Source organism: Macaca mulatta, chromosome 1 (assembly GCF_049350105.2).
Source record: "Macaca mulatta isolate MMU2019108-1 chromosome 1, T2T-MMU8v2.0, whole genome shotgun sequence".
NCBI classification, from domain to species: Eukaryota; Metazoa; Chordata; class Mammalia; order Primates; family Cercopithecidae; genus Macaca; species Macaca mulatta.
Window position 1 is genome coordinate 83,875,490 of NC_133406.1, and position 72,089 is coordinate 83,947,578.

General features: G+C 42.5%; 1 protein-coding gene and 3 pseudogenes across 3 annotated transcripts; all 4 read right to left on the bottom strand.

The window, feature by feature from the left end:
- Window positions 1-6,646: 6,646 nt before the first annotated feature.
- Window positions 6,647-54,227, bottom strand: ACBD3 (acyl-CoA binding domain containing 3). Its single transcript, XM_001091471.5, has 8 exons — window positions 53,906-54,227; window positions 30,934-31,075; window positions 29,885-30,025; window positions 26,332-26,490; window positions 22,571-22,745; window positions 17,087-17,273; window positions 14,764-15,048; window positions 6,647-8,782 (listed from the first exon to the last, which is right to left on the bottom strand). Exons 1-8 carry the CDS (start codon window positions 54,189-54,191, stop codon window positions 8,571-8,573), a joined length of 1,587 nt encoding a protein of 528 aa, XP_001091471.1. The 5' UTR covers window positions 54,192-54,227; the 3' UTR covers window positions 6,647-8,570.
- LOC144337435 (uncharacterized) lies at window positions 7,233-8,325 on the bottom strand (annotated as a pseudogene).
- LOC100427264 (putative ribosome biogenesis protein RLP24 pseudogene) lies at window positions 24,011-24,899 on the bottom strand (annotated as a pseudogene). The gene has a single exon (XR_001439604.3). The product of XR_001439604.3 is annotated as a putative ribosome biogenesis protein RLP24 pseudogene (transcript).
- A 1,329-nt stretch (window positions 54,228-55,556) lies between the features above and the next one.
- LOC114677327 (large ribosomal subunit protein eL34 pseudogene) lies at window positions 55,557-56,825 on the bottom strand (annotated as a pseudogene). The gene has a single exon (XR_013395399.1). The product of XR_013395399.1 is annotated as a large ribosomal subunit protein eL34 pseudogene (transcript).
- Window positions 56,826-72,089: the final 15,264 nt, after the last annotated feature.

Here is a 72,089-nt window from a genome sequence, read left to right on the forward strand (position 1 = left end):
AGGCAGAGCTTGCAGTGAGCTGAGATCATGCCACTGCACTCCAGCATGGGCGACTAAGCGAGACTCGTCTCAAAAAAAAAAAGTTCAGGCAAAAATCTACTCTTAAACCACTAGGGAGGAAATGGAAATATACTGCTGTAATGTTCTTTTTATTTTTTTTGAGACTAAGTCTTACTCTGACACCCAGGCTGGAGTGCAGTGGTGCGATCTCGGCTCACTGCAACCTCCACCTCCTGGGTTTCAAGCGATTCTTGTGCTTCAAGCCTCCCAAGTAGCAGGGATTACAGGTGCCCGCCACCACGCCCAGCTAATTTTTTGTATTTTTGGTAGAGACAGGGTTTCACCACGTTGGCCAGACTGGTCTCAAACCCCTGGCCTCATGCTGTCCACCCACCTCAGCCTCGCAAAGTACTGGGATTACAGGTGTGAGCCACCACACCCAGCCTGTTGTAATGTTCTTATGCTGTATGTGAAGTAGTGTGAAGTAATGTAATATATTTGAAAGTAGTCTGTGCTGCGTTAAAGATGTACATTTTGGATCCAAGCACACTAAAAAACAAAACTAAAAACACAACAGAAGAACTAATGTAATAAGTCAACAAGAGGAGAAAATTGATCTATAAAAAATACTCAATCCAAAAGAAGGCCATACAAGAGGGAAAAAATAATCCAAAGAACAGATGGGGGCCGGGCACAGTGGCCCACACCTGTAATCCCAGCACTTTGGGAGGCTGAGGTGGGCAGATCACCTGAGGTAGGGAGTTTGAGACCAGCCTGACCAACATGGAGAAACCCTGTCTCTACTAAAAATACAAAACTAGCTGGGTGTGGCGGCACATTCCTGTAATCCCAGGTTTGAGAGGCTGAGGCAGGAGAATCGCTTAAACCCGAGAGGCAGAGGTTGCGGTGTGGTCAGAAGAGATCATGCCATAGCACTCCAGCCTGGGCAACAAGAGCAAAACTCTGTCTCAAAAAAAAAAAAAAAAAAAAAAAAAAAAGAAGAAGAACAGATGGGACAAAGAGAAAATAGCAAAACTGTATATTTAAATCCAATCACATTGATAAATTACATTAAATGTAAATTGTCTAAACATGCCAATTAAGAGAAAATGACTGTCAGATTGGATTTTAAAAAGATTCAAATTATATGCTGTCAAGAAGAAACCCACTTTAAATATGAAGACACAGATAAGTTAAAAAGTAAAAAGATGGATAGCTTGGGCATGGTGGCTCATGCCTGTAATCCTAGCACTTTGGGAGGCCAAGGCGGGTTGATGGCTTGAATCCAGGAGTTAGAGATCAGCCTGGGCAACAAAGCGAGACCCTGTCTATACAAAAAGTTAAAAAAAAAATTAGCCAGGTGTTGTGGTGCAAACCTGTAGTCTCAACTACATGAGAGGCTGAGGCAGAAGGACAGCTTAGAACCTATAAGGTCAAGGTTGCGCTGAGTTATAACTGCACCACTGGTTATAACTCACTGCAGCCTTGACCTCCTGGGCGCTAAGCTGTCCCCCAGCCTGGGGGACAGAGCAAAATCATGTCTCAAAAAAAAAAAAAAGATAAAATAAAATAAAAAAGATGGAATAAGATATATCATGTAAACTTTAATCAAAAGAAAGCATGAGTGGCAACACTAATACCAAATGAAATGGACTTCAGAACAAGGAATATAACTAGACATGAAGAGATACGTTACATAATAATAAAGAGGTCAGTTCATCAAGAAGCCATACAATCATAAACATGTATATACCAACAGAAAACTTTGAAATAAATAAAGCAAAAATGCCCCCAAAAATGGGGAAAAGAAAAAAATCTGCAATTTAGTTGAATAATTCAAAACTCCTGTTTTGGTAATTGACAGAACAAGCAAACCTTACCATCACTACCAACCAACTTAACTTGGCTGACGTTTATAAAACATTCCACCCAATGACAGCCGGCTACATATTCTATTCAAGTGAACATGGAACATCCACTAGAACACCATTCTGGGACACAAAACAAGCCTTGGTAAATTAAACAAACAAAAGAAATAATGAAATTAAATTAGAAATCAACAACAGAAAAACACTTGGGAAATCCTCAAATATATGGAATCTAATACACTTCTAAATAACCCATGTAACAAGGAAGACATCACAAAGGAAATTAAAAATATTTTAAATTGGGCCGGGCTTGGTGGCTCACGCTTGTAATCCTGGGAGGAGGAACTTGGGAGGTCTAGGTGGGTGGATCACCTGAGGTCAGGAGTTAGAGCAGCCTGGCCAACACGGTGAAAACCTGTCTCTACTAAAAACACAAAATTAGCTGGGCATGGTGGCACGTGCCTGTAATCCCAGCTACTTGGGAGGCTGAGGTAGGAGAATCACTTGAACTCGGCAGGTGGAGGTTGCAGTGGGCCAGGATTGCGCCACTGCACTCCAGCCTGAGCAACAGAGTGAGACTCCGTCTCAAAAAACAAACAAACAAAAAAAGGTATTTTAAACTAAATGCAAATGAAACCCCAACATATCAAAATTTATGAGATGTAAAAAAAGCAACACTCAAAAGTTTTTAGCTTTGGATTAAAAAAAAAAGGGAGGCTCAAATCAATAACCTAAGTTTCTACCTGAAGAATCTGAGGAGCAGGGGAAGTCAAGCACACTGGCTCACACCTGTAATCCCAGTACTTTGGGAGGCCAGGGTGGGAGGGTCATTTAAGCCCAAGAGTTCAAGGCTTGTACCAGTGTACTCCAGAGAGACCATGTCTCAAGCAAAAGATACGGACGGAAAGCTCAAACCAAAAATCTAAATGAAGGCTGGGTGCGGTGGCTCATGCCTGTAATCACAGCACTTTGGGAGGCCGAGGCAGGCAGATCACCTGAGATCAAAAGACCAGCCTGGCCAACATGGTGAAATCCCGTCTCGACTAAAAATACAAAAAATTAGCCCGACGTGGTGGTGGGTGCCTGTAATCCCAGCTACTTGAGAGGCTGAGACAGGAGAACAGCTTGAACCTGGGAGGTGGAGGTTGCAGTGAGCCAAGATCGTGCCACTGTACTCCAGCCTGGGCGACAGGGTGAGACTCTGCCAAAAAAAAAAAAAAAAAAAAGGCCGGGTGTGGTGGCTTACACCTGTAATCCCAGCACTTTGGGAGGCTGAAGCGGGCAGATCACTTGAGGTCAGGAGTTTGAGACCAAAAACCCACAGTGTGGCATCAATTATTTGTGATGTACATGATCAAAAAGACTAGTATCCAGAATATTTAAAGTACGCCTACAATTCAGGACACGTACAACAGAATAATGAACAAAGGATATAAATACGCAACTCACAGAAGGCCAGTAACATATGAAACGATGGTTATTCCCGCTGGTTATTTTTTATTTATTTTTTTTGAGACGGAGTCTCACTCTTGCCTAGGCTGGGTGCAATGGCATGATCTTGGCTCCTGCAACCTCCGCCTCCTGAGTTCAAGCGATTCTCCTGTCTCAGCCTCCCGAGTAGCTGGGATTACAGGCATGCACCACCAGGCCCGGCTAATTTTTGTATTTTTGGTAGAGACAGGATTTCACCATGTTGGTCAGGCTGGTCTTGAACTCCTGACCTTGTGATCCGCCCACCTCGGCCTCCCAAAGTGCTGGGATTACAGGCGTGAGCCACCACGCCCAGCTCCGCTGGTTATTAAGAAAATATAAATTGAAACCACAGATGAGATTTTGTTTTACACCCCTCAAACTGGTACAATTACAAATCTGACAATTCAGCAAAGGTATGGAACACAGGAACTCTTTTACTATTGGCAGTTTAAATTGGCACCACCTTTGAAGAGCAGTTTTGTATCGTCTAAAATAGACCTTGTTATTTTAGACCATAAGCCATTGTTATGGCTTAACAATTCTGCTTCTTGGTATATACACTGGAGAAACTTGCACATGAGCATAAGAATTTTTTTTTCAGAATTTTGTTTACGAGACAGAGTCTTGCTCTATCACCCAGGCTGGAGTGCAGTGGTGCCATCAGCTCACTGCAGCATTCAACTCCTGTGCTCAAGTGATCCTCTGGCCTCTGCCTCCCTAGTAGTTCAGGAAGGAATAAATTTATTTATTTATAAAATAAATATAAATGCCAAGAATTTATGATCCAGTATCCACTTTTTTTCTTTTTTTTGAGGCAGAGTCTCACTCTGTCACCCATGCTGGAGTGCAGTGGCATGATCTCGTCTCACTGCAACCTCCGCCTCCTGGGTTCAAGTGATTCTTGTGCCTCAGCCTCCCAAGTAGCTGAGATTACAAGTGCCTGCCACCAGGCCCGGCTAATTTTTTGTATTTTTAGTAGAGATAGGGTTTTGCCATGTTGGCTAGGCTGGTCTTGAACTCCTGGCCTCAAGTGATCTGCCCACCTTAGCCTCCCAAAGTGCTGGGATTACAGGCGTGAGCCACCACGCCTGGCCCAGTATCCACTTCTTGGTATATACTTTTGAAAACCTCATGCAGATTTGCGGAGAGACAAATAACTGGAACATCACTTCTAATAACAATGATAACAACAACAACAACAACAAAAGTAACCTAAATGTTCAACAACAGAAAAATAGCTAAAAAGACATTCTATGGAAGAACACACAGTTGATTAAAAGAACACGACATAATACTTAAAAGTTATCCAAAACACAACCTGGAATTTTAAAAGTTGCAAAATGTAGATCTTATAGAAAACATGTTCACATTTCCACACTTTGCCATGCCCAAAAAAGGGGTGCTACCTTTCACTGGAGACATGTAAGTTAATGACCTTGGACAAAGATAAAAATTGTTTTTATTGGCCTGGCACTGTGGCTCACACCTATAATCCCAGCACTTTGGGAGGCCGATGCAGGCAGATCACCTGAGGTCTGGAGTTTGAGACCTGCCTGGCCAACATGGTGAACCCCCATCTCTACTAAGAATATAAAAATTAGGGCGGGGTGCGGTGGCTTATGCCTGTAATACCAGCACTTTGGGAGGCTGAAGTGGGTGGATCACTTGAGTCCAGGAGTTTGAGACCAGCCCGGACAACATGGTAAAACCCCATTTCTACAAAAAATACAAAAATTAGCCAGGCATGGTAGTGCATGCACCTATAATCCCAGCCACTGGGGAGGCTGAGGTGGGAGGATCGCTTGAGCCCAGGAGGTTGAGGCTGCAGTGATCTGTGATTGTACCACTGCACTTCAGTCCAAGTGAGAGTGAGACCCTGTCTCAAAAAAAAAAAAAAAAAAAAAAAAGGAAAAGAAAAAACATTTTAAGAAAATTGAAGTACTGAGATATATGTGAGACAAAAGTCCAATACTGATGCACACATATTTTGAAAAACTAATGAATGGAAACGAAGATCTGCTCTACCCCAAGTAGATACACAGGCACACGTTTTTAGGTTGCAGACCGAAGTGTTGAACTGAGAAAAAGCCAGGGAGAGAAGCAAAGATGGTTTTCGTTGTAGATTGTTGAACTTTTCTTTCTTCCCCCACAAGACAGAGTCTTGCTCTGTCACCCAGGCTGAAGTGTGGTGGTGCGATCTAGGCTCACTGCAACCTATGCCTTCCGGGTTCAAGCAATTTTCATGCCTCAGCCTCCCGAGTAGCTGGGACTATACAGGTGTGTGCCCCCATGCCCGGTTACTGACTGTTGAACTTCTATTTATTTGAGACACAGTCTCGCTCTGTCACCCAGGCTGGAATGTAGTGGCGCCATCTCAGCTCACTACAAGTTCTACCTTCCAGGTTCATGCCATTCTCCTGCCTCAGCCTCCCGAGTAGCTGGGACTACAGGTGGCTGCCACCACACTCGGCTAATTTTTTGTATTTTTAGTAGAGACTGGGTTTCACTGTGTTAGCCAGGATGGTCTCGATCTCTTGATCCACCCACCTCGGCCTCCCAAAGTACTGGGATTACAGGCGTGAGCCACCGCACCCAGTCCCTCATGGTTGAACTTTAAGCCCTAATGAATTATTAGCAATTATTTATTATTTTGAACTGGTTGCTTCTCCTGCTCCAAAAGACAGATGGTCAAGACTCAGTAGCATGGTTTCCAAGGTGTGCTTATCTCAGCTGCTCTCCTTTATAAAAGCGTCTTCAGTCTGGCTTTATGGTGTCCCACACAGCAAAAAGACCAAGATGGGTCACCTCATCTGTCTCCCCAGATTTCAAAAGAAAAAAATGACGCCGGTCACCCTGCCTATCAGTGGGGTCATCGGGATGTAGCAACCTCATTCTGGGACTCCACATCATACTGACTGGGCACTTCCCCACAACTGCTCTGCAATCATCCACCCCGAGTGAGTGAGGGCTCTGCCTCTGGAGATCCATTAAAGTGTGCTGGGTCCATGTATTTCATGGAACACACTACGTACATGGTAGTGTAGAGAAACAGCTTTATAACCTAGTCATTTTCAAGAAGAAAAATCAGTGCTAGCCTTTGCATTTGAAAGTGTAGAAAAATTTAAATCTATTTTAACTCAGTAAGGTAATTAATAGTAAAACTAAATAATGGGCCAGAAAGAGTTGTTTTTCAACCACAGCCTTTAAAAAAAAGATATTTGAAACATTTCTTTTTCTCCTACCTGAATGTTGAAATACTGAACTAATGCTTCAGAGAGTAACTATATTAATGAAACATCAACAAGTTACAGATAAACATTTTAATTGATTAAATATATTACTTTCAAGATCTTTCTGAAATCGCACTTGTACTGTACTAATCAACAGCCAAAGGCAATAAAAAAGTTTAAAACCAAAAATATTCTGACATGAACACATGACAGGAACCGCTGCTATGTAAAGTAACATACACTGCTCCCAAGAACAATCATATTTTTAGGAGATAGTTCATCTTAACATGTGCAAGGACAAATTTGTAATCAAAGGCTGGAAGAAATATATATTAGTGCCTGCTTTTTAAAAGTTTATTTTACATTTTAAATACAGTATTTTCTCATAAAAAAAAATCCAGGAAGTGCCTAACTCCATGGTTTCTATACCGTATGTACATGAGAGCTGACAGCCTGACAAATGTTCTAGATGTAACAGTATGAACACCTATGAGCTGGGACTACTTCTGAATCAAAATTAAAAAACACAAATTAAGCACTGCCTAAGAAAAAAATAATCCAGTTTCTGAACAACCAAAAGACAACAGAGTTAGATATGTACAAAACCAGGTATTAAAAAACAGAAAGAAATACAGCACACAAAAAACTCAAACAACCCATATGTAGTGAACTGTATATATTGCAGCTAGTTAATGAAAACCCTCCTACAAGAAGTGATTTAGGATTTGAAATTTTAAAAATCTAAGTATTTCAGTAACAACATGTAACAACATTAAGTGTATATTGCCATCTTTGTCATTTTCTATCTACACCACTCTCCCTTCTGAAAACAAGAATCACTAGCCAATCACTTATACAAATTTGAGGCAATTAATCCATATTTGTTTTCAGTAAGGAAAACAAAGATGTACCTCTTCCCGCCAATAAAGAAATAATACAAATTAAAGCTATAAAATTTAAGCATGGGCATATGTATTTCTAATTCTCCTTAATAAGTAATTCCAAACTGGAATAACATAGGATTTGTGACTAAGTAGTAACAAATTAAAAGAAAATAGACTGTCTCTGGCAGTGATTTCCATATTAGTGCAATGTTACCTCCCATATGCTGAATTATATTTAAATGATTTTATGTATTTTAATTCAGTAGGTGCCAATTTGAGTTTACAAAATCCCTAATTGTATTCTTTGTGCAGAAAGTTTCTTTCAATTTGAGATACTCTATGAAGCCAAATCAAAACAAAACAAAAAACTTGTATTTTGCTACTAGTAGTATGAATACCAAATAAAGATACAAAGATTCAAAGTTTGTGGAAGTTCCTGAAGAAAAATCTCTGAGGTGTTCTATGTATCTTGATACTTCAATTATCAATTAGTTTTGAACATTCTAGTTTAAGATTATCTCAGACAATAATTCTCTGTATATAACTCTGAACTAAACAGCTGCACCTAAAGCAGAAACAATCTGGGTCATTCCAAACAAGATCAAACTGAGGCCATTTCTTTTTCTATTATAATCTGTGAGGTCTTGAGTTTTTAAGTTTTAAAAATGACCTTTAATCAAAGCCAGCTGCACCTGATACAGACTTATTAACTTAAGGATTTCAAATTAGAGGTCACTGTAACTATGGGCTCTCATAAGACACATGGAGCAGGCAGCAAGGGGCTAACCATCAGCTGGGGAAGGTCAACGTTGGGGTGTTTTATTTTGGAGACTTTAACTATTTAACATGTAGCTCATGTAACTTCAGCATCCACTAGTGACTCTGATGGTCAGCACCCAAGGGCTGGATGAGTCTGAGGAATCTCCTTTAACCCCAAAGTATGAATGCTAAAGAGTCTCAAGGAAATTTTGATTCTCAGCAAGAGTTCACAAACCATCAGACCAATATCAATAAGGTAAACCCTGACTCTAATGCTCCACAAAAGTAAAAAGAAATTTCCAAATTAAATGCCATCTTCTGCCCAACCCTAGACTCCAGACTTTGTAACAACATTTTTATCTAGTATAATAGACTCTGTAGTAGACTGATTTTGACCTCCACAAAGAGTAGGAGTTGTCAAACTTGAGGAGATAGACTCCTCTCCCTGGATATTGGTGGCTGCCAGCATACACCTCCTCATGACAGTCCCGTCGGTACACAGGCACAATCTCATCCAGCAGAGGCTTGTTGGCATTCTTTTTGGCTTTCTCTTCACTACTGATGTTTTCTGTAAGAACAGAGACAAGTCAATGAACAGATTCAGGAAAACCACACTTGCATCAAGCAATTAAAATCTATCTTTTTTTTTGGAGACAGAGTCTCACTCTTGTCACCCAGCATGGAGCGCAGGGGCGTGATCTCAGCTCACTGCAACCTCCGCCTCCTGGGTTCAAGCGATTCTCCTGCCTCAGCTTCCCAAGTAGCTGGGATTACAGGCGTGCGCAACCACACCCAGATCATTTTTGTATTTTTAGTAGAGATGGGGTTTCATCATGTTGGCCAGGATTGTCTCGACCTCCTGACCCTGTGGATCCACCTCCTCGGCCTCCCAAAGTGCTGGGATTACAGGCGTGAGCCACTACGCCCAGCCTATCCTTTCTTTGAGAAACTGCTCTTGTTGGGAATTCTGTTGAACCATTGAACAAGTTATGTGCATGTGAGCATTTATTAGTTCATTCATTCATTCACTCACTCATTCAAATACCTGAGTATGTGCTATATACCAAACCCTGTTCTGAGCCCTGGGAGCCCAGTGATGAATATCTAGTGGTAGCAGTGGTCAGCATCCTCTCTCTTTCTGTGCTTACTACCATTCCTATTTCTAGGTCCCATTTTCCCCTTTCCATAGCCATTCAATTCCTAATTCATCCCCTGGACTTTCACTCATCTGAGTAACAAGAAAATGTTGCTCTCATCATCCTCTTTCTGAACAATATGATTCCTCCCCATTTTAGAAGGATGGAAGATGATTTGTGAGAACTATTGCTTTTTGTATATCTTAAATAGAAGGAATAAAATGAAAAAACCATAGAAGAGAGACAGGCATTCAGAGATACTCTGAAAATTCAATTATTTTCACTAGGCCAATTTAACCCAGAGATGATCTAAGTGGCAAAAAAAAAACGAGCTCTGATTATAGGTTTGCCCCCGGTTAATAGTTTTCTGAACTGTAATGCTATGAGGTTCGGAAAAAAAATACCTCTAGAAACCTACAGGAATGAGAAAATTATGAACCAGCTTTGAAGTCTCAGTTTAACATATTTAATACAAACTGGCTCAAAGAAAAGAGGTCAAGGGAGTATTCACTATAGAAGACAAGACTTTCAGGGTTATGGTTTTTTTTTTTTAAGAGACTGGGACTACAGGAATGGATTTTCAGGTTTATAACATGGCAGAGTGAATTCTGGCAACACAAATTAACTGAGTGATGCTTGTCAATGGCCCCTATCAGGAAATTAAAACAAGGTAAGTCTGAGAAATTCTCACCGTCTAGAGCAGATTAAGGAGATATGATGACTCACTATAATGTGGCATCCTGGAATGATCCTAGAACATTAGGTAAAAACTAAAAACATCTGAATAAACATGGACTCTAGTTAATTAATGAATCAATGATCAATACTGTTTCATTAGCTGTGATGAGTGCATCCCAGTACAATGTAAGATGCTAACAACAGAGGGAACTTGGTACAGGGTATATGGGTACTCTTTGAACTATCTTTGCAACTTTTCTGTAAATCTAAAACTATTCTAAAATTGAACGTTTATTTTAAAAAAGCAGATGGCACTCTAATAAATGTAGGTCAAAATCAGATTTACTGTACCACAGAAATACCTATAATTAAGCATGCTTCACATGCAAATGAGAAATACAGAACCATCCAAAATGTACACTATTGTTGACATTCAAGAAACAGAGTGGTCCATTGATTCAATACTCAAATTTTGTTCAAAATCTATAAAACTAAAGATTACTGGGATAGATGAAAAGGCATCTTTTATGAGTTTAAGCAAAGGTTTAGGACCTGTAAACAATAAAGTGGAGAATTAAAACAGGAGGATGTGTTACCATCCATGCTTCTTCAAAGAAAGCAAACTCCTCTGTCTACCTTTCAAGATCTAAGGGAGAAAAACCAAACCAAAAAACAAAAAACCCAGACTCTTCTACCATAAGAAATACAAGATACGGTAGGACAGTAGTTTCTAAGGCATATGGACAAATACAGTTTGTGAGCTAATCTTTAAATGGGATAAAGTTACACTCACTTAATGAACAATTCTTAGGAGTGATAAAGCTTCACTGCTGTGAGGCTAAAATGTTTTAGTGCAAATCATTTTAAGATTAGGAATGGCACAAGTACAGGTAATGCCATCTTTCATTTGAGGGACACATTAGAGCTAAGATCAAGGATATCAAGGTTCTCATTTCTAGAAATGAACCCCTGCCATTTTCACCAGTGATCTTCCCAACACCAATATAACCCCAAAACTATCAACAGCTGAGGGTTCATAGGCAAGTCAGGAGAAACACATTACCTCAACCAATTTCTGAACAGAGAATTCTTATTCACAAAGCTCTTTCGTTTTTTTTTTGAGATGCAGTCTGGCTCTGTTGCCCAGGCTGGAGTGCAATGGCATGATCTCAGCTCACTGCAACCTCTACCTCCCGAGTTCAAGCGATTCTCCTGCCTCAGCCTCCCAAGTAGCTGGGATTACAGGTGCACGTCACCATGCCCAGCTAATTTTTGTACTTTTAGTAGAGATGGGGTTTCACCATGTTGGCTAGGCTGGTCTTGAACTCCTGACCTCAGGTGATCCACCTGCCTCAGGCTCCCAAAGTGCTGGGATTACAGGTGTAAGCCACCATGCCCGGCCATCTTTTTTTTTTTTTGAGATGGGGTCAGGCTCTGTGGCCCAGGCTGGAGTGAACTGACTTAATCTCAGCTCACTGCAACCTCTACCTCCTGGGCTCAAGCAATCCTCCCACCTCAGCCACCCAAGTAGCTGGGACTATAGGTGCACACCACCATGCCCAGCTAGTTTTTTGTATTTTTGCTAGAGACAGGGTTTCACCATGTTGTCCAGGCTGGTCTTGAACTCCTGAGCTCAAGCAATCCACCTGCTTTGGCCTCCCAAAGTGCTGAGATTATAGGCAGGGGCCACCGTGCCTGGCCTCACACAGCTCTTTGTAAGTACAGTAATTTGTACACATACAAAAACTTTCCTTCCCAGACATCTGCAGGGTCTGACTTTAATGAGTCCCTGTGATGCAACAGAAAGGACAGAACAGGTTCTGACATTGCTGAAGATCACGAGAAAACAGTAGTGGCCCGTGGCCAATCTGCTACAGTCCCGCTCTCTAACCGCTTCTTGTTTTTTTTCATCTGTTTTTTTTGTTGTTGTTGTTGTTTAGAGGGAGGGCCTAGCTCTATCGCTCGGGCTGGAATGCAGTGGCGTGATCATATAGCTCACTACAGCCTCGAACTCCTGAGCTCAAGCGATCCTCTTGCCTCAGCCTCCCATGTACCTGGGACTACAGGTACATGCCATCACACCCAGCTAACTAAAAAAAAATTTTTTTTTGGACGGATGGGGTGTCACTCTACAAAACGGTTTGCCCAGGCTGGTCTTAAACTTCTGGCCTCAAGAGATCTTCCTTACTTGGCCTCCCCAAAAGCTGAGATTACAGTTGTGAACCACCATGCCCAGACAGGCTTTTTCTTTTCTTTTTTTTTGAGACGGAGTCTCGTTCTGTCATCTAGGCTGGAGTTCAGTGGTATGATCTCGGCTCACTGCAACCTCCACCTCCCAGGTTCAAGTGATTTTCCTGCCTCAGCCTCCCGAGTAGCTGGGATTACAGGCACCCGCCACCACGTTCAGCTAATTTTTATATTTTTAGTAGTGACGGGGCTTCACCATGTTGGCCAGACTGGTCTTGAACTCCTGACCTTGTGATCCGCCCACCTTGGCCTCCCAAAGTGTTGGGATTACAGGCATGAGCCACTGCACCCGGCCCAGGCTTTTTCTTTTTTTTTTTTTTTTTGAGACGGAGTCTGGCTTTGTCGCCCAGGCTGGAGTGCAGTGGCGCGATCTCGGCTCACTGCAAGCTCCGCCTCCCGGGTTCACGCCATTCTCCTGCCTCAGCCTCCCGAGTAGCTGGGACTACAGGCGCCCACAACCGCACCCGGCTAAATTTTTTGTATTTTTAGTAGAGACGGGGTTTCACCGTGGTCTCGATCTCCTGACCTTGTGATCCGCCCGCCTCGGCCTCCCAAAGTGCTGGGATTACAGGCGTGAGCCACCGCGCCCGGCCAGGCTTTTTCAATCTTTTATTTTTTCTTTCTGTCTCAGTCAGTATTATTTATGGGCAATGTTTTACCTTGCTTGTGGTACTCAGGAATAAAGACTGATGAAAACAAAATGCCATGTAAGACAAAGCAGCTCATGCTTCCATATTTACCAGCTAGAATCTGGACCTGTGGTATAATGAAGGATTTTAAATCTGCTTCTGGGGTAAGAGTCAATCTGCAAGATGTACTGAAACTTCTGGGATACTCTGATGATTCATGTAGATAATGGTACAGAATTATCTTTGGATTATCTTTTGATTAGCATTAAATTAAATATTAACTATTAAACTGAATATTAAACTTAATTTCAAGAAATGTTATGGCACACCTGCTATGTATGTTTCTGTAGATAGCCCCAGAGGCCCCAGGGTGTTGCATGGTATGGTAACATAATTGGACAACTCTGTATTTCACAAGTTGATAGAACTTTCAGGCTTATTCCATGTACTTCCAACAATATCTTTTTAACTTTATCCCACTGTAATCTGTAAAGCAACAACGCCAACCCTCTTCAAGAACAAGCAGTCTATTTACAAGCCACCTTGTAAACGGTCAGTTATTCCGGAAGAACTGAGACGTGGTGCTTTTCCATTCTCACAGAGCACACATTCCACATCACTTTGAATCAAGTCAACAAATAAGTGCTTATTAAGTGTACATAAACAAACCCTACATTCTAACTTTCCCTGGGTAACAAAAATACATCTTCTCAAAAACCTATTTCTTAGACCAAGATATTTTAGATTGTCCTTTAGACTGTCCTCTAAAACACCCAATTTTGTCTACTTATTCAGACAATAAGTCAATCTGCAAGATGTACTGAAACTTCTGGGATACTCTGATGGTTCATGTAGGTAATGGTACAGAATTATATTTGGATTATCTTTTGATTAGCATTAAATTAAATATTAACTGTTAAATTGAATATTAAACTTAATTTCAAGAAATGTTATAGCACACCTGCTGTATATGTTTCTGTCTACTTATTAGACAGAAACTTATTGTCTACTTATTACTTCTATTTTCAGAGGAAGTAAAAAATTCCACTCTAGCAAAATAGGGATTTCCAAATGGAAAAATAATTGAAATTTTTTTTTTAAGTGGAATGTTCTGGTGAGTTTCTGTATTTACATAAAGAATCTTAGAATAATGACCTTAAAAGCTAATATCAACGATATACATTTAAGTAAATGCCAGGGTTGACAGGAATTCTTACTTGCTCCTTGAAAATTTTTCAAAGTGGGCCAGGCGTGGTGGCTCATGCCTGTAATCCCAGAACTTTGGGAGGCCAAGGTGGGTGGAGCACAAGGTCAGGAGTTCGAGACCAGCCTGACCAACACGCTGAAACCTCGTCTCTACTAAAAATACAAAAAATTAGCCAGGCATAGTGGTGTGTGCCTGTAATCTCAGCTACTCAGGAGGCTGAGGCAGGAGAATCGCTTGAACCTAAGAGGCAGAGATTGCAGTGAGCAGAGATCATGCCACCACACTCCAGCCTGGGCGACAGAGTGAGACTCCGTCTCAAAAAAAAAGAAAAATTTTTTTAAATTTTTAAAAAGTGATCTTGCATATTTGGTTTTTCAACACACAAGGTTAGAAGTAAAACAGTATTCAGAAAGGAGTAAAACAGCAAATTGCCAAATAGATTCTGGCATTCTGAAAAATTCAGGTTCAGGCCCCAATCCCCTACAGGAGCCTGGCCTCACAACCTTTTCAGCCCAAGGTCCCACTAATGAAGAAAGTGTTCCCTAACCATGAAGTGTTAATCAGGAAGCATAAGGCTGGGTGACACCTGAACCATGTACCATTTCTGCCAACATACAACCCAGCAGCTACTGAATATGGACCAAGGTTCTACCTTCTTCCTCCTCGTCGTCATCGCTGGACTCACTGACATGCACGCTGACAGCAGTGTTTGGAGAGTCTGTCCATTCAAAATACACCCCAAACCCAATGTCATAATTGTCTGTAGCAAATTCCCAAAAGAGATATGATCCTTCTTCATGGGTGGGTACTCGAACAGTGACCACTTCTCCTCGGCCCACCGTAATCACGGAATCTGCATCCTGCTGAATCTTCTCTTTGAAGTCTTTGATCTGAGGTCGTGTCCACATGGATGGAGCTGCTATTACTGGAAGAGATTCTAAAGGCAACAGGAATTAAAATGCTAAAGAAAAAGAGCCTTCACCCTGCAGGTAGCCACATTTTCATAGGACTACCTGATCAGTTGTACTCAGGCACCAAGTACAATATGGTCTAGCTTAGATCAAGGAGGAGGAATAAAAAAGCCTCCCTATGGGAGTCTCTCCAGATTACTATGTTTAACAATGTTGCAGGCACTCAGAGGTCATCACACTTCTTCAAGTAACAATGGCAGCCCACAGTCCTAGAAACGAATTTTTTTCAACACTCCCTCTATGGGGATTCAAGAATGACCCTGGGAAGGCCCCAGCTGGAGTGAGGGAAATATTCTAGCAAGGAAGAGAGATTCTGGCTTTAGGAATAAATTACTCTTGTAGATGTGAACAAAGAAAGCTGGACTTTGACTTCAGCCTGTCTGCTGAAAAATTCTTCACCTCCAACTATCCCAAAGTTCTAGGGGCTATTCTAAAGGAGCTCAAAGAAACAAAAACTCAGACAGGATTAGAACCACTAGGGATTAAGAAAAAGGGGTGAAGTCTTGTTACTGAGCAGTATCTATACGTACTTGACTATGCAGTAAGTTTTTCAAAGTTAGTCACAGAGCTTTTGAAATATTTTCTCTCATTTGAAAACGCTAGTATAATCCCCTGATAAGAAAAAAAGGCATGGGGGCAGTAAACCAAGGGATTTCAAAGCCTTTTCTGAAGCAATTATTACTTGTTCTAAACAGACAAGAAGATCTCTGAAACCAAATTTCTTATGAACCATACCACCATCCGTGACCACTGTCACTGAAATGCTCTCCTCTTCCTCCTTACTTAGTTAATTCTTCTTGCTTCAGATATCTTAGGTCAATGTCCCTTCCTCTGGGAAGCCTCTGGTGGCCTCTCTGACTAGGTCACACTTTCCTGTTTTACATTCTCTCAAAGATAATGTACCTCTCTCTCCATCACCGTACTTACCACAGCTACAATCTACATTCTCTGTGTGTTATTTTGCCTCACCACTGTACTCCTAGCACTCAGGAAACCTTCAACTAATTGCTGAATGAACAAATGAGCTGCCCATGGAAAGTTAGTAGAGCTTTGAAAATGCAGTTATTTTCTAGGCAACATAAGTTAGTCTCAAAAATATATATATTTATATGGTAGCCAGCCTCCAAGATGGTCCCCAGGGATCCTCGCCTCTGGGTCTTCATGCACTTGTGAGGTCACCACTCATAATATATTAGGATTGGTATGTGCGACCAACAGATGATGGTGAGAAGTTCCAAAGTCAAGGCATAAAAGACACTGCCACTTCTGCCCTATTCTCTTTTAGATCATGTGCTCTAGTGGAAGCCAGTAACTGTTTTGAGGACCCTCAAGAAGCCCTATGGAGAGGCTTCATGGGGCCAGTAACTGAGCTTCTGGCCAAAAGCCAGTCATGTGAGGGAACCATTTTGGAAGCAGATCTTCTAGTCTCGGCACCAACACCTTGACTGCAATCTCATGAGGGAGCCTAAGTCAGAGCCATTCAGCTAAACTGCTCCTGAAATCCTGACCCACTGAAGCTGTGCAAGAAAGTAATAAATGTTTATTGTTATTTCAAGCTACTAAATTTAGGTGTAATTTGTTTTTGGTTTTTTTTGAGAGTCTTGCTTTGTCACCCAGGCAGGTGCAATCATACTTCACTGCAGCCTCAAACTCTTGGGCTCAAGTATCTTCCCGCCTCAGCCTCCCAGAGTGCTGGGATTACAGGTATGAATCACTGCGCCCAGCCTGTAATTTGTTATGCAGCAATAGATAATTTTTATATATATATAAAATAAGACAAAACATAACTTTTGTCTTAAAAGTGTCCAAAGACATCTGATTTGCTCTTCTACACTGGTCTATGAGTCACCTGAGCATCAGATTCAGACTAAAAAGAGTAAAATAAAAGTTCAACTCTCACAAAGATGTAATTGTTCTCAAAAGCTAATTATAACCTGACTTCTTGACTTTTGCCTTTCACAGATTTGGAATTATGACATCCGGACAAACATATGCAAAACCTACCTTTTGGTCCATTCTCCAGGGCTTCTTCTGCAGCTTCTGGTTCCAGTTCTTTTTCGGAGCTGTCAGCGTGTGTTTTGGCCTGTCCATTAACTGACATCACATCACTTGGTACAGTTGCATTTACTTTTGATGATGTAGGCAAGGAAGACCCAGCCACTACTACTTCCTGTTGTTTCTGTAATGCTGCCTACAAATCAAGAGAAAGTGAAGACACACTGACCAGGAAGGCTAGCAAATAGGACACCTGCCCTGGAGTACATCTGATACCATGCTTTTGCCCTACCAAAGTGCTATGCTCAAGAAATTATTAACAATTTTTTATCAGTTTTTATCCTGTCTATAATGAATATTAGTAGTACAATATCAAACTGATAGCTAAAAATAATAAAAAATCAATAATAAAAAATTAATGTGGACAAAAACCTAAAACTAAGGCTCAAATTTCTGTGATCTGAGAATCACTATAAAAACTAACCAGGAAAAATTGAAGTAAGTAAGGCCATTCGAAGTGGCTCACAACTATAATCCCAGCACTTTAGGAGGCCCAGGTGGGTGGATCACTTGAGGTCAGGAGCTCAAGACCAGCCTGACCAACATGGTGAAACCCTGTCTCTACTAAAAATACAAAATTAGCTGGGCATGGCGGTGCATGCCTCTAAGCCCAGCTACTTGGGAGGCTGAGGCAGGAGAATCGCTTGAACCGGGGAGGCGGAGGTTGCAGTGAGCTGAGACTGTGCCATTACATTCCAATCTGGGCAACAAGAGCGAAACTCCGTCTCCAAAAAAAAAAAAAAAGAAAGAAAGAAAGAAAGAAATAACCCAAAATAAAACTACTAAAGGCAAAAACTGAACACAGTAACTCGTGCTCTTAAAATTGATGGAAGAAAAAAATTCTTGATAAACTTTACACAAAATTTGAATTAGAAAAATTAAACTTGGTAGAAATAGTCACAGAAGAAAATTCACAAAGGCAGAAGCTATAATTGGTAAAATCTGGTATGGGCCCCCAAAGTGATAAAAAAAAATCAAATATGGACAACTATTCTAACATAATTGACCCCAAAAAATCAATAAATTAAAACTTCAGGGAAAAATTATGATCACAATGAAACTGAAAATTGTTAATCGTGTTGATCGTGTTGTGAAATGCTGACCTAAGAATTAAACAGGCTTACAGGATGCAATTTGAGGTAAAAATATTTTCTCAATGAAAATCTGTCACCGTTTACATAGTTATGATTGAAACGTGTATTCATAAATACAAAATCAAAATGTCCTCTGAGTCAAAATGGCACTAAAAACATCTTAAATCCAAAGGACTATTTTGGGACATTCCTCTTCTAAATCAATATGGACAGATACTACTTCAAATATCTTAGTATTACTTAGGTAATTTTGGTGGGGAACTAGAAATTGAATTACAACATACATGTAGAAAAGTGTACAAATGATAAATTACACAGCTTGATCAATCTTCATAAATCAAACACATCCATGTAACTAATACTCAGATCAAGACAGTATCTGCATCCAGAATATTCCCTGGTACCCCTTTCTGGGCACCTGCCCTGAAGGGTAACAACTATTCTGACTTATAACACTATAGATTTGCTTTGCCTATTTTAAAACTTTATAGAAATGGGTTGTATAGTATACGTTCTTTTTTATGTCTGGCTTCACTCAACATTACTTTTATAAGCTACATCTATAGGGTCACAAGTAATTGTATTTCGTTGTTTGCATTACTATTAAGTTATTCCATCATGAAAAGATAAAATCTATCCATTCTACTGTTGATGAGCATTTGGGCATGTAAGCAATGTTTTAAACTAAAACACTGTCACAAGCAAGCAAGTAAGCATATGTTCACTGCAGGAAAAAAAATACACACACACACACACACACGGAAAAAGTCTTTATGATCCCATGGGGTAGGGATAATGATAAATTTTGGCACATCTCTAAACACATTTCATTGAATGTATCATTTACAAGTCAATTACTTAGATGAAAAGCAATGCCTCTCTTTGCTTTTATTTTATTTTATTTTATTTTTTTTTTGAGACGGAGTCTCACGCTGTTGTCCAGGCTGGAGTGCAGTGGCGCGATCTCGGCTCACTGCAAGCTCCGCCTCCCGGGTTCCCGCCATTCTCCTGCCTCAGCCTCCTGAGTAGCTGGGACTACAGGCGCCCGCCACCGCGCCCGGCTAATTTTTTGTATTTTTAGTAGAGACGGGGTTTCACTGTGGTCTTGATCTCCTGACCTTGTGATCCGCCCGCCTCGGCCTCCCAAAGTGCTGGGATTACAGGCTTGAGCCACCGCGCCCGGCCTCTCTTTGCTTTTAATATAGGTTAATAACACGCTTAAGATTTTAAGATATCTTCTTCCAAGGTCTGGATTTTCAGTAATTTCCACATCAGTATTCTAGAGGGGATACTGGCCTTCCAGAAAAAGTACCTAAAATCAAAACAAGTCAGCACACTCAGAGCATTCACTGCATGACAGGAAAGCAAAAGAGCATTTTTGATGATCAATAGGCCCAGCTCAAATGGTCCCTCATCTCCACTAATCCTTTCTTGAAAGGCTCTAGCAGAAAAACAATTTTCTCTGGGATCCCCTGACCATGAGTCTATTGTACTACATGTAATAGATTGTACTGATATATTTACATACTCTTTCCTGTTTTTAGGAAGTTTAAAAAAGCACAGAAAGGTATAAAAGCAATGTAACAAACACCCACAAATGTATCTACACCCCAAAATTAACAAATGTATTCATTTTGCTATTTATATAAAAATTAATATTTTATAGAAGTAAAGTTCCCTTTGTTCCTTCCCCAGTCCCTTTCCTTTTCTCTTCTCAGAAGCAACCAATCAATTTGATAAACTGAGTTTGATCACTCTAATCTCAAATATGGCTTTTTTTTTTTTTTTTTTTGAGATGGAGTTTCACTCTTGTTGCCCAGGCTGGAGTGCAATGGTACAATCTTGGCTCACTGAAACCTCCGCCTCCTAGGTTCAAGTGATTCTCCTGCCTCAGCCTCCCGAGTAGCTGGGATTACAGACATATACCACCATGCCCGGCTAATTTTGTATTTTTAATAGAGACGGGGTTTCTCCATATTGGTCAGGCTGGTCTCGAACTCCCAACCTCAAGTGATCCACCCACTTCAGCCTCCCAAAGGGCTGGGATTACAGGTGTGAGCTACCACACCTGGCCTATGGCTTTTTTTTTTTTTCCCAAGACAGGGTCTCGCTTTGTCACCCAGGCTGGAATGTAGTGGTGCCATCACAGTTCACTACAGCCTCAAACTCCTGAGCTCAAGTGATCCTCCCGCCTCAGTCACCCAAGTAACTGGGACTAGAGGCATGCACCGCCATGCCCAGCTGATATTTTTTTCTTTTTTTAAGAGATGGGGTCTCCCCATGTTGCCCAGGCTGGTCTGAAACTCCCGGCCTCAAGCAACCATTTTGGCCTTGGCCTCCCCAAGTGCTGGGATTAAAGGCATGAGCCACTATGCCCAGCCTCTATTATGGCTTTCTAGTTTCATTTCAAAGATTTGTGGTTTTGTCCTACTTGACTTTCTTCTCATTAAGTGATAGCAACCTATAAACAGGACAGAGCAAAGTGTATGTGCTATTAAAAATGATCTCACTGCCTATCAAAGCAGGAGGAAAAGTGAAACTAAAGTAGAAACAGGCTTCAGAGGAGAGAGAATAAATCTCTCAAAAATACCACTTATTATCTTGAATAAACTCTGGTTTGGCATCTTTTCCTCCTCTTCAGGATTACAAAAAACTTGCAGTGCTTTTTAACTTCTGATGCTAAAGACTCAGGAGAAAACGCTGTTTAGGTAAGAATACACATTTTCAAGGAATTTAAAGAGTCTGGCAAAAACGACAAAGATTACTTCATGCAATAAGAAATGCTGAGCGGCCGGGGCCAGTGGCTCAAGCCTGTAATCCCAGCACTTTGGGAGGCCGAGACGGGCTGATCACGAGGTCAGGAGATCGAGACTATCCTGGCTAATACAGTGAAACCCCGTCTCTACTAAAAAATACAAAAAAACGGCCGGGCGCGGTGGCTCACGCCTGTAATCCCAGCACTTTGGGAGGCGGAGACGGGCGGATCACGAGGTCAGGAGATCGAGACCATCCTGGCTAACACGGTGAAACCCCGTCTCTACTAAAAATACAAAAAACTAGCCGGGCGTGGTGGCAGCGCCTGTAGTCCCAGCTACTCGGGAGGCTGAGGCAGGAGAATGGCGTGAACCCGGGAGGCGGAGCTTGCAGTGAGCTGAGATCGCGCCACGGCACTCCAGCCTGGGCGACAGAGCGAGACTCCGTCTCAAAAAAAAAAAAAAAAAAAAAAAACTAGCCGGGCAAGGTGGCGGGCGCCTGTAGTCCCAGCTACTCGGGAGGCTGAGGCAGGAGATTGGCGTAAACCCGGGAGGCGGAGCTTGCAGTGAGCTGAGATCCGGCCACTGCACTCCAGCCTGGGCGACAGAGCGAGACTCCGTCTCAAAAAAAAAAAAAAAAAAAAGAAATGTTGAGCAACTATAATGTAACACTTTTCTTCCCTCAGATTTTCTGACAGGTGGTAAACTGCTTTGTAAGTGAAAATTAAGTAAGTTAAACTAAGCTAGGTTAAGTCTAAGGAGGTATTTTATGCCTGCACAAGATGTAAAAAATGAATGTAAAATTAAGTGTCTTCCACAAGTACAAAAATGGTTCACAGGGTAACTCTTCTCATTTGACTCCTCTGATAGTCCTGTGAGGTTAACAGGACAAGTGCTTTGATTTTATATCCTATTGTTACGGACTGAAAGAAAGCGCAGAACAATCAGAGCAGTCATAACTTGTCTGAGATCAAACAAGGTAACGTCAAAGCCCGAAGAGAATTCAAATGTTATCAGACTCCCAGTCCCATGTTCTTTCACCTAAAGCAACCTCTCCTAGGTGGAAGCAAAATATTTGGGGGCAGGCAGTTGGAGGAGGAATAGTAATGTGCTGTCATGAGCACTGCCTAACTATGGTGCCTAACACAAAGTCAAATGGACCCAAGCTAGCTCTGCAGAACCATTCCATGGTCTTAGGGCAGGGGAGTCCTCCCACTGGAGGCTGTCCGAGCCTCTCACAGTGCACTGCCTGAAGGACATCTCTGAACTAAGGCTACTTACTCAGGTCCTCATGTTCCAGAACCACCATTAGGGTCTATGCCAGACTCACAGTAAAGACACTCAACCCATACCACTCCCAAATATCCTTATAACAATATAGCATCATCAGTTGCTTTGAAAACACATATTTTCTCTCACAATTGCCTGTGCAATTCTCAAGTCTGCCTAAAAGATCACCCAAAAGTTACTTTACACCTTAGAGGCTAACTAATGCAAAATTCATCTGCGACTGTTAAAAAAGAACTTGGGTTCCAATGAAACTAAAAACTCTCTCTAAGGCTGAAGTCTAGGGTTGTCTATCATACCTGTTGCTGTGCAAGTTGGACTTGATACAACTGCTGCATATACTGCTGATAGTGTTGCTCCTGCAACTGGCGGATGAGAATTTGCTGCTGTTCGTAGTTCCCTGGATACTGTTGGGCTGCATACTGCTGGAACTGCACGGCAGTCTGGGAGTTTAAAGCTGCCATTATCTGCTGCCTAAAAACATTAAAAATATATATACTAGTCTGGCTATAGGAGATTGTTCATGACAAAATAAAATGTCCTTATTACTTACTTTCATAGTTTGTAACTCTTAAAAACAACTAAGCTACTAATGTATACCAATTAGTATGTATTCTGGGTCCAGAAGAAAGATTTAAGAAAATAAGCCTGGCCTCTAATTTTGTACTTAGGATTTTCCAGGAAAATTTGGGATGGAAGATAAGCATATGATCATCATCATTACCACCATCATAATTACTAACACTTATTGTGCCCTTACAACGTGCCATGCAGGGTTGAAAGTACACATACTAACCCATTTAGTCCTCACAACAACCCTATGACAGAGGGTTCAGTTACTTGCCCAAGACTATACTGCTAGCAGATGCAAATCCAGGACTTCATTTACTTGCCCAAGACTATACTGCTAGCTAATGCAAATCCAGGCAGTTTGGCTCTAGAGCTATACTAATTAACCATGATGCTGTAAGATGATGGATTGTCATCTCTGACATAGATGAGGTATTTAACTGTTGGTTATGGCTTCTCTACCTAAATACATAAAAAACAGTTAAGAGGCTGAAGAATAGCTGGAAGATGTTACAGGTGGCCCTGGTAAGTATAAATAAGGCCAGTGAAAAATTGAGGGTCCACAGCATTTAATTTAAAGCCTGTCTTAATAAAGGAAATACTGAAAATATCTTGGCATGCTTAGTTTAGAGACACTCATATTCTTTTACAGATAAACCACATGCTGTTGCTGCTTTTTTTTTTCTTTTTTTTACTTTTTAAATGGTTTTATTTTATGTACAAATAATGAACATATGTTGTACCCACAAATTCTACTTTCCAAAAACAGGAGCTTTTTAAAAGACAACCACATAATAACTTTTCAAAGGTGCTGGGATTCCTCTGCTTCTAGATCACTGCTGGGCTAGAAAAATAAAGTTTGTTCTACCAGGAATCACAAGTTAGAACTGAATATTCTCCAAAGTGGAAATTCTATAGTGTAGTGTCACCCCAGGCAAAGATTATTCAGTTCTCATCCCCAACATCCACAACTACCTATCAGAAGGGTTAAACCAGGTCAAAACAGTCCAGCATAATTTAGGCTGCATCAAACAATGTCATTATGCTCTTCTAAGATGCAAATAAACCAAAACAGGAAATAATAAAATTAAAATAATATCTGACACTGCCATACAAACTGTTAGTTTCTTTTTGTATCCCTCCCTTCTATAACATTAATAAAGGAAATATTTTACTGCAAAGAATATTTTATTTTATACATCACTAGCCATGAATTTTTGCCATTAGTTACTATACAAATGCTGCCTAGTGCCATTATCCAAATGGCATAACCATTTTACATCCACAATTCACTTCTATAGTTACAAGGAGAATTTTCATGATTTACTTAAGTACATCTATCAGTGAAGATTTAACACTGAGATGCAATCTAACATCCGTAATATCTGATGTTAAGTAGATGGCAATGCAGGAAAGATGTATTTTAATCGCTTTTCATTTAAGTGACCTTATGTGAAAAATAAAATAATTTAGCAGTTCCAAGTATCCAAAGGGCATTTTCAAATGTACACAAAAGAAATGGTTACAGAGATTTTTAAGGAGCATCTTTCCATGTCCACATCCTCTTGTAACTGCTGTACCATTTTCTCTTCCAACTGCTTCCCTTTGCCTGCAAGAAGGGCTCAGATAAGATGGATGTTTTGCTTGACTTCTTTGATATCCTGAACTTTCTGTAGCTCTTTATTTTTCTTCAATCTGTTCATTATAAATTTAGCTTGGCGTTTCTGTTTGATCTCTTCAACTCTCTTCATTGCATCAATAGTCTTAATCCATAGCTCTTGCTGGTATTTGATAGGTTCATTTCTACGTTTTTCAAATTCAAATGAATTATCCACTGTAAGCTCTTTGCCAGCTGCTTTCCGGAATGCTTTGGTCCACCTAACTTTGCAAGGATTTCGCTTCTTTTTAAAGTTTTTATGACATTTAGATTTGCAAAATCTGAACACCTTGCAATCGTTGCGGACGAACATCATGCCGTGTCCAGGGTAGATGGGCCCCGAACAGAAATAACACTTCTCGATACGCTTGTTGAACCTGCGTGGGACCCCACCAAACAAATGCCAAGCTTGAGAGGAAGTCCTTTTTTTTTTTTCTTGAGACGGAGTTTCACTCTGTCACCCATGCTGGAGTGCAGTGGTGTGATCTCAGCTCACTGCAACCTCCACCCCCCAGGTTCAAGCGATTCTCCTGCCTCAGCCTCCCAAGTAGCTGGGATTACAGGCACCTGCCACCATGCCTGGCTAATCTATATTTTTAGCAGAGATGGTTTCACCATGTTGGCCAGGCTGGTTTCAAACCCCTGACCTCAAGTGATCTGCCCACCTCGGCCTCCCAAAGTGCTGGGATTACAGGCATGAGCCACCACGGCCAGCAACCACTTATGTGACCAACTTAACAGAGACCTCACAGCCATCTATTAATAGATAACAAAGCAAAGCCTCACAAACTCCTGCATACAGCACAACACTGGATCCACCTAGGACAACCTCCCCGCAAAAAGAACTGCATTCATAGTCTTTCTCCAAAGTTGAATGAGGCCCTGGGTGAGTTTGAGGCTAGCACTAAATCTTTTTCTGAGGAACTACCCAGAAATAATGAGAAGAAATCAATGGACTCTCAACTTCTCTGGTTTAACCTATAAGCCATGCCACCCCTACAACCTCAGACTTACTTCCCACAGTGCTCTATGGGTGTTAAATCACTGCCTCTTTGTACCCACAGTTCCCTCTTGAAGAACCGTCAGTCCCTGTGTCTCAAAGCCCTTACTGAGTAAGCAGTAGTTGCAGCCACCAAATCTTGTACTAAGGACCATAAATGGATATCTGACATAGACTGGGCCAAGAAGATTCTCTGTCCTGAGAAGTTGCAACTGGGTCTCACAGATTCCAGCCAGTCTCTGTCAGATGCATGGAAACATGGACCAAATAAATTCTGGGATAGACTTGCATATGCCAAAGCAGACAGTGACAACTTGCAGAGAGCAAGAATGAAGCAGAGACATAAGCTGAGAGAAGCAGAGACAAGAAACAGCACAACCAAGCAACCTCAGTTCCTGCTTCCAATCTCTAGGTTCTGCAAGTGAACCCCAAAACCTAACACATTCCTTTTTTCTTTTTTTTTTGAGACGTAGTTTTGCTCTTGTTGCCCAGGCTGGAGTACAATGGCACGATCTTGGCTCACTGCAACCTCCGCCTCCTGGGTTCAAGCGATTCTCCTGCCTCAGCCTCCCGAGTAGCTGGGATTACAGGCATGTGCCACCGTGCCTGGCTAATTTTTTGTATTTTTTGTATTTTTAATGGAGACAGGGTTTCACCGTGTTAGCCAGGATGGTCTCCATCTCCCAACTTCAGGTGATCTGCCCGCCTCCGCCTCCCAAAGTGCTAGGATTACAGGCGTGAGCCACCACGCCCAGCCTGCTCATTTCTTATTTTTATTCTTTTTTTTTTTTTCCATTTCTTATTTTAAAACATAAGCCATATAATAAGCTTACTTTTGCTGCTCCAACCGAAGCCTCTCTTCTTCTATCCGTCTCCTTTCTTCTTCCTCCCGTCGAAGCCTTTCCTCCTCTTCTCTCCTACGTTTCTCTTCCTCCTGTTGCAGACGTTCTCTTTCTTCCTCTTCACGCCGCCTTCGCTCCTCTTCCTCCTTCCTACAAAGCAAAAGATAGAGAATGAACACTATACATTGAATCCTTTTTAAATATAAAACTTTAGTTCCCAGTGAAAACTGACATGACCTTTTTAGAGAACAATGTGGATATATATATCAAAATTTAAAATACACACACTTTACTAGCAGAAACTTATAGGGAATCAATCTCACAATATACAAATCACATCAAGAATAATTCCTGTTGCACAGCAACAGAAATGTGTCCAACATAAGACACTACTTAAATCATTATAATATTCCCATACCCTGAAGGATCCCCCTCTAATACAGGCTCACAGCACTAAAAGCTTTTCCTTCATAATACCTGCTGTCATTGTAATTAAATTTGTGTGATACCTTTAGCAACAGATCTGCCTTACCCATTAAAGTAGATGCTTCATAGGGAAAGAGACTGCCTATCTCACACCACTACATCCTCAGGGCTTAGCACAGTGCTAGAAAGAACAAGCACTCGACAAATGTGTATAGAAGTAAAAAATCCACCCTGAAACACCGCAGAGCCAAAGGATAGAAATACATGCCTAATATGTAAAGACATTTAATACATTTGCTTAATGAAAAAAAAAAAAGGTGAATACAAAGGAAAAGATCTGGAAGGATATACCCTAAATTTATCAGTTATTATCTACACAAAGGAGAGTGGAATAAAAAAAAATGTGGGAAAAAGATTTTTTTCAGTTTGTGTTTCACATACTGCCATAAATGAAAATCTTTATATTGAATATATTTGTGTATTATTTCTGAAATTAAAAATTTTTTAAGCTTTTAATTTAAAAAAGAATGGCTAACCTCTCAGTGTGGCCCTTGCCCAGCTTTCACCCATCCCACAAGACCCTTCCAAAAAGAACAGATCCTATTGTGCTAGGAAGGGACATCTTCAGGGTCTGAGACTGGTATGGTGTCCAGGGAGGCTGCAGACAGGATGAAAGGGAAGATTTCTAAGGAGTATCAGATAAAACACCATTTCTTGTTTCTACCACGAGAATTGTCTGGGCTACCTCACCTTTCTCCCCTCTAACTCCTATAAGTGATTAACAACTACCTGAGCCACAGCCAAGGCTCAAAATAAAACAATAACATGACCTACTTTTTTTTTTTTCTGAGACAGGGTCTTACTCTGTCACCCAGACTGGAGTGCAGAGGCACGTTCCTGGCTCACTGCAACCTCTGCCTCCCAGGCTCAAACGATCCTCCCACCTTAGCCTCCTGAGTAGCTGGAACTATAGGAACCTGCAACCACACTCGGCTAATTTTTATGTTTTTTTTGTAGAGATGGGGTTTTGCCATGTGGCCCAGGCTGGTCCTGAACTCTTGGACTCAAGTGATCTGCCCGCGTTGGCCTCCCAAAGTGCTGAGATTACAGATGTGAGCCACCACAGGCGTGAGCCACTGCACCCAGCCATGACCTACTTTTAATGTGTCACAACTGGTACAGGGCAAGAAGGTTCACAAGCCAGAGCTTAAGCTTCAGGACAGGTGAAATCTACTCTTCAACACTTTAAAATAATTCTATATGGACTTTATCCCATGACAAAAGTATATTTTTAAAAAGAAAATGCAGCTCTATATGTTGAGTAGTAACTTTTGACAATGCTTAAGAGAAATATGCATATATATCATTAAAATAAGAACTTAAAAAGCAATAGATACTTATTCTACAGACATCATAGCGATACCTGATTGATCCAACATCACTACACAAAGGACTATAGGACATAAATCAATTTTCCAGTTAAAGAAATCTCATTCTATTCTCCTAAGAACCAAAACCTTTCTTTTAGATTAAAAAAAACTTTCTTTGGATAAATATCTTCTGAAAATGTAATTAAGCCATTTCCTATTATCTTAAACAGGAATAAATCATAACTAATGTTCCATCTCTTGATGACTCAGGGGTTACAGCTATAAACATAAAAACTGTACATCATACTATTGTAATGGAGTTTACCTTCATATTATATGACCCCTGAATGCCATGCTTTTATAATTCTCATGTCTATTTTTCATGCTTTCTATTATGTCCCTCATTATCAAGCTATTTTCTCTTCTAATCTGTTATTTTTAATCCAGGTTAAGGCAGGAAACCAGAGAATCAATTGTTTTTAAAGAATAACATCTGTTGGGCAACATGGCTCACGCCTGTAATCCCAGCACTTTGGGAGGCTGAGGCAGTGGATCACCTGAGGTCAGGAGTTTGAGACCAGCCTGGCCAACATAGTGAAACCTCATCTCTACTAAAAACACAAAAATTAGCTGGGTTGGTGGCAGGCACCTGTAATCCCAGCTACTCGAGAGGCTGAGGCAGGAGAACTGCTTGAACCCAGGAGGCAGAGGATCATTTCACTGCACTCCAGCCTGAGCAATAGCAACGGAACAAGACTCCGTCTAAAAAAAAAAGTATAACATAACCTGAAGAAAAATTGGTTTTGTAGGCCGGGCGCGGTGGCTCAAGCCTGTAATCCCAGCACTTTGGGAGGCCGAGACGGGCGGATCACGAGGTCGGGAGATCGAGACCATCCTGGCTAACACGGTGAAACCCCATCTCTACTAAAAAAATACAAAAAACTAGCCGGGCGCGGTGGCGGGCGCCTGTAGTCCCAGCTACTCGGGAGGCTGAGGCAGGAGAATGGCGTGAACCCAGGAGGCGGAGCTTGCAGTGAGCTGAGATCCAGCCACTGCACTCCAGCCTGGGCGGCAGAGCAAGACTCCGTCTCAAAAAAAAAAACAAACAAAAAAAAAAAAAAAAGAAAAATTGGTTTTGTAGCATCATTTTCATCACTTAAAATTTTAGGTAGTCAAAACTGTTGAAAATATAGCTACTAGATAAATAAGGTGTAACTATAATTCTAATTCACAACTACAACGGAGAATCCCATAAACATAAACAGCACATTTAGTAGCTCCTCCTCCAAAACGTGAAAATAATCAATAAGCCAGCTGGACGCCAAAGCCAACATGAATGTCTATATAAGGTAGCATAGTTGCAAACAATGAAATGGAGCATGAGTATTCTAGAAGCTCAAGGGAGACTGCAGCAAAGGGTATGTAAGACCAGAGGATAGGGAGGAGGGAGTGGTTGAGTTTATGGTGGGGCTTATTCAGAAACTTACTGTAATAAAACAAAAGGAAGGCCATGATGGATGGGAGGTTTCTTTTAAAGACACAGCCAGTAGGAAGCAGTTCTCCCTCCCCACAAAACTCATAATATAAATACCTGCTCACATCAGGAAGTTTGAACAATTGCCACAAGAAATGGGGATCCAAGGAAAGCAAAACACCTGATCTAGAACTAGAATAGACACTCCATAAAACAAAAGCATCAGTACACTGGGCTGTGCAGCAGTAAAGTATTCCATGCCCTCAAACTTCACCTTTTTTTTTCTTGCTCTTCCTTCTCTATTTTGTGGGACGCAACGTACGTTGAAAAGAGATGGCAACACCTATTTAAGAGCTTGACAAACTCCACCATGGCATCCTCTTTAGACATGTTTCCCAAGGCTGCCCATTCTCTCCTGTAAGGAATAACAAGAAAAGTTACCTCCCCTTCTTAGTAGAAAGAGAACTTTTAAATTTAAACTAAATATGAATAATTCTCAATTGTAACTAAAATGAAGAATGATTCTACTGTAAGCAAAAGGCTCAAAACTTCAAGTTTTAACAAGTATGTATTGATTTACTAGATATGCCACATACAATCCAAACAACTGCATTGCTGATGATTCCCATACAGCAAAAGGGTATCAATTTTTTTTTTTTGAGACAGGATCTCACTTTGTTGCCCAGACTGGAATGCAATGGCGTGATCTTGGCTCACCAAAACCTCTGCCTCCCAGGCTCAAGCGATTCTCCTGCTTCAGTCTCCCAAGTAGCTGGAATTACAGGCGTGCACTACTACCGCTGGCTAATTTTTTTATTTTTAGTAGAGATGAGGTTTTATGTTGGCCAGGCTGGTCTTGAACTCCTGACCTCAAATGGTCCACCCACCTTGGACTCCCAAAGTGCCGGGATTACAGGCGTGAACTGCTGCACCCAGCCTACTTTTCTTATATAATATTTGAACCTTAATTAAACAAAAATACTCAATGTATTTTTTTTGTCACAACTTTTTTATGCCTCAATAACGCAATCAATTACTATGTATTTTAAACGGCTACTTTTAATATTATTTGGGAAGAACCAAATGAACCTCTACTTGTCTTATGTTAATAATCAGATGAATACAGTTCTTCCACAATATTTAGCCATAAACATCTCTAAACTAAAAACAGATAAATATCTGAAGACTCCAGAAGCTACAAGAAAAAATGTTAAGTTCTTATTTTAAGCTAAAGAGCCAGCTATTCACGTCTTAACCAATACACATTGTACCCTTTGCCAACATTATTCTCATTAAATTCACTACACAGAAAAACACTGTTACCTCCTGTCATTCCCCAGCACATCAAAGAATCCAACCTCAGGACAAGTGTCTGGATTATATGGGCCCATAAGAACCTGCTTATGCAGTGCCACAAGCTTCAATTTTTCTTCATAAGTTGAATGAAATGCTTTGCCATCTTTTTCTGTAAGAAACACAAAGAAAACAATTAGCACTGGCAAAATACATGATTTTCAGCATTATATACTAAAGTTTTACTACAAAGTGTGTCACAAACTGCCTGTAATAGACACAAACACTATTATAGTGAAATTTTTATTTCAATTACTTTTTAAAAATGTTTTTATTTTTAGACAGAGTCTTACTCTGTTGTCCAGGCTGGAGTGCAATGGTGTGATGACGGCTCACTGCAGCCTTGACCTCCTGGACTCAAATGATCCTCCCACCTCAGCCCCCCAAGTAGCTGGACTATACGTGCGTGCCACCAAACATGTCTTTTTGCAGAGACGGGGTCTGCCCAGGCTGGTCTCGAACTCTTGGGTTCAAGCAAGCCTCTCGTCTCAGCCTCTTTTTCAAAAGTGCTGGGATTTGAGCCAGCATAGTAATTGAGCCCAGCCCAATTACTACATTTTATGAATAACAGAACCTAAGACAGAAATCCTGTATGATGGTTTTTTTTTTTTTTGCTTTTTTTTTTTTGAGACAAGGTCTCACTCTATTGCCCAGGCTGGAATGCAGTGGCATGATCACAGCTCACTGCAGCCTCAACCTGCTGAGCTTAAGTGATCCTCCCACCTCAGCTACCCAACTACCTGGGACTACAGGTGGAGCATGTGCCATCATCCCTGGAAAATGTTTTTATTTTTGTAGAGACAAGGTCTCACTATGTTGCCCAGGCTGGTCTCAAACTCCTGAGCTCAAGTGATTCTCCCGCCTCAGTCCCCCAAAGAGACGGCATTACAAGTGTGAACCACCATGCCTATCCTGAATTATGTTGTAAAAATAAGCCAACTATCAATATTCACACTAAAGCTACTACAGAAAAACCCATCTGTCAAGCTGCAGTCAGGCTGCAGCCTTGATCTCCCAGGCTTAAGCAATCCTTCTGCCTCAGCCTCCTGAGAAGCTGGGACTACAGGCACGTGCCACTACATCTGGTTAATTTTTTATTTTTTGCAGAGACAATGTCTTACAATGTTGCCCAGACTGGTCTTGAACCCTGGGCTCAAGCAATCCTCCTGCCTCAGCCTCCCAAAGTGCTGGGATTACAGGTGTGAGGCACCATGTCCAGGCCAACAATCGGTTTTTAAAATAGCTTTTAAAAATAATTTTTAGCCAAAAGAGAAAAGAAACACTTAAAATAATTTTATATTAGTCCCTTTTAACACGATCATGCATAAGAGATTACATACACTTTGAAAGGCTGTATTCAAAAATGTATCCATCCCACTGAGGCAGTACAACGTGGTGGAAAAGGCTTTGGAATTGGATGGCCTGGGTTTAAATCTCATCTGAGACACTTCCTAGCTATGTGACCATTCAACCTCTCAGTTTATTCATCAATAAAGAGAGGGTTACACTTCAGAGGTTGCTACTTCAGAGGCAATAGGATTATTATTATTATTATTATTATTTTTTGAGACGGAGTCTTGCTCAGTCGCCCAGGCTGGAGTGCAGTGGCGCGATCTCGGCTCACTGCAAGCTCCACCTCCTGGGTTCACGCCATTCTCCTGCCTCAGCCTCCCGAGTAGCTGGGACTACAGGCGCCCGCCACTACGCCTGGCTAATTTTTGTATTTTTAGTAGAGATGGGGTTTCACCGTGTTAGCCAGGATGGTCTCGATCTCCTGACCTCGTGATCTGCCCATCTCAGCCTCCCAAAGTGCTGGGATTACAGGCATGAGCCACCGTGCCTGGCAAACAGGATTATTATTATTAAAAACTATTAATGCTTTTCTTCCCTTCATCTGATTGACTCTGGTAAGTTTCCATATAGGCAATGAAGAGTGCGACAAGTTTGACCTATAAAGACTAACTGCTACCAACATTTAAAAGCCGTATGAAATTAGGTTCTAGTAAAATGGGAAATACTCAGTTCTGCTTCTTTGATAAATGGCAGCATTAACTACTGGTTGATTCCAATGATAACAGACTACCAAATTTAAAGAAAATGGGGAGGGGGCTTGAAAGTAGTATATGCTACCTATATGTCTCATTCATGTATATAGTGGTGAAATAAAATCACTAATGAGTGAGAAGAATATGAGTTAAAGAACAACAGGAAACTCAGAAGAAAAAATATAGAAGCTGCCAATAAATATCCAAAACGATATTCAACCCCACTAGTCAAGAAATACAAATTAAAAGCATTAGATAGCAAGACCCCCCCATCAGATAAACAAAAAAGATAACATCTAAAGTTATTAAGATCCTACAAGTACCCATTCTCAATAAAATATAACAATTATATAACAATATACAACAATAAGTTATGTGAATGTGGGATCTCTCTCTCTCAAAATATCTGACTGTACTCTACTCACCTATTTTCAGACCTTGATTAACCCTGGGTATCTGAAACCAGGGAAAGCAAAACCATGGACAATGAGAGACACCTGTATTTCAAAATTATAAATGTGTATGCCCTATGATCCAGTCATTCCAGTTCTCATTACATATGCTTGACAAGAACTCCCAAATATACAGAAGGAGGCAGATACAAGGACATTCATTGCAGCACTGTTTTCTTGTGACTGGAAATAAAAGGTTATCAATAAGAGAAAGTCGAAACAATGCGGTACAGCCATGCCTTGCATAATGGCATTTCAGTAAAGGACAAATTGTTTATATGACTGTAGTCCCATAAGATAATAATGGAGCCCAAATTTTCCTATGGCCTAGTGGTGTGGTAGCCACCATAACACGGTGCGACACATAACTCAAGTATTTATGGTGACGCTGGTGTAAACAAACCTACTGTGCAGCCAGCTGTATAAAAGTATACAGCACATATAACACATAATATGTGATGACATTAATCATCAAATACTTAACAAGTACATTAATCACCAAAAGTTTTCTTACACTACTATGACACAGGTGATTATTAGAGAAACACAGCCCAGAACAACTTCCTTCTCACTGTTTTTTTGAGACGGAGTCTCGCTCTGTTGCCCAGGCTGGAGTGCAGTGAGTGGCACAATCTCACTGCATAAACTCACTGCAGCTTCCATCTTCTGGGTTCAAGTGATTCTCCTGCCTCAGCCTCCCGAGTAGCTGGGACTACAGGTGTGTGCCACCACACGCAGCTAGTTTTTATATTTTTAGCAGAGATGGGGTTTCACCATGTTGGCCAGGCTTGTCTCCAACTTCCAACCTCAGGTGATCCACCCACCTCAGCCTCCCAAAGTATTGGGATTACAGGCGTGAGCCACTGTGCCCACCCCCTTATCACTTTTAACAAATGGTGATAATTTGAAAAATAGCTCCAGCTCCCGATCTTAGCCTCGTGATTTAGAGAGTTTTTGTTTTTTAAAACAAAAAAAAAGGCATTAAGCAGCCACTGGCATTAAGCAGCCAGGCACAGTGGCTCACACCTGTAATCCCAGCGCTTTGGGAGGCCAAGGCAGGTGGATCGCTTGAGGTCAGGAGTTTGAGATCAGTCTGGCCAACATGGCAAAACCCTCTCTCTACTAAAAATACACAAACTAGCTGGGTGTGGTGGTGCAGCACATCTGTAATCCCAGCTATTCAGGAGGCTGAGGCAAGAGAATCATTTGAATGAGACAGAGGTTGCAGTGAGCTGAGATCATGCCACTGCACTCCAGTCTAAGCAACAAAGTGAGATTCCATCTCAAAAAAAAAAAAAAAAGGGCCAGGCGCGGTGGTTCAAGCCTGTAATCCCAGCACTTTGCGAGGCCGAGACGGGTGGATCACGAGGTCAGGAGATCAAGACCATCCTGGCTAACACGGTGAAACCCCGTCTCTACTAAAAAATACAAAAAACTAGTCAGGCAAGTGGCGGGCGCCTATAGTCCCAGCTACTCAGGAGGCTGAGGCAGGAGAATGGCGTAAACCCGGGAGGCGGAGCTTGCAGTGAGCTGAGATCCGGCCACCGCACTCCAGCCTGGGCAACAGAGTGAGACTCCATCTCAAAAAAAAAAAAAAAAAGAAAAAGAAAAAACATTAACCTATGTCATTTTATCTTGAGCCTATAAAAGAACATATTCTGCCAATGATTCAAGAAAAAAAGATGTGGTGGGCCTGAGAGTACATTTTTCCTTTCTTTTTTTAAGAATAAATTCAATTAAGTGGTTTTATCTAAATACATGTCAGTAAAGATAAAATCACATGGAAACTATGCACCTGAAGACCACTTTTCTGATTAGTCATGCAAAATAGCAATTTCGAACATATGCACACAAAATTTTTTTTTTTTGCCGCAGGAAGGTGATTTGAACTAATAGATGGGGCAAGTGGATATGAAAAAAATTTTTTGAAATCTGTGACTATTGCTATAAAGTTATCTGTAAAATACTGCTATGTGGGTTTTCTACTAATGGAGGGAGGGTTCATTTCCTACCAGATGATAAATTTGCTTCTCTTTGAGACAGGTTCTCACTCTGTCGCCCAGGCTGGAAGGCAGTGGCATGATCACAGCTCACTGTAGCCTTGAACTCCTGGGCTCAAGAAATTCTACCACCTCAGCCTCCTGAGTAGCTGGAACTATCAGTGAGTGCCACTATGCCCAGTTAATTTTTGTTTTTGTAGAGAGAGGGTTTTGTCATGTTGCCCAGGCTGGTCTCGAGCTCCTGGCCTCAAGTAATCAATTGCCTTAGCCTTCCAAAGTGCTGGGATTATAGACATGAGTCACCATGCCTGGCCAACTTGCTTCTTTATTTCAAGCATTTGATAATGTGAACTAAGTGCAGGGGCTTTGAGGGATGGTAAGTAAACACTTTTTTTTTTTTTTTGAGACAGAGTCTCGCTCTGTCACCCAGGCTGGAGTGCGGTGGCACAATCTTGGCTCACTGCAACCTCCATCTCCCAATTTCAAGCGACTCTCCTGCCTCAGCCTCCCTAGTAGCTAGAATTACAGGCATGTACCACCACGTCCGGCTAATTTTTGCATTTTTTAGTACAGACGAGGTTTCATCATGTTGGCCAGGCTGGTCTTGAACTCCTGAACTCAGGTGATCCGCCCGCCTCGGCCTCTCAAAGTGCTGGGATTACAGGTGTGAGCCACCGTGCCTGGTCGAGTTTCAGTACTTTTGGATGTTATTTTAACATCTGCCCTTTTTACACCTGACAGAATTAAAAATATAGTGCAAATTTAAAAAGTGTTTTTATTTATTTATTTTGAGATGGAGTCTTGCTCTTTCACCCATGATGGAGCACAGTGGCGTGATCTCCGCTTACTGCAACTTCTGCCTCCCGGGTTCAAGCGATTCTCGTGCCTCAGCCTCCTGAGTAGCTGGGACTACAGGTGTGTGCCACCATGCCCGGCTAAATTTTGTATTTTTCATAGAGACGGGGTTTCACCATGTTGGGTTGGCCAGGCTGGTCCTGAACTCCTGACCTCAGGTGATCTGCCTGCCTTGGCTTCCCAAAATGCTGGGATTACAGATGTAAGCCACCATGCCTGGCCAATAAATGTATTTTTAAAAAGAGGAATACGTGGCCAGACACAGTGGCTCACGCCTGTAATCCTGGCGCTCTGGGAGGCTGGGGCGGGTAGATCACCTGAGTCAGGAGTTTGAGACCCGCCTGACTAACATGGTGAAACCCCATCTCTATCGAAAATACAAAAATTAGCCGGGCATGGTGGCACATGCCTGTAATCCCAGCTACTTGGGAGGCTAAGGCAGGAGAGTCGCTTGAACCTGGGAGGCAGAGGTTACAGTGAGCCGAGATTGTGCCATTGTACTCCAGCCTGGGCAACAAGAGCAAAACTCCATCTCAAAGAAAAAAAAAAGAGGAATACGTTTTCAGTATTAGTTCTGGTCAGGCAGTCAAACAGATTCGTTCACCTCTGTGAACTTCAGTGCTTAAGCCTATGTTTTTGTTCACAGGCCCTCATCAAAAAACACGCCCAGCAAATCTCACAAAAGAAATTGACTTTATGGGTCAACTACTATGAGAATGAACAAAACAGTATATCCATTCTTGTGAACTGTCCTGGCATTCCCATTTACTCTTTTATGCACTTACTAGTTTTAAGAATTGCTCTGTCGCCAGCTGCAGCGGCATGCACCTATAGTCCCACCTATTCGGGAGGCTGAGACAGGAGGGATCATTTGAATCCACAAGTTAGAATCTAGCCTGGGCAATCCATTGAGATTCTGACTCTGAAGAAAATAAAAATAATTGCTCTATAATCCTTTCTTTAAATCTTACTACTAAATCTCCAAATTAACATTTTTTCTATATGAGAGCCAAATTTGTCTCAAAAAACAAAATCAAGAAAACAAACAGCCAGGCGCGGTGGCTCACGCCTGTAATCCCGACACTTTAGGAGGCTGAAGTGGGAGGATCACTTGAGTCCAGGAGTTTGAGACCAACCTGAGCAACACTGCAAGACCCCACCTCTACAAAAAAACTAAAAAACAGCTGGGTGTGGTGGCATGCGCCTGAAGTCCAGGCTTCTCTGGAGGCTCAGGATTGCTTGAGCCTCAAGGTCGAGGCTCCAATAAACCATGAAAGCACCACTGAACTCCAGTCTGGGTGACAGATGAAGACCCTGTCTAAACAACAAACAAGCAAACAAATAAACCCAGCAGGGACTGGTGGCTCATGCCTATAATCCTAGCACTTTGGAAAGCTAGGGCAGGTAGAGTGCTTGAGCCCAGGAGTTTGAGACTAGCCTGCGAAACACGGTGAAACCCTGTCTCCACACACACAAAAAACCCAAAAATTAGCTGGGCATGGTGGTGTGTACCACAGTCCCAGCTACTAGGGTGGCCAAGACGAGAGGATCCCTTGATCCTAGGGGTTGAGACTGTGGTGAGCCATGATGGTGCCACTGCACTCCAGCCTGGGTGACAGAGTGAGACCCTGTCTCAAAACAAAACAATGTTAATACTAATAATTATTTTTGAAAGACTGTATTACAAATTAATTTTATTTTATGTATTCATTTTTTATTTCCCCAAATTTTCAGTAAGCATATGTACTTTGTAATCAAACACACATATACATTACCTTTTTTAATACACATTTTTAAAGTCAAAGCAATGTATTTTCAGCCTTTGGGATTAGGTTAAGAGATTATTCTCCCAAGGAATATACAAAACCCAGGAGGCTGTGCTAATCCCAACCAGTTTTGGTATAGCACAGTTCACACAGTACTGAAATCCTAAGCTTCAAAAAAAAAAAACCACAGAAAAATAAAAATCCTTCATAATCTATATTGTTAGGCAGACTACTAGTATTACACAAAAAGTTACTTCTCTCTTACTCTTCAGGTGGCTCTGGTTGACACATCACAAGAGTTTAGTCTTTTAAATCAGATGAGAATAATTTTCTTCTTCTTTTTTTTTTCTGAGACAGAGCCTCATGTCGCCCAGACTGGAGTACAGTGGGACGATCTCAACTCACTGCAACTTCCGCCTCCCAGGTTCAAGTAATTCTCCTGCCTCAGCCTCCCCAGTAGCTGGGATTACAGAAGTGCACTTACCACACTTAGCTAATTTTTTTTATTTTTAGTCAGATGGGGTTTCACCAATGTTGACCAGGCTAGTCTCAAACTCCTGACATCAGGTGATCCGCCTGCCTCAGAATTCTGAAGTGCTGGGATTACAGCATGCCACCACGCCCGGCCAAGAATAATTTTCTTCTAAATTATTTCTGGTACCGTAAACGTTAAATGTAGTTAGCAGGAAAGTAATAACTCCACTAACTGCACTGACACAAAAAGCCTTGTAGAAACTCAAAAATCTTTAACCAGGGCCCTATTCCTGAAGGAAAGTTCTATTTCAGTCCTCTCAGAAGGGAATGCAGGCATCATCCTCAGCTCTTCCACTCATTAATTATTATTATTACAAAGTTATTTAATTCAATCAATTTTGGAATTCTGCTTTCTATGGCAAACAAAAGCAAACACAAATCCTGCTTAGAAAAGAAAACATGCAGATAAACCTTCAGTTAAACATGATAGATTGAACACACACAATTACCCCTGATCCTTAATGAAATCCCACTAAAAGGAATAAGGAAGCCAATTTAGAGAACCCTGGAAAGGGCTGGGTGTGGTGGCTCATGCCTGTAATCCCAGCACTTTGGGAGGCCAGGGCGGGTGGATCACCTGAGGTCAGGAGTTCGAGACCAGCCTGACTAGTGTAGTGAAACCCAGTCTCCACTAAAAATGCAAAAATTAGCCAGGAGTGGTGGCGCATGCCTATAATCCTAGCTACTTGGGAGGCTGAGGCAGGAGAATTGCCTGAACCCGGGAGGCAGAAGTTGCAGTGAGCCAAGATCGTGCCACTGTACTCCAGCCTGGGCAACAGGAGCGAAACTCTGTCTTGGAGGGGAAAAAAAAAAAAAAAAAGAGAACCCTGGAAAGGTTCACAAATTAAAGGCATCAGGTTCTTTAAAAGCTGAAGTCTAGATGAAAACAGGAATCTGGTTTAAAGTCTATATAAGATGTAAGGAGCCACCCTCCCCCATCCCATTGCGTTTGCCAACCCCAAGCAGGCAGATGGCTACCCTGCTCCTACTCAGTAGAGGGCTGGATATTTACTACAGAAAATGAATCAGGGATGCTCCAGATGTTAGGACACTTTGGCTTAGAGTATGCTATTAGACAGATAAATGAAATGTTTCCCCAGTAAATGGTAAGTACCTCCCACTCATCCCCACTTCTCCTGCCTAGTTTCTGAATGTTGGCAACCAGGTTCATATATCCCATGCAAGAGAGAGGAGTATTTTCTTGAAAAACTGGCTCCAAATAATGACCTACAGACACTGATTTGAAAGATGCTGACATTTGAAGGTTCTTCTACAAAACTTCTGTCTCATCACCTTAGAAAAAAGGTTCCTACTTTAATGTTACAATTAGGTGTTCTGTACCTTATCCTTTAACATGAAATACTCAAGGATCACCAGACATTTGAGGAAAGCTTCCAATATGGAAACAAAAAAAACTACAATAAATTTTAACAGTGAAATAACATTCAAAATTTATACTCAACATCCTCAGGAACAGAAGCTAATGCATCTATGAAGCAAAACAAGTTACTTAAAAAAAAAAAAAAAAAAAAGACAATTCAGAGAAAAAAGAACTCTTGGAAATTAAAAATGTAAAAAAAAAGCCCACAAAAACACAAAAATTAAAAAATCTAGAAGATGGAGCTGAGGATATTTCCTAGAAAACAGAGCAAAAATATAAACATGAAAAATAGGGAAGAACAGATAAGAGAATTAGAAGTTTAATCCAAAAGATCGATTATCTATTAACAGTACCAAAAAGTGAAAAGAGAGAAAATTACCAAAGAAATATGGCTGGGCGCAGTGGCTCACGCCTGTAATCCCAGCACTTTGGGAGGCCGAGGCAGGCGCATCACCTGAGGTTGGGAGTTCGAGACCAGCCTGATTAACATGGAGAAACCCCATCTCTACAAAATTAGCCAGGCATGGTGGCACATGCTGGTAATCCCAGCTACTTGGGAGGCTAAGGCAAGAGAATCGCTTGAACCCGGAAGGCGGAGGTTGCGGTAAGCCAAGATCGCACCATTGCACTCCAGCATAGGCAACAAGAGCGAAACTCCGTTTCAAAAAAAGAAAGAAAGAAAGAAAGAATACAAGAAAATTTCCCTGAAATGAAGGGCCCAAGTTTCTAAACTGAAAAGACTATCAAGTATTCATCAAAATCACTGAAAACAAACAAGGAGACAATACTTCTCTAATTTTTTAACATGGAGATAAAACAGGAGATCTACATACTTCTATAAAGAAAAACTGGTCACATACACAAGACAAACAATTAGAATGACTATAGACTTCTTAAGAATATGAATACTACTGAGTGTGGTGGCTCACGCCTGTAATCCCAGCACTTTGGGAGGCCAAGGAGGGTGGATCACGATGTCAGGAGTTCAAGACCAGCCTGGCCAAATGAAACCCCATCTCTACTAAAACTACAAAAATTAGCTGGGTGTGGTGGTGGGTGCCTATAATCCCAGCTACTTGGGAGGCTAAGGCAGAGAACTGTTTGAACCGGGAGGCAGAGGTTGCAGTGAGCTGAGATCATGCCACTGCACTTCAGCCTGGGTGACAGAGTCAGATTCTATCTCAAAAAAAAAAAAAAAAAAAAAAAAAAGGAATACTGAAAGCTAGAAAACAATGAATGGGAAGTTGGGTACAGTGGCTCAGGCCTGTAATCCTAGAACTTTGGGAGGCCAAGGCAGGCAGATTACCTGAGGTCAGGAATTCGAGACCAGCCTGACCAACATGATGAAACCCCGTTTAGCCCTACTACTAAAAATAAAAAAAAAATTAGCTGGGCATGGTGGCATGCACCTGTAATCCCCGCTACTCAGGAGGCTGACACAGGAGAATCGCTTGAACCCAGGAGGCGGAGGAGGTTGCAGTGAGCCAAGATCGCCACTGAACTCTAGCCTGGCAACAGAGTGAGACTCCATCTCAAAAAAACAAAGAAAAAGAAAATAGAAAAGAATGAATGGAATAATGCCTTCAAAATTCCAGAGGGAAACTATTTCCAATCTAGACTTTTATGCCCAATCAAATACATCAAAAGTGACAGTAAAACACATTTTTGGAAAGGCATGGTCTCAGGTACTCTTTTCACAAGAAGATACTAAGGGGTGTGCATTTCCAAAGTAATGGAATAAATAAAAACAACAACATAGGAAAATAAGTGATTCAGGGGAAACAGAATCCAACACAATAGGAAAAGGTGAAGGTAATTTCCAGGATGACAGCTGGGCAGCTGACTTAACTAAGTCTTACCACAAACACTAAGACTAGTTCAAGAATTTAAGGACATTTAAGATAGATGTCTTTACAAAAAGGTTTGCACAAGAACAAAAATGTAATCAAAGTGCATGATCTGTTTCAGCAAAGAATAACATAAAAACAAACAGCAGACAACAATTTAACCACAAAACAAAAGTAGGAGTCTGAGAAGAGGAAAGGAGAAAGATATAGACATACATAAGTCAGAATTTTTTTTTTTAAATTAAAGCAGCAGTAGGAAAATGGAAGCAAATACCAGAAGAAACAATTAAATAATGGAAAGTAGTTGCCTTTGGGGAGAGGACCTAGGAAATGGGAAAAACACCAGAAAACAGGGTGACTATTTTTCATTATAAATATTGTAGTACAATTTCACCTTTTCAATTGCTCTGGTTTCCATTTTTAATAAAAAGGTAAAACGAATAAACTCATGCACAATTTCAGTAATCAGTTCATAAGCTACTACAACACAAGTGGTGGGCAGAATAATGGCTCCTTAAAGATGTTTAACTTCTGGAACCTGTGAATATGTTAGGTTACTTGCAAAGGCAGAATTAAGGTTGCAGGTGACCTTTTCCTGAACTACTCATGTGGGCCCAATGTAATCATAAGGGTCCTCATAAATGGAAGGGGAGAAAGAGTCACAGATTTGAAGAAGCTCTGGTGGCTCTGAAGATGGAGGAAGGGGCATAAACAAAAGCTTATGGCTGGGCGCGGTGGCTCACGCCTGTAATCCCAGCACTTCGGGAGGCCGAGGTGGGCAGATCATGAGGTCAGGAGTTCAAGACCACCCTGGCCAACATGGTGAAACCCTGTCTCTACTAAAAACACAAAAATTAGATGGGCGTGGTGGCACGTGTCTGTATTTCCAGCTATTCGGGGGGGTGAGGCAGGAGTATTGCTTGAACCGGGACTGGGAGGCGGAGGTTGCAGTGACCCGAGATTGCACCACTGCACTCCAGTCTGGGCTACGGAGCGAGACTCTGTCTCAAGAGAAAAAAAAAAAAAAAAAAAAAAAAAAAGCTTGCAGGTGCTCCCTGGAAGCACATGGAAAAGACAAGGAAACAATTCTCCTCCAGAGCCTCCAGAAGAAACAAAGCCCTGCCAACACCCTGATTTTACCCCAACAGGACCTATCTCTAAGTGTGTGTGTGGTTTTTTGTTTGCTTTGCTTGTGGTCATATTTATTACTACAATTTTTTACACCTTCTTTAACAACAGTTGTGATCCTGGTGGTCTTCGGCAAGAGGGCACTCAGAAAAGCACGATCTAACTTTTGGTATTATGAGTGAGTGAGACATTACTATCATAAAAACTGCGACTATATGAATATGAAAAGTAAAATATACGTGAAGAAAAAAATGCCTCAAGTTCTGTGCATATAATACTGACTCACAATCAAATGAGCAAAATTATAAGGCTAATTATAAAGTTTATCTGATCCAGGACTGTCAATGAGATATTTTAATATTTCTTCTCAGTAAATTAAAAATATATATATTTGTTAGTAGATAAATTGTTAGAAATTGTTTATTAACTGCTTTCAAAGAAACATGTCCAGCAACTTTGAGGAAAAAATGCACATTCTTTTTAATCACCTATAATCAAACATAATTGATAATCTACTGAAGATTACATTCAGCCGTGAATAATAGGCAACATCAACAATATTCCTGATATGAGGAAAGTGCTTATTCTCACATTAAAGTACTGGGTGAAACCAGTCACTGCACAATGCGGCAGAGGAACAAACTTCCATGTAGCTGGATTTTTTTTTTTTTTTGAGACGGAGTCTGCTTTGTCGCTTGAACTGGAACTGGTTCAAGTGGTCCCAGTTGATGCTGGAGTGCAGTGGTGCCATCTCAGCTCACTGCAAGCTCCACCTCCCAGGTTCACGCCATTCTCCTGCCTCAGTCTCCCGAGTAGCTGGGACTACAGGCGCCCACCACCTCACCCGGCTAGTTTTTTGTATTTTTTTTAGTAGAGACAGGGTTTCACCGTGTTAGCCAGGATAGTCTCGATCTCCTGACCTTGTGATCCGCCTGCCTTGGACTCCCAAAGTGCTGGGTTTACAGGCATGAGTCACCGTGCCCAGCCCCATGTAGCTGTTTTTGACAGTACCATTGTAGCTGTCATCTTGAATCAGGAACAGTCAATACCAGTATGAACAGAGGAGTTTACTATACAAATCAGATCTTCTATCAATTTAATCCATAGACTAGGAGAGTCAGATCATCAGAGGATATTCCCAACCATGAGAGTCTGAATTGGTTGTCTGGTACACACGTCAGGGCTTGCAGGAAAATCTTAAGTACAGATGGATTTTTAGCAAGAGTTGTTTTAAGCCACAGATTTTTTGTTTGTTTGTTTGTTTTAAGACGGGGTCTTGCTCTGTAACCCAGGCTGGAGTGCAGTGGCACGATCTTGCTTACTGTAATCTCTGCCTCCTGGGTTCATGTGATTCTCCCACCTCAGTCTCCTGAGTAGCTCGGGCTACAGGTACAAGCTACCAATGCCCGGCTAATTTTTGTGTTTTTTTGCAGAGATGGGGTTTCCCCATATTGCCCAGGCTGGTCTCGAACTCCTGAGCTCAGTGATCCACCTGCCTCAAACTCCCAAAGTGCTGGGATTACAGGCATGAGCCACTACACCCAGCCCAAGCCAATAAATTTGTGGTAATTTGTTACAAGAGCAATAGGAAACTAACATGATATACAAAACACATTTTTCAGGCAATTAAAAACAGATAATGGGATCTACATTATGTTCTTACTAAACTTACAAGTATTTAACTTTACAGTTCAAATAGGACAGCATAATTTGATACCAAGCCCAAAGCTCTGAAAGATTACAATTAAGTCCCTCCCACCTGAAATTAAGTATACAAAAGACTATTAGGCTCACACTTCAACTGCTATTTTATAGGATAAATAATATTTTTTCTCTTCTCTCTGGAGGAAAAGGAATGTACCAAATTATTTCAGTGTCCCTTCTAGCCTTCATGTAATGAAAAGACCATAAAATCTATGGCGTGGAAGGGATGTTAAAGGTAGGTGAGTTGCAAACTAAAGCTCAAATCCTCTCTACAATATCCACCCAGCAATTGCTAACTTATGCTTGAATACTTCCTGGTAAAGAGAACTCACTGTCCCAAAGCAGTCTAATCCATCTCTGAATAGCAGTGATTCTTAGCTCTTTATTCTGAGGTGGTATCTCTCAGCTCCATCCACAGGGTTTATTTCCTGTCCTCAGCATTAACTAAAAAACACCTAACTAATTAGACCTCAAGAAACTCACAAAATACCTACTATGTTTGCCCTGAGTTCTCTAATCTCTTGGCTAAACATTCTCAGCTTAATCATACCTCAAATTTAAATTTAATTCCCAGCTCTGCTATTAAGTATACAACATCGACAAGTTATTTAATCTTTTGAAATCTGTTTTGTTATCAATAAAATAAAGGTAATACTGCTCCTTAGGGTTCATGCGAGGGTTAGAAATGTGTCCCAAAATTTTGGTATAGTGCCTGCATAGAGCAGACACTGACTAAACAGCAGCCATTATGATAATAATGGCAGGGATTTGAATTCCCACTAGATACAAGTTGCTCTCTTCTGAATGAGCTCCATTTTGTCTTTAACCCTAAACGATGATGCCTCAAACAAGCAGTATCCAGGGCTTGAGGTGTACTCTTTGGTGCAGAGGAGAGCAGGACTATCTTTCTCTTTCCCTCATCCTAGGTACCATAGTTCCATCAAAGCAGCCTAAGATCAAATCTGTTTTATTTCGTGGCCATATCACACTGTCGCCTCATAGAGAATACACTTTGATTAAAATCCATCTTTTAGAAATATTAAAACTGGGCCAGGCGTGGTGGTTCATGCCTATAATCCCAGCACTTTGGGAGGCCGGGTGGGCAGATCACTGAGGCTGGGAGTTTAGACCAGCCTGACCAACATGGAGAAACCCCGTCTCTACTAAAAATACAAAAATTAGCCAGGCATGGTGGCAGGTGCCTGTAATCCCAGCTACTTGGGAAGCTGAGGCAGGAGAATCGCTAGAACCCAGGAGGCAGAGATTGCAGTGAGCCGAGATCATGCCATTGCACTCTAGCCTGGGCAACAAGAGTGAAACTCTGTATCCACAAAAACAAAAACAAAAACAAAAAAACCCCTAAAACTGAAAAACCGCCCGGGTGCAGCGGCTCACACCTGTAATCCCAGCACTTTGGGAGGCCGAGGCAGGCGGATCACCTGAGGCTGACAGTACGAGACCAGCCTGACTAACATGGAGAAACTCCGTCTCTACTAAACATACAAAATTAGTCGGGCGCAGCGGTGCATGCCTGTAATCCCAGCCACTCGGGAGGCTAAGGCAGGAGAATTGCTTGAACCCGGGAGATGGAGGTTGCGGCGAGCCAAGATTACGCGATTGCACTCCAGCCTGGGCAACAAGAGTGAAACAGTGTCTTAAAAACAAAAACAAAAAAACCTGAAAAACCACATCTTCCTCACGTTGGATTGAGAAAAAAAAAAATCTCAATTGACAAATGCTTATACTACCTATAAGAAAGGATAACATGGCAGGCGCAGTGGCTCACACTTGTAATCCCAGCACTTTGGGAGGCCGAGGTGGGCAGATCACAAAGTCAGGAGTTCAAGACCAGCCTAGCTAACATAGTGAAACCCTGTCTCTACTAAAAATACAAAGATTAGCTGGGTGGTGTGGCATCTGCCTGTAGACCTAGCTACTCGGGAGGCTGAGGCAGGAGAATTGTCTGAACCCAGGAGGCGGAGGTTGCAGTGAGCCAAGACAGGGCCATTGCACTCCAGCGTGGGCAACAGAGCAAGACTCCGTCTCAAAAAAAAAAAAAAAAAAAAAAGGATAATACAATGCAGTATTCCTGAATCAATGAGTAGGAAATACTCTGGGAATTGCCTAGCATGTACTAACTGCTTAGTAAAACTTTCAAGACTTCCCCTCCATTAACTCAAAACATCCATAATCAATTCTCAGAAGTATCTCCTTTTCAATAACATAAGCAGCCACAAAAATACCAACAGCTAGGCATTCTGCTAAGAGTTTATATATATAATTTCTTATAATTCCTAAAACAACCCTTTGAGTACAGCAAAGCACAGAAAGTTAACACAATTAAGTGGCAGAGCAAGGAAAACACACCCTAAAGAGTGTTGACTCCTGAGCTTACCTTTCTTTCTTTTTTTTTTTTTTTTGAGACAGAGTCTCGCTGTGTCACCCAGGCTAGAGTGCAGTAGCCGGATCTCAGCTCACTGCAAGCTCCGCCTCCCGGGTTTATGCCAGTCTCCTGCCTCAGCCTCTCGAGTAGCTGGGACTATAGGCGCACGCCACCTCACCCGGCTAGTTTTTTGTATTTTTTAGTAGAGACGGGGTTTCACCGTGTCAGCCAGGATGGTCTCGATCTCCTGACCTCGTGATCCGCCCGTCTTGGCCTCCCAAAGTGCTGGGATTACAGGCTTGAGCCACCGCGCCTGGCCCGAGCTTACCTTTCTAAATACTGATTCACAGTAGCTCTTGTATTAGTTAACTGATAAAACATCTGCTCCCGGGCATTGGCTACACTGTCCACTTCGTGAAAATTCATCAAGCTATACACTTAGTATTTGTGTACTTTAGTGCATTGCATGTGTGATAAAGGCAAGCCTCAGGAAAATGTTAAAATCACTTACATTAAAAACACATACGCGCCGGGCACAGTGCCTCATGCCTGTAATTCCAGCACTTTGGGAGGCCGAGGTAGGTGGATTACCTGAGGTCAGGAGTTCAAGACCAGCCTGATTAACATGGTGAAACCCCGTCTCTACTAAAAATACAAAAATTAGCTGGGTATAGTGGCATGTGCCTATAATCCCAGCTACTTGGGAGGCTGAGGCAGGAGAACTGCTTGAACCCAGGAGGCGGAGGTTGCAGCAAGCTGAGATCGCGCCACTGCACTCCAGCCTGGGTGACAGAGTGAGACTCCGTCTCAAAGCAAGCAAACAAACAAACAAACAAAAACAACACATACACACCCCTGAATCCAGTTAAAGGAAAGTTTTGGTTCAGCTCAAATTTAACATGAAACTGGTGGCTATAATTGTTTTTGTCTTGTATCTGTCTCTCTTAGGTCTATATATCCTCCTACAGTATTACATACTTATGTCTAAAGGTAAAGATAATAAAAGGGGAAAAAAAATGTAATAGATGTTCCATAGTAACAAACTTGAAATTATCTGAGGATAGACCACTTAAGTCCAGGAGGCATGCTAATTATATATGTTTCCAATGAATAAATTACAGCTGTACAGTATTTTAAAACATTAAGGAAGCCATTTATAAATGCTCTTGTAGTTGCCTATGTTTAAAGACAACAGGAAATGGAACCATTTCAGTTGTCCATTTGATTGCGCTCATTAATATAATTCTCTCCCAACATAAAATACTCCACTATCAGTAATATAATTGGGTATAATCAATAGCAATGCTAGTATAATTAACTATTCCATAAAGAAAACGAGTCCAAGACTTACCTTCCAAATAACTGAGGGTCCTGAGGCAGGATCCTTAACTCAGAAATGGGGTTAATACCCTTACAGAAGGCCTCTTGGAGGATTAAACAGTAATGCATATACAGTTTGTGGCACCGTACCTGAGATTTAGTAAACATCTACTCAACTATTGACAATTATTACTCTGAAATTTTAAGTTAATGTAAACAATCTACCAGCTTAATGTAATAGGGTAACAAAGTATTAGAGAAGGAGAAGTCCACCCCAAAGAACTCTAAAAACCAAAATACAATTCCCCAGGTCAACTCCATCCAAGAAGTATAAAGGCTACAATAAAACGAACCCACTGGATTCCTGTGGGTCCTTAACCCATGGAGATAAGAAAACCTAGCTTAACATTGCTAAAATAGAACTAGGCAACTCTGGCTGGGTGTGGCAGCTCACACCTGTAATCCCAGCACTTTGAGAGGCCACGGCGGGTGAATCACTTGAGCTCAGGAGCTCAAGACCAGCCTGGGCAACAAAGCAAGACCCCTGTCTCTACAGAAATTAGCCACGCATGGTGGCTTGTGCCTGTGGTCCCAGCCACACAGGAGGATGAGGTGGGAGGATGGCTTGAGCCTGGGAGACACAGGCTGCAGTGAGCCAAGATCGTGACACTGCCCTCTAGCCTGCATAACAAAACCAGACTGTCTTAAAAAAAAAAAAAAAAAAAAAAGACTTAAGCAACTTTGCTCCTCCCTTTAAAAACCTCCAGCAGTTCCTCATCTTCTCATTTACTGACAAAAAGGCCGAACTACTAATATTTACATGGCCAGGCGCGGTGGTTCATGCCTGTAATCCCAGCGCTTTGGAAGGCCGAGGCGGGCAGATCAACTGGGGTCAGTTCAAGACCAGACTGGCCAACATGGTGAAACCCACCTCTATTAATAATACAAAAATTAGCTGGGCGTGGTGGCACAAGCCTGTAAGCTCAGCTACTCAGGAGGCTGAGGCAGGAGAACTGCATGAAGCCAGGAGGCAGAGGTTGCAGGGAGCAGAGATCATGCCACTGTATTCCAGCCTGGGTGACAGAGACTCCATCTCAGAAAAAAAAAAAATTACAATGGCATGCAAGTCCATCCAAGATCTGAACTCAGTTACCTTCCCAGCTCTCTCCATCAAATTGCTTTCTATTTTCCATTCTGCAAATACACATGCTTTGCCTTTTCATGGCTTTCATGGCTCTTGGCCTTCCCCCACCCTGGAATGGCATCTGCTCCCTCAGTCCTCCATACTGTATTGCAGTTGTCACTGGGTCCTTAACTCCTCTTTTGGACTCTAAGCAAAACTGAATATACTATTCATTTATAGTTGTAATCTAATACAAAACTATCCATACTGAGGAGTCAATAATGTTTGAAAGTTAGATGGTAAAATGCTAACTTACATTTACCCATATCTTCATCTATTTTACTTTTACTGTCATAAAAAATTAAGAATAGTTGACATAATCGATTCAGTCACTGGTCTATTACCACCCTGACAAGGATGGAGTAAGAAATAGGGCTTGTCGCCGGGCGAGGTGGCTCAAGCCTGTAATCCCAGCACTCTGGGAGGCCGAGACGGGCGGATCACGAGGTCAGGAGATCGAGACCATCCTGGCTAACACAGTGAAACCCCGTCTCTACTAAAAATACAAAAACTTAGCCGGGCGAGGTGGCAGGTGCCTGTAGTCCCAGCTACTCGGGAGGCTGAGGCAGGAGAATGGCGTGAACCCGGGAGGCGGAGCTTGCAGTGAGCTGAGATCCGGCCACTGCACTCCAGACTGGGTGACAGAGCGAGACTCTGTCTCAAAAAAAAAAAAAAGAAAGAAATAGGGCTTGTCATTTCCAATCCAAGCTATTTGCAATGGAAAAATATATCCATGCTTGCAAGATTCGTATTTATTCCACAGTGGAAAAGAAAATGTAATGTTCTTTCCTTTTTTTTTTTGAGACAGAGTCTCACTCTGTTGCCCAGGCTGGAGTGCAGTGGCTCAATCTCAGCTCACTGCAAGCTCCGCCTCCCAGGTTCACACTATTCTCCTGCCTCAGCCTCCTGGGTAGCTGGGACTATAGGCGCCCGCCACCACGCCCAGCTAATTTTTTGTATTTTTAGTAGAGATGGGGTTTCGCCGTGTTAGCCAGGGTGGTCTCGATTTCCTGACCTTGTGATCCGCCTGCCTCGACCTCCCAAAGTGCTGGGATTACAGGCGTGAGCCACTGCACCCCGCCGAAAATGTAATGTTATTTCTAATTCCTGTGAGATACTGGTACAAAACCATAGAACAGTGATTAAAAGTCCTTGCAAGACTGACAAAACACCAAGTGTTCCACTAGAAAAATCCACACATTAAAACAAAGGTGCCAGGCGCGGTGGCTCACACCTATAATCCCAACACTTTGGGAGGCCAAGGCAGGCAGATCACCTGAGGTCGGCAGTTCAAGACCAGCATGGAGAAACCCCATCTCTATTAGAAATACAAAATTAGCTGGGCGTGGTGGCGCATGCCTGTGATCCCAGCTACTTGGGAGGCTGAGGTGGGAGAATTACTTGAACCCTCGAGGCGGAGGTTGCAGTGAGCAGAGATCGCACCATTGCATTCCAGCCTGAGCAACGAGAGTGAAACTCCGTTTAAAAAAGAAAAACCCTCAAGCCTGTAATCTCAGCACTTTGGGAGCTCGAAACGAGTGGATCACGAGGTCAGGAGATTGAGATCATCCTGGCTAACACGGTGAAACCCCGTCTCTACTAAAAAATTTTTTGTATTTTTAGTGGTAGCCGGGCGAGGTGGCGGGCGCCTGTAGTACCAGCTACTCGGGAGGCTGAGGCAGGAGAATGGCATAAACCCGGGAGGCGGAGCTTGCAGTGAGCTGAGATCCAGCCACTGCACTCCAGCCTGGGCCACAGAGCGAGACTCCATCTCAAAAAAAATAATAAAATAAAATAAAATAAAATAAAATAAACAAACCAAAAAAACAACAAAAAAATAAAGGCAGCATTGCTTGGCTCACTCCACATTCCATAATTCTTCTGACTGCTTTTACATCCTTCCCTTTCTTTTTTCAGTTAGTGTCTCATATACTAAGTCTCCAATGATCCATGCAGAAAGGTAGCTTTTAATTGCTATGCAGCTATTTCTCCTTTTTAGTACCTGGATATTGCTTTGAGAACTTAATTTAGGAAGTGAGTGAACCACACCTATCAATGTAGCTTTATTCTCTAAGGTGACTAACACCTAGGCCCCAAGTTTTAAGTTTCCCCAGGATTCCTACCACTCAAGACACATGCTAAATAATCTGTTAGGTTTAGACCACTGAATCTTAAATCTGAGACATCATATTTCATCGAATCCAGCTCCCTTTATACATATGAAACTGAGTCTGGAAAAGTTAATTGTCTAGTTGACAAGGTAACTAGAATCCAGAGCTTCCTGACTCTCCAAACAATGCTAAATGTACTACACGTTATAGTGTTTTAATCTTTTTTTTTTTTGAGACAGAATTTCACTTTGTCGCCCAGGATGGAGTACAGTGGTATGATCTCGGGTCACTGCAACCTCTGCCCCCCAGATTCAAGCGATTCTTTTTTGTTTTTAGACGGAATTTTGCTCTTGTCACCCAGGTTGGAGTACAATGGTGCCATCTTCGCTCACTGCAACCTCTGCCTCCCGGCTTCAAGTGATTCTCCTGCCTCAGCCTCCCTCAGTCCTGCAACAGAGCAGGACTCCAGCTCAAAAACAGAAACAAAAAGTTCATTTTTAGTCTTATTCTCTGCTACAATATACTTTACTGAAAAATAAGTTCCAAGAATAAAAATTTCAAGTGGAATGTAGCTATATGAGTTGTACAGAAACCATCTGATTTTTATAAAGTGGTAATATATCATCACTACAGCAAACTCTAAATTCAAGCCAGTGATCTAAAAGTCAAATGATCCAAAACCCACTAGCCATTACCAATTCCCCAAGCTAGTTAGTACACAGAGGGCTACTCATTGTGCAATGACCACGAATATGTCACTGAATGTGAAATGATCAAATGTTCTGGAGAATTTATAAAACTTTCACTAGTTTGCACGATTAAAGTTATTTTGAGAGAAAACAACTTCCGTGTGTATCATTACATTGAACTACTCAATTTCGGCTAGTAAAGTATGTACTCCAAAAGGTACCACCTCAGGGGAAAGTGTCATAAATACGTTCTGGAACGTACGTGGAACCTAGCAACCACTTTTAAAGTTTCATTTGCTGATGTCCCTCCCTGTCCGTTCGCCCTAAAAGACTAAGTATCTTTAAGAATCAAACTAACTGGCCGGGCGCGATGGCTCAAGCCTGTAATCCCGGCACTTTGGGAGGCCGAGACGGGCGGATCACGAGGTCAGGAGATCGAGACCATCCTGGCTAACACGGAGAAACCCCGTCTCTACTAAAAAAATACAAAAAACTAGCCGGGCGAGGTGGCGGGCGCCTGTAGTACCAGCTACTCGGGAGGCTGAGGCAGGAGAATGGCGCAAACCCGGGAGGCGGAGCTTGCAGTGAGCTGAGATCCAGCCACTGCACTCCAGCCTGGGCGACAGAGCCAGACTCCGTCTCAAAAAAAAAAAAAAAAAAAAAAAAAAAAAAAAAAAAAAAAGAATCAAACTAACAGGCTTTTCATCAGGTTTTCCCACTGACAAAAATCATGTGATTGGTCTCTCCACTATTTGACTAAGTGAATCACCCAATTAAAAAAAAAAAAAAAAAAAAACCCGCACACTACAATCTTGTTCTAAGACAAGAGACATTTAACAATTAATCATGCGAAAAGCACAGAAGGTACTGTTAGGCCTTACTCTGAGAATTCACTCTTGCACATTGCTTACAATGTAAATTTTAACCACCTAGAAGTTACTAGAACATAGTGGACATCCCTCCTCAAGAGTTTGACAAGCCGGAGGGGATGATGAGCTTAACATTTTACTTCCTCTCTGCCACATCAATCTGCCTGGGGATCAAGTCCTATTCGAGTTTATGGTTCCCAAGAATGGCTGCAAAGGCTATATACGGAACCTCTTGACAGATTTCTTCCACTAAGGGTAAAAATCGGCGGGTCCTGATGTGACAAGCCACGGGAAACAGGAAAAGAAAAGAGTCAGTAAAAAAAAAATAATACAAGGCAATCCCAGAATGGGATCCTTTGGAAGAAAGTGGGCCCATTCTTCCACCCTGGCTCCTGGAAATCCCAGAAGCTAAATCAGGTAAAATGCCCCAGTAACCTCTGGGAGGCGGGACATGACTGCTAAACCAAGGTTGCAGGCTCGTCAGGGGTGTGACCTAGTGGCCAAGCAGGTAGTGACAAACTTGGTGTACCCCCAAGGAGGGAACCCCGCTTGAGTCACCACGGCCCAGTATGAGTGGGTGAGGGTAAGTCTGGTCCAGTCACCCTGGAGACCACAGCCCGTGCCGGGCTCCCGGGACCGGGCAGAAGCGGCAGGGGTGGGGCTGGGCCGGCTCACCTTTGAAGAAGCGCAGTGCCAGGCCGTACAACTCCTCCAGGCCGAAGCCCCAGCGCTGCTCCAGCCGCCGCGCCTCCTCCGCCGCGCCCCCAGCCGCCGCCTCCCCGGGCTCGGGCTGCTCCCCTGAGGCGCCCGGGCCGCGACCAGATCCGGGTGGCGAGGGCGGTGGCAGCGGTGGCGGCAGTAGCGGGGCGCCTTCCGCGCCGGGCCGCTCCTCCGGGTCCGGGCTGAGCGTGAGGCCGTCGACGGATACCTCGAGTCGCTCTGCGTTCAGCACCGCCGCCATCTCTGGCTGCTGCGCCTCCTCGGCGGGGACAGGCGGCGGCCACGTATCGACTTCCTGATGACCTCTGACCTCCGCTTACCGATACCGGAACTTCCGCTGCTGAAGAGGCTGGAGGGCTCCGGGAGAGGGGCTGAGGCTTGGTGCCCCGCCCCCTCCGGAACCATCAGTTGCCCCGGCTCCGCGACTATCTTTCAGGCTCTCCAACTCCCATTGGTCCCGACCTCCACTCCACCCCCCCCATCCTTTCGGATCCCAGTTGCTCCAGGTGGGCGGGTGCTACCACCCCCACCCCTCGGTTCGGTGCTGCGGCTGTCAGTGCCCAACAGGGGCGGGGTCAGTGGATCCCAGCGCGGGGGTCGGAGCAGGGAGGATTGACGAGGTTGGCCAGCACCCAACCCTCCAGGTCAGAGACCCTTCACATTTGCAGGGGTTTGCGTGGTTTGCAGAGCTCTTTTGCCCACCACAATCTCGTTTGGCCTTCACAGCAACTCTAAGGAAATGCAGGGCAAATTCCCAATTTTTTAAAAAGGGGAAACTGAGACTGCAGAGAAATTCAGTGACTTTGAGGTTGCAGACGGGGCTGATCCTGGTTTTGCAGGAAGCGCAGCTCATACAATTTGTGGGGACCCTCATTAGGAAAGAGTACAAAAAGTTACCATAGAGTTAATGAAGCTCAAGCTTCAGGGCCCCTTGCTTACAGTGGCCCCTCCCAAGGCCCTTAGAGTGGCCTTAGCAGTATACGCTTCTGTAAGTTTTGAGAGTAGGATATTCAAGACCTCTCTCTTCGTTTCTAACTTCCCTTCATCATCCTCCTCTGGTTAGGAGGTACTGAAATGGCTTATTCACCCCTTCAGTTATTCTCTGAAGCCCTAGAGAGTTTTTTCAGGACAAGATTTGTATGCCACATTCAGACAGGATCTGATCCATTAAGGTGAAATTAGGAGGTACTGAAATGACCCAGCGGTGGGGGTGGTAGCACCCGCCCACCTGGAGCAACTGGGATCCGAAAGGATGCGGGGGGAGGGGAGTTCGGGACCAGTGGGAGCTGGGGAGCCTGAAATGTGCAGAAGGGTAGGAAAGTGAATGTATATTTAGAAAGAGAAAGAAATAACAAATGACATTTTAAAAGTTAACAAAACCCACAAACTGCACACATAACTGTAATATTTTCATTGACTGCCTGATATTCTTCTACAGGGCTTCTGAGAGCCGGGAAACCAATTTTTTTCTAAAAGATTGAAGTCTCCCCCGACATTATGTATATTCACCTGTGTTTCCAGACTTTGGGAGCACCATTTATGATCATTTTTCCCACCTTTGTTTTGGCTGCGTACTTTTGATTGCCTTTTCCTACAACAATTATTTTGTAACTTTTTTTTTTTTTTTTTTTTTTTGGAAATAGTCTTGCTGTGCCACTCAGGCTGGAGTGCAGTGGCACAATCTCGGTTCACTGCAACCTCTGCTCCTGGGTTCAAGCAACTCTCCTGCCTCAGCCTCCTGAGTAGCTGGGATTACAGGTGCCCGCCACCACGCCCGGCTAATTTTTGTAAATTTAGTAAAGTCAGGGTTTCCCCATGTTGGCCAGGCTGGTTTCGAACTGCTGACCTCATGTGATCTGCCCACCTCAGCCTCCCAAAGTGCTGGGATTACAGGTGAGAGCCACCGTGCCCGGCCTATTTTGTAATTTTCTGTAAAGAAAAGAGAAAGATCAGTCTTTTCTCCAGTATGGCTGATTAAATTTGTTTCTTAATAATTGTTTATAAGTTTATTTCAGCATCACAACTCATTACTGATATTGTTATGTACTTTTTTAGGGCTATTGTTCAGTTTGGGAAACCTCTCTCAAGTTTCATAGATGTGCTATGAGATTTTATGGCTGTTTGGCTGCTTCAGTGACAATTTTGTGTGTGGTTTTTACTGAAGCCCTAGAGAGTTTTTTCAGGACAAGATTTGTAGGCTACATTTAGACAGGATCTGATCCATTATGGTGAATAAGACATATAACTTCACATACAGACAGACTCACTGTAGTACAACTATAAGTTTATGTCCCATAAACATAGGGATTCTAATCTATTCCCTTTTGCATGATTCACATAAAAACAGAAGTATGGTGCAGTTATAATTGCAGATATGACTTAGATTCTCAGTGAGTGAGAACCTTCATTTTGATTAGGCTTTGAGAAAATTGATCCCTCTCCTTATAATTTTTCACTTCTGATGGTTGGAAGCATTTTTTTTTAAGTCTTCTAATTTTAATTACTCAAAAAACCTTCATTTTTTGTTTAGCTTTCTGACCCTGTGCTTGAGCCTTCAACACTCTCACAATGATTTTCTTTTCCTCGATAAGGAAAACGTGCTTGATCCAGTCACGAACACATATAACACATATGGAACCACCATAGGCCCTGCTGACGGTTTTTCTTATTTTGGACAATTTCATAAGAACTTTGGGTCTTATAGCACGAACCCCTTGAAGTCTGCTTGGGTACACACCACAGTAGATTTTGGTGCTTTCCCAGCCTTCTTGGTATAAAGGTAAGCAATTCTATTACCAGGGGTTCAGGACAGCCTAGTTTTGTTAGAAGCTGTATTGTAGGAAAGCCTACAACAGTATGTCAAACGCTGGACCATTCTGTGTGCCTATAGGCAACGTCCCCAGAGGAGGAAAAGCAATGGAAGAATTTTACTAGCTCTTTCTTTTCTTTCAAACCTTGTTTCTCCTCCACTACCCAAGTACTTCCTGTGTCAGGCAACATAGGACTCCTTCCCCCTCTGGCCTTGCACTTTTGTGACATGGTGCTGGCTAAATTGACATAATGGGCAGTAGGTATATTCCGAAAAGCCATTCCTACACCCACGGTGAACAAAAATTTAACAGCATGCAGAAGTGACTGCAAACCACTTAAATGCATGCCACTAACTCCAAATTAAATGTATCCCTATTCATTGTCTCCTTAGCCAAATCCCCCACAAAGCCTATAGCCATTTCAGCAGCTCCTAACCAGAGGAGGATGATGAAAGGAAGTTAGAAATGAAGACAGAGGTCTTGAATATCCTACTCTCAAAACTTACAGAAGCGTATACTGCTAAGGCCACTCTAAGGGCCTTGGGAGGGGCCTGTGTAAGCAAGGGGCCCTGAAGCTTGAGCTTCATTAACTTTATGGTAAACCCACTTCTAGCTGTAGGGGACTAAAAACTAATTCTACTGCTCTAAGGTCTGTGTTCTTCCCGCTTAGCTTGGATCTTTATATTTAGCTTTCATTAGCTTAAAAATATGCATATTATGTGCCTAACCTTCAAAATGTTATAAATATATTCCCTTGTGTTTAGCTCAGTGTCCTACCTTTAACATTCAGTAACCGTTGGGATGATAATGAGTAGGGTAAATACAACCCTTCTTCATGAAATGATAGATTCTGTTTTCCAAGTTTTCACAATAAGCATTTCTTTTGTAATCAGAGAAAAAAAGGTTATTTTAAAAAGTATACAATAATTATTAAAACCTATAGAATACACCTAGGAAGGTAGGTAAAATGTGCTAATTAATTAATTAATTACGTGGACTTTTTATACAAAAATTAGCCGGGTGTGGTGGTAGGCACCTGTAATCCCAGCTACTCAGGAGGCTGAGCAGGAGAATTGCTTGAACCTGAGAGGTGGAGGTTGCAGTGAGCCGAGATCGCACCACTGTGCTCCAGCCTGGGTGATGGAGTGAGACCCTGTCTCAAAAAAAGACATACATTAAAAAAATTATATGGACTTTTTTATTGTTTTGTAACTTAACATATTGAATATGCTTGAAAAACCCAAACATCCTCCAGACCGAGCATCTGAACCTCTTGCTTATAGAACCATCAAGGGCCATTGTGTAGGTGGTTGCCCTTAATGACTAAAAACATTAGGGTTTGGCACAGTGCATTATGCCTGTAATCCCAGCACTTTGGGAGGCTGAGGCAGAAGGATTGTTTGAGCCCAGGAGTTTGAGAACAGCCTGGGCAGCATAGGAAGACCCTGTCTCTACAAAAAATAAAAAATTAGCTGGGCATGGTGGCATGCACCTAGGGTCCAACTACTTGGGAGGCTGAGGTGGAGGGATCACTTGAGCCTGGGAGGTCAAGGCTGCAATAAGCCCTGATGGCGTCACTGCACTCCAGCCTGGGCGACAGAATGAGACCCTGTTTCTAAAAAATAAAATAATTAGAGAATATAACTTCCCTTTACAGTTCACTGTGGGAGATGAATTCCAGACAGGCTCACCTGAATGTCTTATTAAACTGCAGATTCTGACTCAGTAGGTATGGATGGAGGCCTGAGAGAATACACTTCTCATAAGCTTTCTGGTGATGCCGATGCTGCTGTCTACAGACCACACTTTGAATAGCAAGGCTAGGAAACGTGTTTTTCCCATGCTTTATTGAGTGTAATTGTTGTATAATAAACTGCAAATATTAAAGTTTACAATATGACGAGTTTTGGCACAGCCATATAACTGTATAACCATTACCATAAGATAACAGACATCAATTACTGTTTTGTAATTCCTCCCCCAAGGCTTTTCAATAGATCTTTGTTATAATGCACTTGTCACAATAGAATCTAACTTACATAAACAGTTCAGTGCAACTACCTGTTTTTCTTTTTTTTCTTTTTTTTTTTTTTTTGAGATAGAGTCTCGCTCTGTAGCCCAGGCTGGAGTGCAGTGGGGCGATCTCAGCTCACTGCAAGCTCCGCCTCCTGGATTCACGCCATTCTCCTACCTCAGCCTTCTGAGTAGCTGGGACTACAGGTGCCCGCCACCATGCCCGGCTAATTTTTTGTATTTTTAGTAGAAATGGGGTTTCACCGTGTTAACCAGGATGGTCTCGATCTCCTGACCTCATGATCCGCCCACCTCAGCCTCCCAAAGTGCTGGGATTACAGGCGTGAGCCACCGTGCCTGGCCAACTACCTGTTTTTCTATATCCCTGTCTTTTATATGTGAGGAGGCACACAGATTGATCAAAAAGGTGTATTTTTGAAACCTTTCAAATATCTTTTCCATGTCTGTTCTTTTATAAAAGAGGATACTTTTGGGTGTTCTGCCTATGGTGTACCCGTTCTTTTATTCCTTTACTTTCTTAATAAACTTGCTTTCATTTAAAAAAAAAAAAAAAAAGAAAGGATAGTTTTTTTTTGAGATGGAATCTCACTCTGTTGCCCAGGCTGGAGTGCAGTGGCGCAATCTTGGCTCACTGCAACCTCCACCTCCAGGGTTCAAGCAATTCTCTTGACTCAGCCTCCTGAGTAGCTGGGATTACAGGAATGCACCACCATGCCCAGCTAATTTTTGTATTTTTAGTAGAGATGAGGTTTCACCATGTTGCCCAGGCTGGTCTCGAACCCCTGATCTCAGGTGATCTGCCTGCCTTGGCCTCCCAAAGTGCTGGGATTCCAGGCATGAGCCACCGCACCCGGCCAAAAAAAGGATACTTTCCAATCCGCCAACTTTGCTGTGTGAATTTCTTAAGCTCCATTCCATTCAATAATTTTCCAGATGAAGTGTTTACCATTTCTGAAATGCTTTCTGAAATTTAGACTTTCCATTTGTTCTCTCCACATATTTTCATCTTTTCTGTAAATATCATGGATCACTAGATAGGGACTGAGTTCAACTTTTTGTTTCCTCCTTTTTCTGGTGAACTAATAATCAGTACTCAGTAAAGTTTTGCAGTTAGTCTTATTTAGTAATGCAGTACCCTTTAGTAGTGAAAATTATTTTGTACTCCTGACTGCAAGCACTTAGAGAGAAAGGACTTTTGCTCTCTTCTACAGTCCCTAGCACAGGATAGGAAACATAGTAGGCACTCAGAATGTTTTATTGAGTGAATGAATGAAGGTGTAATTACACTATTACATACAGTATCAGTTCAGCTCAACATACGTGTAAGGAGTGCCTTGTATACCAAGTATTTTGTTTCATTTTATTTTATTTTTTATTTTTATTTTTTTGAGACGGAATCTTGCTCTGTTGTCCAGGCTGGAGTGCAGTGGCATGATCTTGGCTCACCACAACCTCCGCCTCCCAGGTTTAAGCGATTCTCCTGCCTCAGCCTCTTGAGTAGCTGGGACTATAGGTGTGCACCACCATGCTCAGCTAATTTTTGTATTTTTAGTAGATACGGGGTTTCACTATCTTGGCCAGGCTGGTCTCGAACTCCTGACCTTGTGATCTGCCCACCTTGGCCTCCCAAAGGGATTACAGGTATGAGCCACCATGCCTGGCTGTATACCAGGTATTTTAGAATATAAAGGTGAGCGCTGTGGTGTCTATACCCAAGGTGTTTATGGTCCAGTAGGTGAGACTGTGGCAGAAGCACCAAATTAGAGCCAGGCTTCCAGTGCTGGAATTTTACTTACTAACTCAAACTCGTGACCTTGAGCCAGTTACTTTACTTCTGTTTCCTCCTTTATAAAATGGAAATAATAATACTATCCCCCTCTTAGGCTGTTGAGAGGACTGAATCTATGAATACTGTACGTGTAAAGCAGATAGAAAAGGACCTGTTTGAGGCTAGGCACAGTGGCTCACACCTATAAACCCAGCACTTTGGGAGGCCAAGGTGGGAGGATCACTTGAGGCCAGGAGTTCGAGACCAGCATGGGCAACACAGCAAGACTCTGTCTTTTCAAAAAATTTTAAAAATTAGCCAGATGTGGTGGTGCACACCTGTAGTCCTAGCTACTCAGGAGGCTGAGGTAAGTGGATATTTGAGGTTATAGTGAACTATGATCGTGCCACTATACTCCAGCCTGGGCAACATAGCAAAAAGGACTACCCTGACACATACTGAGCCTTTAGTAAATTTTGTCCACTATTCTATACAATGTTCCCTTACAATGTAAAAGAGAGTTTGCACACTTGGAGCTCCCAAGATAAACCCTACCCACTAGTATCTTTTATTTGGCTTGGAAGAATTAGCCCGTATAATGCTTTAAATTTGAATTGGTTGCTAGAATTTTAAAATCTGGAATTTTAATGTAAAAATCCAGATTTATGACTTACCTTAAAAAACTAAGAAATCTGGCAACTGTGGGCCTGACATTGGTGCTTGACAACAGTGAGGTGGAGTTGTGTAGAGAACGCCTTCTTCAGGAGAGACGTGCGCTCAAGTTCTCAATAGTCCCCCAGCCCATAGTGACAGACACTGTCCATGCTATCTATCATGGACCTATATTTGGTTTTATATAAAATGATAAAAATCAGTTTATCAGCTGGGCGCAGTGGCTCACACCTATAATCCCAGCACTTTGGGAGGCCAAGGCAGGCAGATCACCTGAGGTCAGGAGTTCGAGACCAGCCTGGCCAACATGGCGAAACCCTGTCTCTACTGAAAATACAAAAATTAGCCAGGTGTGGTGGTGTGTGCCTGTAGTCCCAGCTACTCAGGATGCTGAGGCAGGAGAATCACTTGAACGTGGGAGGCGGAGGTTGGAGTGAGCCGAGATCGCACCACTGCATTCCAACCTGGGCGACAAGAACAAAACTCTGTCTCAAAAAAAAAAAAAAAAAATTGGTTTATCATCCTATACAGCTCTCTATCGATTTATATTGTTACTTGCCTGACCACTGTCTTAGTCTGCTGGAATTGCTATAACAAAATACCATTTACTGGGTAGCTTAAAAACAACAGAAATGTATTGCTCACCATTGAAGAGGCTGAGAAGTCCCAGATCAAGGCTCCAGCAGATTCAGTGTCTGGTGAAGTCCTGCTTCCTAGTTTATAGATGGCCGTCCTCTGGCTGAGTCCTCACATAGTAGAAGGGACAAAGGAGCTCTCTGGGGTCTCTTTTATTTTGGAGACAGGGTCTCATTCTGTCACCCAGGCTGGAGTGCAGTGGCATGATCTCACTCAGGTGAGATCCCAGGCTCAGGTGATCCTCCCACCTCAACCTCCCAAATAGCTGAGACTACAGATACACTCCACCACACCTGGCTATTTTTTGTATTTTTTTTTTGTAAAGATGGGGTTTCTCAAGCTCATCTTGAACTCCTAAACTCAAGTGATCCACCTGCCTCAGCCTCCCAAAGTATTGGGATTACAGTTGTGAGCCACCACACGTGTCCTGGGGTCTCTTTTATTTTATTTATTTTATTTTATTTTTTTCTTACCTGGGGTCTCTTTTATAAGGGCTCTAATCACATTCATGAGGGCTCTCCCCTCATGACCTAATAACCTCCCAAGGGCCCCACCTCCTATACCAACACACACTGGAGATTAGGTTTCAACATACACATTTTAGGAAGAGATAAACATTCTGTCTACAGCACACTGTAGGCATTCGTGACTCCCTAAGATAGAAGAAAGAGGAATGCACACTGTCTGGAAGGTTTGCAGATGGCTTCCACAGAGGATAGAATTATTTGATTGGTCCCCGTGCTCCTTTACATCTGAAGGATGTGGAAACAATCGGATAGGCAGAAGGAATACCATCTGCTAATGCCCTGAGGTCTAAGAGAGCCTGGCATGTTTAGTTACCCCTGGCTGGAGCATTTACTGCAAGGGCGGAGAGACAGGAGATGAGCCTGGGGAGGCCAGCAGGGGCCAGGTATGCAGGGCCTAGAAAGATTGGCCCGCAGTGGTCCTGTAGGTGGTGGGGAGCCAGTGAAGGATTTTATGCAAGGGAATGTCATGAAGGAGAGGCTGGTAGCAGGGAACTCAGAATGGAGGCTCCCGTTACAGTCCAGGTGAAGATAATGAGATCCAGAAGAGGAGCAGGGTAGGGAGATGACAAGAAAGAGGAGATCAGCAGCTCTGTCAGTAGAGCCAGCAGAGCCATCCAGAGTAGGTGAGGGAATGGGAGTCCATTACATTTAACTGTGGCAATCTGAGACCCACTTTTTGGACCTCTGTGTCTTTATCTGTAAAATGTAGAAACTGTTTCTGCCCTGGTTTCATCACATGATGTTGATAGGTCTGAGTTAATTTATCTCTGTGAAAATTCTCTAGAAACTTTAAAATATGATAAATAGATAAGATATGGTTTTTATAGTTGCTATCATTATTTCTCTCTGGTCTTCATGTCCAAAACACTTTTTTTTTTTTTTTTTTTTTTTTTTGAGACAAGGTCTCACTCTGTTGCCCAGGCTGGAGTACAGTGGTGTAATCACAGCTCATTGCAGCCTTGACCTCCTTGGGCTCAGGTGATTCTCCCACCTCAGCCTCCCAGGTAACTGGGATCACAGGCACACGTGCCTGGCTAAATTTTTTTGTATTTTTTGTAGAGACAGGATTTTGCTGTGTCACCCAGGCTGGGCTCGAATTCCTGGGCTCAAGCAATCCACCCACTTCGGTCTCCCAAAGTGCTGGGATTACAGACATGAGCCACTGTGCACAGCCCCAAAACACTCTTAAGGACCACTGTCCATTATGAAATTATACATATTTTTTTTCAGATCCAAAAGTAAAGATGATTCTAACAACAAAAAAAATCAAATACTGATGGGCAGATCACTTGAGGTCAGGAGTTTGAGACCAGCCTGGCCAACATGGCGAAACCCCGTCACTACTAAAAATACAAAAATTAGCCTGTCATGGTGGTGCATGCTTGAAGTCCCAGCTACTTGGGTGGCTGAGGCAGGAGAATTGCTTGAACCCGGGAGGCAGAGGTTGCAATGAACTGAGATCACGCCACTGCACTCCAGCCTGGGCGACAGAGCAAGGCTCCGTCTCAAAAAAAAGAAAAAAAAAAAAGAAAAATCAAATATTTACAGCAATTTGTTTTTTAAAAAACAAGTATCTGGCCGGGCACGGTGGCTCACGCCTGTAATCCCAGCACTTTGGGAGGCCGAGGCTGGCGGATCACCTGAGATCAGGGGTTCGAGACCAGCCTGGGCAACATGGTGAAACCCCCATCTCTACTAAAAATACAAAAATTAGCCGGGAGTGATGGCGGACGCCTGTAGTCCCAGCTACTCAGGAGGCTGAGGCAGGAGAATCGCTTGAACCCAGGAGGCGGAGGTTGTAGTGAGCCGAGATCGGGCCACTGCACTCCAGCCTGGGAGACAGAGCGAGACTCAAAAAAAAAAAAAAAAAAAACCAAGTCTCCCATAATCCCATAACATTGACAATGTTGGGAACGTTCTTCCACTTGTCTTGCAAACTAACATTCATATAGTAATAATAATGATAATTAATATGAAAAAATATCCTCCAATTACAGCAAGAGATGTGAAAGTTTGGGAAAGGACACCTCTGATTCCGAGATCAAAAGATGCTGAGAGACCGAGGCTTAAGCTTCAGGGCCCTTCGGCCCCACCTGCTGGCCGGAGATGGTAGCGCTGCCCCAGCCGCTCAGGGCTGCCAGTCCCGTTTCCACCTCCTGTCAGAGAGATGGGATGGGGCTGGCGGGGAAGAGGAGGCCGCTGAGGCCCCGCCTGGGAGCTGCAGAGCTGGGGCAAACCTGGGGCTCTGGGCAGGTCTGCCCCAGGCAGTATACTGTGGAGAATGAAACTTTTCTAAATGATCAATAAAAAAGCCAAGGTGCAGTCAGCCGTGCTGGAGGAAAGACTGAATTATCTTTCTATTCTCTCTATAGACAAATTATGAACTTTTATGGAGACCAAAGAGTATGCAGCCAAAAAACGTAGGAAGAAAAATGAGTACAGAGCTGTGTCACGAAGTTAAATAATACTAGCAACAATAATATAACAGGCCAGGTGTGGTGGCTCACACCTGTAATCCCAGCGCTTTGGGAGGCCAAGGCGGGCAGATCACTTGAGGTCAGGAGTTCGAGACCAGCCTGGGCAACACGGTGAAACCCCACCTCTACTAAAAATACAAAATTAGCTAGCTGGGGTGGCATACACCTGTAATCGCAGCTACTCAGGAGGCTGAGGCAGGAGACTGCAGTGAGCCAAGATCGTGCCACTGCACTGCAGCCTGGGCAACAGAGTGAGACTCCATCTCAAAAAAGAAAATAAAATTGGCAAGTGCACACCAATAGGAAGAGTGGGAACTGGGTCCCCATGTGCTGAAAGGATGATCAGGAAGGGGCTGTAATAATTGCTTAGTGCACTTTGCGAAGGCTTCCTGGACGAGGGGTATTTTTGAGACTTAATTAAAATCAACAAACAAAAAGATGTGAGAGGTGCAGTAAAAGGATCTGGGAGAAGGAGGTTGAACCTAAGAATGAGATATGTCAAGGAATCCATGATGGCTATAGTTATCCCAATGACTCTCATGTAAACAGAAGCTGGTCTTCTTTTACATTCGGTTGTGCTCACAGACCTGGCCCAGTTCCTGGCACACAGGAGATGCCCAATCAGTGTTTGTTGAACAGGCTGGGCACGAGGGCTCACACCTGTAATCCCAGCACTTCGGGAGGCTGAGGCAGGTGGATCATTTAAGGTCAGGAGTTTGAGACCACCTTGGCCAACGTGTCAAAACCCCATCTCTACTAAAAAAAAATTACAAAAATTAGCCAGGCATGATGGCATGCGCCTGTAATCCCAGCTACTAGGGAGGCTGAGGCAGGAGAATCCACTTGAACCCAGGAAGTGGAGGTTGCAGTGGGCTGAGATCTTGCTACTGCACTCCAGCCTGGGCAACAGAGCAAGACTCCATCTCTTAAAAAAAAAAAAAAAATTGCGGAATTACTGAAACAGTATGCAGAATTCCTGGCTTAGCAACACCAGGAAGTTATAGGAAACCGATGTCATCTCAATAGCTTTCTAACTATTAGAACTGACCATTAAAGAGTGCCCGTAATAGCTACCAAACACCTCAAAAGTGCCAGGAACTAGGCTAAACTCTTTATATACATTGTCTCATGTTAGCTTACAATAGCTGTTGAAGAATCATTGTCCCTATTTATTTATTTTGAGATGGAGTCTTGCTCTGTCACCCAGGCTGGAGTGCAGTGGCGTAGTCTCGGCTCACTGCAACCTCCACCTCCCAGGTTCAAGCGATTCTCCTGCCTCAACCTCCCAAGTAGCTGGGATTACAGGTGTCTGCCACCACGCCTGGCTAATTTTTGTATTTTTTTAGTAGAGAGTGAGGTTTCACTGGGTTGGCCAGGCTGGTCTCGAACTCCTGACCTCTCGTGATCTGCCTGCCTTGGCTTCCCAAAATGTTGGGATTACAGGCATGAGCCACCATGCCCAGTCTGTCCCCACTTAAAAATAAGGAAGTTCCAGGTTCAGTTTGATTAAAACATAAAATAAAAATTAGGAAACTAGGCATGGTGTCTCTCACACCTGTAATCTCAGCACTTGGAGTTCTGAGATGGATGATAGCTTGAGGCCAAGAGTTGGAGACCAGCTTTGGCAACATAGTGAAACCTTGTCTGTACCAAAAAAAAAAAAAAAAAAAAAAAAAGGAAACTAAATTACAGAGGTTAAGCAACGTGCATAGGGTGCATGTTATCTATTTACCTGTAGATAGACTTTCAGATTTCTTCAAATTCTGGGCTAATACAAATTAAACTGCTATGAACATGTAGGTACAAATTTTTGCATAGACATGATTTCATTCCTCTAGAACCTGACATGTGTCCTGATCCCATCCTGAAGGTCTAGCAGCGCCTCCAGCCCTGGCTGGTCTTTGCCTCATGCATCTTGCTCACATGTGACGTGAAATCCATCATTTTCCCTCCATAGATCTGATCAAGAGCATTCCTCAAGGGTATATCCTTGGAAGGCCAAGGTCCATATATAGCACACCTCCCAAACCCCCATCCCTCTCAGTGGGATCTCCCAGGATATTAATAATGGTTAGTTAATTTTTTTCTTTTTTTTAATCTTTTCTTCTTCTTTCTTCTTCTCCTCCTCCTCTTTCTCCTTCTTCTTATTCCTCTTCACTTTCCTCTTTTTCTTTCCTCTTTCCTTTTCTTTCCTCCTCCTCCTCCTCCTCCTTCTCTTCTTCTTCTTCTTCTTTTTCGACAGGGTCTTGCTTTGTTGTTCAGACTGGAGTGCAGTGGCACTGTCACAGCTTACTGCAGCCCCCATCTCCTGGGTTCAAGTCATCTTCCTGCCTCAGCTTCCCAAGAAGCTGAGACCACAGGCATGTGCCACCATACTCAGAAAAATTTTAAATTTTTTTTGTAGTGGTGGGGTCTCCCTATGTTGCCCAGACTGGTCTCCAACTTCTGGGCTCAAGTGATCCTCCCGCTTTGGCCTCCCAAAATTAGTTAATGTATTTCACATACACTATGCCCTACACACTTTATCTATTTGGTCTTATTTCTCAAATTTTTCTTGAAGTAGATGTTTATGGGTGAGGAAACAAAGGATCAGGGAGATCTATTATAAAAGAACATTACTCAACAGAGAGGTGAGAGAGGGCAGTGCTAAGCAGAGTAGAATCTAGAGCTGGTTTGCACAATTTTGGAGCCAGTTCTACACTATACTAGCTGTGTAATCTTGGGCATGTTGCATAACCACACTATGCCTCAGTTGCTACGTCTGCAAAGTGGAACAATAGTAATAGTACCTAAACAGAATGTTGTGTATGTTAACACATATAACCACAGTTAGAATAGTAGCTGGCACAGTTAATTCTCTGTAAGTGTCAGCTATTTAATTATTGCTATTTTTATAAAACCCTCCCAGAGTCCTGAGTCAACAAGGGGATAAGAAAGATCCTGTCACCAGATGCCAGAACACAGGCAGAAATCCCAGCTCCCACTCCACATCCAGGCTGCTGTAGGTAAACCACTCAAGGGAACACTGCACAAGAAGGAAAAGGCATTCCTAGCTGCCAAAAAACTATTCAAGATAAAATCTAGGTGTTTTTCTTTTTTACTGTAAAAGTACATGTTTGTTGTGGAAAAATTTTGTTAACACAGAATAATATAAAGAAAAAAATTTAGATAGAATTCTGCCACCAGAAAGCTTCTATTAACACAGGTTCTGTTAACACCATTATTTCCTAGTGGGGTGCTTTCTTGGCCTGGCCCAGCAGAGGTTGCTGTTTGAGAAACAAAGGCCTTCTCCCATCTCTTTGCTTGGGGTTGGCCAGGGGAAAGCAAGATTTAAATCCAGTGTCTTGGCGAGGAGTGCAGAGAGCTCTCAAAAGTGTGCACGGGATAGAGACACTGTCGAGTCCCCATCAATAAGGGACAAGTGACATACATTATGGTACGTCCATTCAGTGGAGTATCTGTTAACAAGCATGCCGTAAAATGGAAAGATCTCAAAAATATATTACTGTGTTACAAAAGCAAGATGCAGAGCCGTGTTTATAGTATGGTTCTTTTTTCTTTCGTTTTCTTTCCTTTCCTTTTTCTTCTCTTTATTTTATTTTATTTTATTTTATTTTATTTTATTTTATTTTATTTTTGAGACAGAGTCTCTTTCTCTCTCTGTCTGTCGCCCAGCCTGGTATGCAGTGGTGCAACTACAGCTCACTGCAGCCTTGACCTCCCAGCCTCAAGCAGTCCTTCTCCCTCAGCCTTTGGAGTAGCTGGGACCATAGGTGTGCGCCACTATGTCTGGCTAATTTTTTTTTTTTTTTTTTTTTTTGAGACGGAGTCTTGCTCTGTAGCCCGGGCTGGAGTGCAGTGGCGCGATCTCAGCTCACTGCAAGCTCTACCTCCCGGGTTTAGGCCATTCTCCTGCCTCAGCCTCCGGAGTAGCTGGGACTACAGGCGCCCGCCACCTCGCCCGGCTAGTTTTTTATATTTTTAGTAGAGACGGGGTTTCACGGTGTTAGCCAGGATGGTCTCGATCTCCTGACCTCGTGATCCGCCCGTCTCGGCCTCCCAAAGTGCTGGGATTACAGGCTTGAGCCACCGCGCCCGGCCATGTCTGGCTAATTTTTAAATTTTTAGTAGAGACAAGGTCTCACCATGTTGCTCAGGTTGATCTCCAACTCCTGGTCTCAAGAGATCTTCCCTACTCAGCCTCCCAAAGTGCTGGGATTACAGACGTAAGACACCATGCCCAGCCGTATAGTAGGGATCTTTTGGATTGAAATATTTATGTAGATTAAAAAATAAAATATATGGGATATATATGAATGAGATTTAACCTTTCATTTCCTACTTTCTATACTGTTTGAATTTTCCAATCTTCCACATGCATTATTTTTTAAATGTCACTGAGAATTAACTGGGAAGGAAGATTATGGCTAATTTCAAAAATATTTATATTGTGTACATACTTGTATTTTTTTTTTTTTTTTTTTTTTTTTTTTTTTGAGACAGAGTTTTGCTCTGTTGCCCTGGCTGGAGTGCAATGGTGCAATCTTGGCTCACTGCAATATCCGCCTCCTGGGTTCAAGCGATTCTCCTGCCTCAGCCTCCCAGGTAGTGGGGACTATAGGTGCCCACCATCACGCCCCGCTAATTATTGTATTTTTAGTAGAGACGAGGTTTCACCATGTTGGCCAAGCTGGTCTTGAACTCCTGACCTCAGGTTATCCACCCGCCTCGGCCTTCCAATGTGCCGGGATTACAGGCATGGGCCACCGCACCCAGCCCATACTTTCATTTTTTAAAAATCGTCTTTTTCTCAAAGCCTATTGTAGGATTTTTTTGAGCCACAGCACCTGTCGCTACCATAGCTGCTATGCCTCCTAGTGCCTGACACATAGTAAATATTGAGCAAACATTTGTTCAGTGGGTGAATAAATCTAATATAAAGGTCAGAAGCATTTCTTCTTAGCTTTATTTCCCTTCAGAGAATATTTCCTGAATTAAATTTACTGCATCATCCCCTCAAGTGTTCCTACAATCCCTGAAGGGCAGGTTAGGTGACAAGGTTATCTTAAACCTATCTTTTGCAGCTTTCCTCTTCTGCCAAAAGCTCAACCATCTCACTCATTTCAAAATTATGTAGCTGGGCACAATGGTTCACACCTGTAATCCTAGCACTTTGGGAGGCTGAGGTGGGCGGATCACTTGAACCCAGGAATTCGAGACCAACCTGGGCAATATGGCAAAACCCCATTTCTACAAAAAATACAAAAAATGAGCTGTGCGTGGTGGCATGCGCCTGTAGTCTCAGCTACTCAAGAGCCTGAGGTGGGAGGATCGCTTGAGCCCAGGAAGTTGAGGCTGCAGTGAGCCATGATCGCACCACTGCACTTCAACTTGGGTGACAGAGAGAGACCCTGCCTCAAAAAAAAAAAAAAAAAAAAAGAGAGAAAAAGAAAAAAGAAATATGTATTGGTCACTTAGTGCAAAGGGCTGGTGCTAATTTCTTGGAAAGATTTTCCTAATGAAGTTATTCATTTAACAAACATTTATTGAGCACCTACCATATATTCCTGGTGCAGGATGATTGGGATGGTCTCTGTTCTAATGTACCCTAAGGCCTGAGCGCCATGGATCTCAGCCCTATCAGACCCAAAGCCTCTTTGTTAAACACACAGTTTTTAATATCCCTTTTACCATCTGAAAGAAATTCATAGGTAAAACAACATATCTACCCAATGAATTTGTAAATGTCCTAATTGTAATATAAAGGAGAAATTACAGGGAAAATGACTAATAACAAAACTGTGAATGTTTGTACATGACTCCTAGGATGATCATGAAATGGTCAGGGGTTTGAACCTATCTATGGAACCACCCTGAATATATCTGCTGCAAATGCAGATGGATACCAGCTTCTCTGTGGGTGATGTGATCTTTTAAATTTCAAAAAACCCTTGAGAAACAAATTAGTTTCTATAGGAGATATTTTCTTGAAAAATTTAGCGTATGTTAAAACCATGCACAAATGCACTGTGTTTATTTATAAAAACGCAGGTTCTAGGCTCAGATAATTATAGATTGTGTTTTTGTTGCCATAACTGTCCAGAGACGAGGGATGTTGAGTGAACTGATCTGTGCATTGCAGGACATCTGGCATCCCCTGCCCCACACAGCAATCACCAGGCCCATCATCTCCAGGCCTAAGCCTTTTCTCCTCTGAGGAGAGATCCCCCACTGTTGAGAACACTGGGTCCGGGGGGCTGCTATGCAAGGCATCAGAGGCAGGAACTCTGAAAAGTCAGAAACAGCCCTGTCTCACTGCATATCTTCAAGCACCAGGAAGTCCTGACACCCAGGAAAATGTGGTGTGCAAACCCCAGAGCAGGGACTAGGGTGATGGATTCCCAGGTGTCACACAGCAGGATTCTGGCTGCAACAGACATAAAGGTGATAATCGAATAAAACCCCCAGTAAGAAGGACCTTATAATAAGTACCAAGAGAGCAGGCCAGCCATGCTCTTCCTCATGGCACAGGCATGTGTGCCAGGCTACATCTATCTAAAACAAAACAACTTTTTAAGTTGTCTGGGAAGCAGGGCTATGACGGCTGTTGTATTAGGTGCAGAACAGGTGAGAGGCTCATAGTACATGCAGCACACATCAGTCAAAAGGCAGACAAGCAGGGGATAAGGCAATATTTTCTTATATAATTTTTATTCCTTATGTGATTTATTAATCCTTAATATTAATTATACTTAATATATTTTAATATATAATATATTTTAATAAAAATAAAATATATATTCTACAACCGTAATCAAATAATATAATCATATAAATATTAATGATTAACATTAATTATTAATAAGGAAATACCCAGTCAGGCTTGGTGGCTCATGCCTGTAATCCCAGCATGTTGGAAGGTTGAGGCAGGAGGATCATTTGAACTCAGGAGTTCGAAACCAGCCTGGGCAACATGGTGAAACCTTGTCTTTACCAAAAAAAAAAAAAAAAAAAAAAAAAATATATATATATATATATATATATATACAAAAATTAGCCAACTATGGTGGCTCATGTCTGTAGCTCCAGTTATTCAAGAGGCTGAAGTGGGAGGACCGCTTGAGCCTGGGAGGCGGAGCTTGCAGTGAGCTGAGATCGCGCCACTGCACTCCAGCCTGGGCGACAGAGCGAGACTCCATCTCAAAAAAAAAAAAA

Excerpts from the sequence above, each read along its gene's own strand:
- ACBD3 (XM_001091471.5), bottom strand. The coding sequence starts at position 54,191 with ATGGCGGCGGTGCTGAACGCAGAGCGACTCGAGGTATCCGTCGACGGC. Across the intron at positions 31,076-53,905 it reads GGCACTGCGCTTCTTCAAAG|AAAAAGATGGCAAAGCATTT; the intron begins GTGAGCCGGCCC and ends TGTTTCTTACAG. Across the intron at positions 22,746-26,331 it reads CTTCGGTTGGAGCAGCAAAA|GCAGCAGATAATGGCAGCTT; the intron begins GTAAGCTTATTA and ends TAATGTTTTTAG.